The sequence below is a fragment of the Akebia trifoliata genome, unplaced genomic scaffold, assembly GCF_017979445.1.
Source record: "Akebia trifoliata isolate Shusen 1 unplaced genomic scaffold, ASM1797944v1 Contig00244, whole genome shotgun sequence".
NCBI lineage: Eukaryota > Viridiplantae > Streptophyta > Magnoliopsida > Ranunculales > Lardizabalaceae > Akebia > Akebia trifoliata.
Genome location: NW_028236895.1, coordinates 1,881 through 64,138, shown reverse-complemented (window position 1 = coordinate 64,138; position 62,258 = coordinate 1,881). Strand labels below are relative to the sequence as shown.

The 62,258-nt window shown below is 34.0% G+C and overlaps 2 protein-coding genes, 1 long non-coding RNA gene and 1 pseudogene across 7 annotated transcripts; 2 read left to right on the top strand and 2 right to left on the bottom strand.

Annotated features, from left to right (window-relative positions):
* Nucleotides 1–1,563: 1,563 nt before the first annotated feature.
* On the bottom strand, nt 1,564–5,482 carry LOC147381812 (glutamate receptor 2.2-like; annotated as a pseudogene). Its single transcript, XR_015174355.1, has 5 exons — nt 5,314–5,482; nt 3,840–5,028; nt 3,439–3,751; nt 3,162–3,218; nt 1,564–1,843 (listed from the first exon to the last, which is right to left on the bottom strand). The product of XR_015174355.1 is annotated as a glutamate receptor 2.2-like (transcript).
* Nucleotides 5,483–9,882: 4,400 nt separating this feature from the next.
* LOC147381811 (uncharacterized) lies at nt 9,883–13,601 on the top strand. Its single transcript, XR_015174354.1, has 3 exons — nt 9,883–10,479; nt 11,333–11,557; nt 12,308–13,601. It is a non-coding gene; the product is annotated as an uncharacterized LOC147381811 (long non-coding RNA).
* A 9,469-nt stretch (nt 13,602–23,070) lies between these two features.
* Nucleotides 23,071–32,923, bottom strand: LOC147381810 (glutamate receptor 2.7-like). Its single transcript, XM_086429947.1, has 5 exons — nt 32,559–32,923; nt 25,312–26,648; nt 24,916–25,231; nt 24,376–24,782; nt 23,071–23,927 (listed from the first exon to the last, which is right to left on the bottom strand). The coding sequence occupies exons 1-5, from the start codon at nt 32,845–32,847 to the stop codon at nt 23,412–23,414; spliced, it is 2,865 nt and encodes a 954-aa protein (XP_086286073.1). The 5' UTR covers nt 32,848–32,923; the 3' UTR covers nt 23,071–23,411.
* An 18,199-nt stretch (nt 32,924–51,122) lies between these two features.
* On the top strand, nt 51,123–57,755 carry LOC147381809 (putative leucine-rich repeat receptor-like protein kinase At5g49770). 4 transcript variants are annotated; one of them, XM_086429943.1, is made up of 8 exons: nt 54,147–54,287; nt 54,769–54,836; nt 55,194–55,350; nt 55,444–55,530; nt 55,627–55,716; nt 56,014–56,148; nt 56,962–57,170; nt 57,412–57,755. In XM_086429943.1, exons 1-5 carry the CDS (start codon nt 54,243–54,245, stop codon nt 55,696–55,698), a joined length of 429 nt encoding a protein of 142 aa, XP_086286069.1. In that variant the 5' UTR covers nt 54,147–54,242; the 3' UTR covers nt 55,699–55,716; nt 56,014–56,148; nt 56,962–57,170; nt 57,412–57,755. The 4 variants fall into 4 exon arrangements, with proteins under 4 accessions (XP_086286072.1, XP_086286071.1, XP_086286070.1 ...); XM_086429946.1 differs by lacking the exons at nt 55,444–55,530; nt 55,627–55,716; nt 56,014–56,148; nt 56,962–57,170; nt 57,412–57,755 and adding exons at nt 51,123–51,450; nt 51,587–51,644; nt 51,807–51,911 and having other exon boundaries at nt 54,001–54,158; nt 55,194–55,265; XM_086429945.1 differs by lacking the exons at nt 55,444–55,530; nt 55,627–55,716; nt 56,014–56,148; nt 56,962–57,170; nt 57,412–57,755 and adding exons at nt 51,123–51,502; nt 51,587–51,644; nt 51,807–51,911 and having other exon boundaries at nt 54,001–54,158; nt 55,194–55,265.
* Nucleotides 57,756–62,258: the final 4,503 nt, after the last annotated feature.

The window sequence follows — 62,258 nt, the reverse complement described above, 5'->3', positions numbered from 1 at the left end:
GCGACATTTGCTATTTTTATGAATTTTAGAAATGATGACACATCTAATAAATGCCGTAACTTTTGATCTCGACATTCATTCAATTATTATTTATAAGTTTACTACGTAGAAAAATGTGATATTTTTTATCTTGAAATATGTTTTACTATTATTATCTATGTTTTTTATGTAGCTCACAATAATATTGCAATTCAGGAATTGTCGATTTTCAAAGCCTTTGATCATACTTACAAAACTTTTTTTTTTCAAATTTTCTTTTTTTAATTTGACCTACCCCATGATGCATACACGGATGATGTATTAATTTTATTTTAAACATGTGTCTCTCCACAACTAAAACTTCACTACAGGGAATCACAACTAAAACATGGTCCTCTCATTCTTCTACCCTTTCTTGGGAGTCGATGACTATTCATAACTATTACCATGACACCAAAGAAGAATTCAACCCAATCCTCTATTTCTATCCTATTTGATCCTGATTCGACATTAGAAGTATATGGATCCAATCCCTCTCCTAGGTTTATTTAAACCATAAACTCCATTTTTCCATAACACCTATTTTCCCAATTCAATATTTTTAAGGATTTTGAAAACCATGGAATTTGGTACTCCAAGGAATCAAATAGCCCTTACCTTACACTATTACATTCACACTCCCACAATTTCTATAATGGAGAATTGCAAATGACGATTAAACATTATCATTGTTTTTTAATATTCAAGTTATTTATTAGGGGAAATTATGAAATAAAAAAAAGCATGTGAAAATAATTTTTTAACAAAAAGGAACCTAAAACACTAATTCTAGTGGCCTTTTGATCTATTTAGTAAAATACCCCTCAAAAAATGCCACTTGAGATGTATCTGGAAACTGTATATGACTAGAATCATATATAATCGTCTAAATTGTTTCTTGAAATTTAATAAAATCAAAAACTTAGATCATGATCAAAATTAAGATCTTAGATCTTGAATCTTAACCAAGATGTATGGTGTATCTCAAACTTTAATTAAAAAGAAAAGGAAAAAAAGAAAACAGATCTAAGGTGTATCTCGAACTTTAATAAAAACAAATCATGAGGAAATGAGGAAGGAGGAAGGATGAAGAAGAGGTGGTGCAAGATTTGAATGTGCAGGAAAAACGCCACTTGAAGTGGAATTTTTAGAGGGTATTTCAGTCCTACATATTTGAAAAATGCAAAAATTCCTATCTATAAATAAGATCAAATTGTTTATTTTTTTTCTAAATACTTATTTTCATAAATAGGTCATCTCGACCTCAGTTTTATTCACTCAAAAATTTTCTCTTCTTCTTCTTTGCTGTTTAAACGTGGCTAGCATTCTGTTTTTCATTTGCATTCTTTGAAAGAGTAAAAACAATAACGTTCGGTTCGCTAGACGTGTAGATTGTAGTACTGCCTCTACACGTGTGATCGTTGTATCTTGGGAGACAATTGTTCATTGATCCGTGTGCACCAAGTTGCGGGAACAAAATTGTCTTAAGGACATTGTGTTCAACACAAACCTTGGTCAAACTTCAATTTGTTCATTCTCGGGTATCTACCGGATTATAGGAGCCTCATCAAAAGTAGCAGAAATGCCATCATTTTGATTCCCTTTTGATAAAGCTTGATCAAACTTATCTGGAGAATTATAGGACTTAAGCTTGGGTTCATCAAACCCCATCTGCTTCAAGAGCCCAACACAAATGAACCCTGTTGATAACCAACATATTCGCGTGTCTTTAAAAGCTCTTTAATATCAGTGATGGTTGGTTGGAGTTGTTGAACCGTCAACAACGATGTCAAGCTAGTTGTGTAACTTGATGTGAGTATGAAGACTACGGTGATGTTTGTTAAACTGAAAAAAATAAGTACCGAATAGCATTAAGCGCTGAATTTAAGTGTTGAAAAAGTTGTTTGTTTAGATGCTGAATCATGTTTGTTACATATTGCTGAAGTTGGTAAAATGTCTTTGTTACCCTTACAATCATATTATACATTGTTTGCATGTTTCAAATGCCTATTTCTTATCAAACATTATAAAATATATTATTTCTTATCAAATTAAAATACAATTCATTTTTAAATAATAAATAATACTCAAATATTCAATTTATAAATAATAATTTCTAATTATAAAAGCTCACAAATTTCAAATTAAAAATAATAATGTCATACTAGTCACCAAAATTTGAAAACAACATTAAAAGAACTTAATTTTGGATGAATAATTTTCGATGGAAATGAAGGATGTGTAATTATAAAAGCACCTTATGATAATATAAGGATAACCCACACCATAGCCAATTTTTTTTGTTTTATATGGGTTAAAGTTTTTTGAATGAGCAAATTTTTAGTGAGAATGGTCTATATGGTCTAGAGATCATCCTCACAAAAAATCAGTTCATTTTGAAACTTCTAACCCATCAAAAATAGTTTTCAAAAAAAAAAAGGGACGATTTACGGTTCTTAAACTTGTTTTGACAGGGTGAAAAGTTTCAGGATGGGCTGATTTTTGGTTAAGATGATCTCCTCCTTATAGAGATTATCCTCATCAAAAATCAACATATTCCAAAACTTTTAACCCATATAAGACAAAATAATTTAGTCATGGTGTGTGTTTATTAATTTGTGGGGTTCTTATATATTAATGAGGAGATCATCCTCACCAAAAATCAACTCATTCTAGAACTTTTAACCCATATAAGACAAAATAATTTAGCCATGATGTAGGTTTATTAATTTGTGGGGTGCTTATATACTAATGAGGAAATCATCCTCACCAAAAATCAACTCATTCTAAATTTTTTAACTCATAAAAGACAAAATAATTTAGCCATGGTGTGGGTTTATTAATTTGTGAGGTCCTTATATACTTATCCATGGGATATAAGAGGTAATATCCTTTTAAGTATAAGGGCATACTTATCCGTGCTTTAAAAAATGAAAGGCATACTTATCCATGTCGAAAAAAAATGAAGTGCTTACCGCTTCAGTACTTTTTTTCAACATCAAAATAGTGTTGAATTTATTTTACTTATTTTCAACAATAAACGCTGAAAATATAGAGTAAACAAACGCGTTATTTTGACAAAAAGTGCTGAATTTAATTTTTTTCAGCAATAAACACTGAAAAATAGTGCAAACAAACACCGCCTATGAAAATCCATATGATCAGCACAAACCTAGCCAAGTTGCTCACCACGTTCTCCCCTGCACAATTACAACTGTTGTATTGAAATTATCACAAAATAGATATTGTTACATTGTACCTCAACCCCCTTAGCCTAAATCTTTTAACCAATGCACACTATATTATGTCAAAGGAAACTTTCACAACTTTGGTTCTTTTGAACCGAATGCCCCAAAAGGTGTCCTCGCACTCTGTTGAAACTAATAGTAAGTAAATTTAAAGAGATGTATAAGGAATTACTATGTGCAAAAACAAGCGTAGAGAAGGAGAACCAAAAGATCATGCCAAACTGATAAGCTGCTAGCCCCCTAAATTCTTCGTTGATCCTGTGTTCAAGGACCCAACTCACAAAACCAGTGAAGATAAGAAAGGAACCAATTGTTAACCATAGATTTCTGCTTAAAAGCTTCAAGAATATCCATGCATTCTTCTTTCCATTTTCTTTAACAAGCACGAGCATTGATACCCCCGACTCTGTATATGGTAATGTAAAGTCTACATATTGGGATCGGTTGGCTCTAATGGTGGTATCTCCAACGACGGCATCAAATTTCTATTTAACAAGAAAAAGTATTCCCATTTAAATAGAAAGATTAAAACTCACTCAAAATATTAATCGAAAATAATATATTCAAACTTACCTGAAGAAACACTTGATAAATCAAATCATTGTAATTCCCAGCAGTTGAGCCATCAGCCTTTTGGAAGGGAATGAAATCGTAAGGGACGGCGTAAGGTAATGTGTCCATTACAGCATTGAACACGTCTATGCAATACCCGGTGGCCGTTGTCGAGTTAGTAGTAGGGTCCCTTGTCACCGTCACAAATTCACTAAAACCATCCTTCACTGGAACTCCAATCCTCAATCTTTTCCCATTTGTGGGAATTACCCAACCCTTGGGCACAATTATACTCTCCTGGCCATATGATCACACTGAGATTGGCCTTAGAAGCCGAGTACAGATTTGTACTAGTCACATTCAATGACCGTGAAATTCCAGATGTTGGAGTCCAAAAGCCAATCTCTCTCCCCCCATCACCAATCACATTAAGTATCTAGAAAGCGAACGATTGTAGTTGCCCATTTACGAGCACGTAGTCCCCACTCAGACCTTTAAATGTAGTCTTGGAAATTGCTCGCAAAAGTTCAGGACCTATCTGAGAGACTCCCATTGTTGCAAGATCACTCGAATTGTCGATAATGTTTGGTTTCAAGAAACGGAAGTTTGCACCGCCAACCTTCTCTGCTGCCATTGCTAATGCCCAAGCCGTATCATAAGCCCATAGCCCAAAAACACTTAATTCAGCTCTTTCGACACTGGGTTTTCTTGGACAAACTTCTTTTTCCATCTAACATTAAAATTTTCAAGCTCTTTCAATCTTGGAAAATAAGGCCTTACACCCAATACACCTTGCATTGAATCGATAACAGAGGAATCCATGGAACTTAACTCATTACTTAGTCCATCTGTGATGATCCAAGAGTACCCATTGTTCATCATTCCTACCTCTTTTGCCTTTAGGAAAAGACGTGAACCAAGAGACATTACCATGTGTACAATGAAGACTCTAGTCTGCATTGTCATCAACTTGTAAAGCTCTTCAACGATTTGGTCATCTGTGGCCGAAACGGGAATGACACTTCTGTATGGAACTCGGGCATCGATATCTTGTAAGGAGTTCGAATAGAAGAAAGAGATGGACTAGTTGCCGTGAAAGAAACAATAGGTACTTGAGTTTTGTTTCCAAGATCAATAATGAAGTCGGCCAGTGAAGATGATACTGGTCCTATGATGGCTTGCACCTCCATATTTTTTAAGAGGTCTAGAGCTGTAATTTGAAGAGAATAAAAATGAAATTAAGGAATTTTTTAATTTATTTTTCTTGAAAAATTAAGGAAATCAGATCTCCAAACAAGCAACCAAGATGTATTTCATAGCTTGAAACTAATTCATCACTAAATCAGATGTACATGTTAAAAAATGTGAGTTTTTCCACTATGAATGTTGTAGAGTTCTTTTGGATATTCAGAATAACTAAGTCGAACGTGACGTTTTCTAATGTCTTTAAGATAGCTGGAGCCTCCCACAAAGATCCAAGGGAGTATAGAACTACTTTTCCTCGAATTCAACAAGCGAGACTCGATCTGAGTCTCAACAAGGATGCACACAAGTTTTGAACATGGTTTTAAGGACAACTTTCGGGATTGGATTAGCACCCACTGAGTCCAGTTTAAGCTGGTCGATCCGATGGAGCTAGAAGGATTTAAATCTGGAATCGCCATGACCCGTCTTCACTAAATAGTGGTAGGGGTCCGATTTATAAATGGGGGACTTTGAAAGATAGGAGTTGCCATCTAGTTTAGGTCTAGGAATCATAAATAATTCCAAATGGATATGGGTCGATCCACAGATCTAAGAGATATGGGTAAGGGGTCAGATTACGGGTTTCGGAAGGTGTTAGGCGCCGAACCCGCCCGATCAAAATGACCGGTCTCTACTACGATCCAAAATCATCCTATGGTTAACACACAAAGACTATGGTCCAATCATCCTCATCAACTTCTGTCGGATTTGCCAAATGAATCCTATGGCTAAAATTGTCCCAATTATTACAAGATTATTTTTTTAATTCCACAAAATATAAAAGAGTATGACAAAGCCCTAATTAGCTCCATGATCTAAAATCAATTAAGAAATTCCACCTGCAAGTATTTCCCAAACTGTCCAAAATAGAAACTGTCAAATTTGAACTTGGGATCTCCAAATTGGAATCTGAAATTTTCCAAATTAGAATTAAAAATAAATATGTGTTGAATTCCCAAATTAGAAATTTCAAGAGATACATTTTTCAAAATAGAAAGTTTCAAAAAATGTAAATTTCTAAATTAAAAACTTTCACTACAACATTTTTGATATACAGCGACGGTTTATAGCAGCGGATAATTTTATCCGACGCTATATATACATTTTTTGCAACGGATGATATTATCTGCCTATATAGGTAGACTTTTTTGCAACGGATAATTATATCCGCCGCTATAGGGACCCCCAACATATCCATCCTTCCTGCTTATTCAGTGCATATAGCAGCGGATTAATATATCCGCCACTAAAAAATAACATTTTTTATATAAAAAGTTATATTTAGTGAGTTTTTCTCTTTAGTATTTTTTTTTAAAATTGAATCTAGTAGCGGATTAATACATCCGCCACTAAAAAATAACATTTTTTATATAAAAGTTATATTTAGTAAGTTCTTCTCTTTAGTAATTTTTTTTTTAAATTGAATCTAGCAGTGGATTAATATATCCACCACTAAAAAATAACCTTTTTTTTTATATAAAAAGTTATATTTAGTGAGTTCTTCACTTTAGCAATTTTTTTAAAATTGAATCTAGCAACGGATTAATATATCCGTCACTAAAAAATCAATTTTTTTATATAAAAAATTATGTTTAATGAGTCTTTTTATCATATTTTATTAAAAATTGAATATAGCAGCGGATTATTATATCCGCCACTAAAAAATTAAAAAAAATTTAATATAAAAAATTATATCTAGTAAGTTCTGTTTATCAATTTTTTTTAATTGAATATAGCAGCGGATTAGTAAATCCACCACTAAAAATCAATTTTTTTTTTTTAATGTAAAAAAATTATGTTTAGTGAGCTTTTCTCTTTATCAATTTTTTTAAAAAATCGAATAATAGCAGCGGAATATATGTTCCGGAGCTACAGAGTTAGGGCCTGATTGATTCAGCTGTCAGCTTCTGCTGTCAGAATCTGCTGTCAGAATCTGCTGTTAGAATCTGCTGTCAGAATCTGAAACACTGAAAAGCTTGCTTGATAGAGCTTTTTAAAAGTGCTGTGCTGTCAGAATCTGCTGTCAGAATCTGGCAATTACTGCTTGATACAGCTTCAAGAATTTGCTGTATTAGGGTAAAATGACCAAAATACCCTTAAAGTTGATAATGCACCCAGAATACATTAAAAATTACCAGAATACTCCTATAATTATATAATTACACTAAATATATATAAATATAATGAAATTATATAAAAATTAAAATAATTATTATTTTAATTTTAAAATGTCTATAAAAATTATAGAAAAATTTATAATTCTATAGAAATTTCGGCAGCATCTCCTCTTAAAAATGGACATATGAAATTTTCCTGATAAACAAAATACCTGCATAATATACATTCTGACATCATTTAAACATCCAAAATTCACATTGTACATAACACTAATGATTAATAACTTACGAACACAATGTTGAATAGTGTTTCAGTGTTTTCCATCACTAATCAATCTTTCTTTCCTATAATAATCTATTTCTAGTGATTTGAATAATTGACATAGAGTTAGATTAATACAGTTGGGAAGTAAAATTGAAGATAAGTTAAAGATGAGGAGGTTTCCACAACAGATATCAAAGGTAATTAGTTCATAAAGGTAATTAGTTCATAAACCTATTAAGAGTTATCCTATAAATCTGACCTTGGTTAGCAATTTCGTTTACGGCAAAAGTATGGTATGGGAATAAATCAGGTACAATTCGAAAAAGTCATGACCTCAAATCGAACTAAACTGAACCAAGTTGCACCCCTAGTTAAGGCAGACACAAACCAGCTACAACCATAGATAACATGCACCACAACAATCCTGATTAAGAATTATAAGCAAATCACTAGGGAGGGAATTAGAATCCAACACATAGGGGTGTGTTGTTGCCCATGGTATAAAATAGTTAACTATTTATTCCAATAAAATAGTTACTTTGTTTTCAATTGTACAAATCATATATATAGAAAGAAAAATGGTTAGTGTGTTGTTGCCTTTTGTACAAATTATAAAACATACGCATAGAAACAAATTTTTTGATTGGAAATTATTTATTACTATAAAATAATTATTTTGTTGCATATTGACTTAAATATAAAATATGAAGATAAAACATCTTTTTTCTATTTGGTAACTATATACTACATAAAATATTTACCATGTTATCTATAGTACAAATCCAATATATAAAGAAACTTCCTTTTTATTTGTAATTATTTACTACTCTAAATAAATACTTTGTTGCTAATTGTATGACTATAAAGATAGAAGGTAGGTAGGGGTGGGGGTGGGGGGAATATTTCAGAATATTTTGATTTTTTTGGGTTTTAATTGGTTCCGTTTCAGATTTTTATTGGTCCCATTCATTCCAATTTTTGACGTCAAATCGAACTCTAACCAATTTTTTTTTGTTCGGTTCAATCCTGGTGGATTCGGGTTCGGTTCAAGTTCGATCCGGGTTTTAGGTAAAATGTACACCCGTAACTAGAGGTCAAAGGTGATGGAATTTATTTTTCACAACGGTTTAATGGTAGGTTGAAACAATGGAATTTTGGGTAGAAAATACAATGACTTTTAACAAAGGTTAAGGAGAGGTGGTAAGCGATGGATTGCGATATTATTGGCATTTGATATTGGTGTATGAATTTTATTATAGCGATAAAACCCCATAGTATTTTAAGAAATAAATCATGATAATTCCTACAAATTTCACTATAATTTCCAAAAAATAACTACTATTAATTCCACACAATATAGAAAGAGAGCTACCATCTCAGATTCCTACATGGAAACAATCAATTATCTAATAAGTACTCCAAATCCTCTAATTTGTCTTTAAAATACCCATTTTTCAATTTGTAACGTAGAGGATCTATACACCATCAACTAACAACCTGATTAAAAGAACAAGATAAACCCAGATTTCACTTATCCAAATTTTCGTTGAATCCAAGTTTTTACCCAAATCAATTTGGAATGGAAGAATATCGTATTTGGGTACACCCGATCATTTGGAATGGTGAATAAAAATAAATAACAAAAATAAGCAAAAATTTATGTTAATCGAACAAGAAATTGGTGAATATTATTTGTTTCTATCATAATTTTTTAATAAAAAGCTAACAAGAAATTTAAAATTACAAAAACCCTAATAGAGAGTTTTCTGTTCATCGAACATTCATGTTGGAATTTCGTAAAAAATCGAAATCCATAACAGAGAGAGCGAGAGAGAGAGAGAGAGAGAGAGAGAGCTCACGGCGAATGAATCGAAAGCCGATCGGAAAAGAGGCAACGGAGAGATTGAGTTCACGGCGGAAAACTGATCGGCGTCGTCGTCAGTTTAACCAAGACAACGTCTTCGTTGTCGTCGATGGTAAACGATCGGAAAACTGATCGGCGTCGTAGAGGTGGGTCACCGTTAGCTGTCGGAATCGATGAGAGAGAGACTGTGTGTGATATGGATGGATAACAGTCGAAGTTATAATCGCGGACTGAGCGTGTAAATTCGATAAATGGTGAAGGGTATATTTGTCATTTCACTACGACGCGTTAAAACGCAGCTGCGCGAAACGGCTCACATGCGCTTTTCAAAACTCCGTTTTTTTTTTCAAATTTGCGTTTACAACTTCAAAACGCCGCGTTTAGAAGTGATATCAAGCACGCGAAATTTCGTAAAATCTCGCTTTTTGACGCAAACGCCGGTAAAGCCGCGTTTAGAAGCGCAATCAATCGCACCCTTAATTTTTCTACCCTCAATGATTTATTAAATCGATTTATAACAGCGGATTTATAGTTCTACTGCAGTAGGTGCGTTTTTCTGTAGCGGATAAATTTATCCTCGGCTACATTGAACCATTTCAAACATTTGTTGCAGCAAAAAATACAATTCGCCTCTAAAAGTTTCTAAACGAAAATAAAACAGCGCGCGAATTTCTCTCTTCCCTCTCATTTTCAGATGTTTTCCTTCTAAGGGTAAACCATCGGTTTGGAGGAAACCGGCGATCCATGAGCATTTACCCGTTCATGAACCAGGCAAACTTCCAACCTCTTGATGACTAAAGGGTCCAGCTTTTCCTTTCAAGAACATTAGGCCAGGGTTTAAACCTCAGCAGCTAGTCGTCCTTCCCACGCTTAACATCTCTTTGGGCCTTTTGATGGATTGTGAGGAGAGATCCGATTGATTCCTTGGTAGAGATGATTAGGGTTCTTAAGAGAGGGATTTTGTTGGTGGTGGAGATAGAATGAATCTCTTTGCGCATGAAGATGGCGATCGTCTTAGGGAAATTGAATCCAAGCAACCATTGGTAGAAAGAAGAGGAAATCGGATGGAAAGAGAGATCATCATCATCATCAGAAGGAGGAGTGCAGATCAGAAGAATGTCTGAATCAGACCAAAGATCTCGTTTGTGTTTGATCCAGCTTGAATACAAGGTCCTCAATCTCTTCTTCAATACTTCTAGATTCATTGTTTTTTCTTGTTTATTTTTGTGAGAGAGAGAGACAGAGAGAGAGGGAGACGTCCTCCCCTCTTTGCTGTCCTTCTTTCTCTTTTGAGAAGGAGATGCAAAAATGAAAAAACTGATCTGCTACTGGCACACCTCCCAACAATATGAAAGCATTAAGGGTTTAACACTAAAAATTTAGTTTAGACATTTCCACAAAAAGGAATCTTGCACCCTTTTGAATTATTTTTGTATAAAATATAGAAAAAAAGTAAATTGGACCACCTAAGGGAAATGAATTTTTGGATAATAGGATATCCACCACTACTTGTTTGTTACTTTTCCCGGCCAAAATCCAAAATCCTAACTCCAAGTACTTGTCATCCTCTGCTGATGAAGTGTTGTCAAATTACTGTTACAATTATCAAGTGGCCTGGCCCATGACACTACAACCATTCTTATCTAACTTTAATTCAATGCTGAACCAGCACTACAGCTAAAGTAATTGTCACACTAGTCCGAATTGAATTCACTAGTATCCCCTGTATCTTAATATGGTCACAATGTTTAATGTATTATTCTTTTTTCCATATTAGAATGTTTATATTGTTGTTAAAGAAGGCTATTCTAAACTCTATTATCAGTAATATGTGCTATTAGATTAGCAATTTCCTCACGCGCTTCGTCATAAACTGCAGAGTATCGTTTGAAGCTTCAATTTTTTATCTGTGCATTGTTCATTTCATGTTTTGCTAGATAGAGGATCATAGTAGCATCTCAATTTATTTTCATGGTTCTGAATCCGTTTTGTTGACTGTCCACCCTTGTTGTGCTCTCTAAAGGTTTGCAGAAAGTACAAGCATTACCACCAACAAATGCAAATGGTAGTGTTCTCCTTTGAAACTGTAGTAGGTCTCAGTGCTGCTACACCTTACAACGTGTTAGCTTTCAAGACCATCTCAAGGCATTTCCAATGCCTGAAAAATACTATCTCAGACCAGATCAGGCATGCAAGGCATTGGGAAATGATTTGTCATCCCCAACCACGGGTACAAGTAATAATAAAGGTGAGATGAATGTCTCGAGGTTAAGGTTCATTAATCAGAACCTTCGTAACCAGAAGTAAGAACTGACAGTATTAGCAAAAACAAAACACTAGTTGTTGCTCTTAGAGATGTGGTAGATATGAGAGTTCTTTGTAAGAAAGAAGCTGGACTTCAATTGAAGTCTATATAATTAGAGGAGGGTCACTCATGAAGCAAAAACAATGAATACAATTACACAAGGAAGATTAAATTCCCACTTCAAACTGTATCCACCATTGTGCCAGGCTGCAGCTCTGCTCAGGCACCCACACCTTCAGCCTCATGTTATTAAAGTACTTTTTCCTTGAAGCAATGTGACATAAAACAAAAAGATTATTTATTTTTATTTTTTTCACCCACAAGGACTGCTTTGGTCCCAGAACTTCTGTTTTTCTGGAATACGTAGCCAGTTCCCAGCCCAGAATCTGATACTTTCCTTGTCGCTTATTTTTTTGCATTTGGATTGAGTTTTAATATTATATTTACCCTCTTATGGGATGTGATGAGGTTTAATGTGGATGTGAGATTATAGTTAAGAGTTGAAGTCAAATATCCCATAGGTCTTAATGCCCCCATACTTCACTTATGTCCCTATTCAGCCATGAGTACTACTTCTACTAATAATAATAGTATTATTATTATTTCTGTTATTAATTTGTGATAGATAACACTAGCAGCTCCTTTTTTTCCACTTCTTACTATGATTAAGGAGAATTTTTTACTTGATTGCAGTGCTCCTCATGTACTTCTTGCAAGGGGTAAGGTCGATCCAATGCATCCAGATTTAGTAATGGACCCCTAGGAACGTTTGTGGCTGCATAGCAGGGTCCTTTATCTATGGCTGGTCATCAAATTTGCTTGCAAGTTTGGTTGGCTGTTTCTTTACTTACTGATGCTTTAGCTCTTGCTGGTCAGGTGACAGTTTTTCAATTCCCACTTGTATTGTATGTTTTATGGCATATGTAATGTTGTATCGATATGGTTTTGAAGCTCTAGTAGGGGGAATGCCAACAAGCACAATAACCAAAATATGGGGGAAAAAAAAAAGCCTCATTATAGTTAAAGAATGAGGTTAGTGTCATTATTGTTATGAACTATCATCAATGAAATACAAAGACTATAATAAACTGGTTCAAGAAAAAAGCCTCATTTATTTTCTCTACATATAAATTCATTTCACCGACTGTTTGGTAGCTTTCCTTCTCTTTATCGAAGCCTTATCACAAAGACTAACCTGCATAATTTTAGCCATGGTTTAAAGTTTTGTTTCGGCTCAAATTGTCTTTGTCAAAACTTATTAGCCAAGATTAGACGAAACATTGAATATTTCAGGTTTGTCTCGCATTGAAGCGAGGGTGAAGAGTTATAGGGTTGAGATTTTTTATTTTTATTTTTTGTGTTGGTTAGTCACCGACTCTTTAAGTATGCATGATTGTTTAAGGAAAAGAAAGTGCCAAATCATCTCATTGAAAAAGTATTGCCATTATTTTTTCTATTAATAGACGATTTTTTTGTCCTCGTTTTTTCCTTTCCTTTCGTGCTCAAAATGCAGAAGCAGAGTTACTATTCAGAAAAGGGAGCCTTGTTTTTTTCCCCATTTTCTAAGAAGTTGGCAATACTCTTTTTGCTTGTGTTTGATTTTTTTAGATTTGTCATGAATGCATGAGGTGGTTGGAAGCCATGCCACCAAGGAATTCCAAATCTCAAGTATAATTACACACAAGGCTCGTGACATAGAACATCACAGGTTCATGTATGCAAAATATAGATGCAAACTAGTACTCAAAAATAATACAGAAACAATGTTCCTTAAATAAGAAAAGACACAAACAGCAAGTTTTAGGACATTTTTTAATTTTTTTTTAACTTGAGGCATGCCTCAGAGATACAAGTTTCATATGACCTTAAAAATGCTGGTTCCAACAATTAGATCCATATTTAAATATAATGTATGCACTTCAAACCTATGTTTTAGAACTTGAATGAGTTGGGCTTGATTGAATATTTTGACTTGTCTGACCAACTAACCAAGCGGACCTGAGTTGGATTAAATTTCCCATCCACCAAGAGAACAAAAAGAGTGCAGCACATGATTTTCATGGGGACTAGGACCCACTTTGAGTTAGCTTTGAAATCTCAGCATGTGACCAAATAAAGTAAAGAAAACCCAGCCCCAATGAGGCCCAAGGACAGTTTTGGGTAGTTCGGGCTCAAGTACATCCTAGACTTTGGTTATTTTACACATTTAATACCCCAATTTATAATGCATAATTATATTTTGCTTTTATATAGTTAATTAATAATTAATTGGCAAGAATATCATAATGCTGTATAGTTACACTATCATACATCAATATGTTTTTCGTATGGTTACTTTTCATAGTTTGATGGTTCTCCATCTAACAGTTGAGAAGGGAGAATACTCCTAAGGCTTCTAAAGATTGAAAAATGAGAATAGCAACATCGATGTTGATATATAAAATACTTGCTTACATGAACAAACTATTAAGTACAACATGCACACATTATTACTTTTAAAACGTATGAATAAAGTACTAATCCATCCAACTAATTGGTAATATGTGCTTTGCTTATATGAATTATGAAGTATCTAAGATACTTATAATACATCAACTTTTACTATGTATCGAAATAATTCTGTCAGATTTTTCACCAAAAGTTTTGAAGAATATGCAAATATCCTGTGAGCAATTTGCTATGTACAGCCAGCCTGTAGCAAGTGAAATCAATTGGTGGATTTCTATTATTCTAGTTGGTAAATTCTTCTGTTTTAGTTGCATCAGTTATAGTCACGCATATTAACAAACTGCACTGTTAAATGATTTATTAAATGTATTATTTCTTCTATAGCAGTTTCAACATCTTATTATGTTTTATCCAACGTTTGGCTTTGCCTTGTCTTACCAGTTTGATCTAAATTGTAAGATAGCTAATATAATAGGCACTGTCAGTCCTCACAGTTAAATCTGATTTTGAATGGATATCAAGCAGCACATTGTAATATTTCTAATATGTTTTAATGTTTCTCATTTATTGGATTACTTTGAGTTATATGCTTTATCAACCTCTACTCAAACTCGTAGGGGTTCATGGTCTCTGTGATGAGACTATAATAGCAATTTGTTGTGCCTTGTAGAACTATGTTGCAATTAAATGCTCTTTTTGGATGTATGCTTGTCTACCAAAATTATCATTATGATACATAGTTTGATCACAGATCCATCACAAAATCTGCAATTGCAGAGTTTTTTATGTGTTTTTCTAGCCCAAAATCTGACCTGTATGGCTAGTTCTGTTTAGCCTAATTGACGGAATAAGGCTTACGAATTTTAGAAACTAATTTTTGACGGTCTAGGACCGTCGAAATTCTTGATGTTCCCAGATTTGACGGTTTGGAGTTGTCGAATTTCTCTTATCTTTCATTAATTTGACAATTTTGGCCTCTCGAAAAAATAAATTTGACAATGAAAAATTCAACCTCTTGGTCCGTTGAATTTTATAAAATTTGATGGCCTAAGGCCGTCAAATTTGTGATTTTTTCACATTGTGTAAAGAGAGTAAAGTAACGTCTTGTAAGTTCCTTGGTTGTAGCTATTACTGGTTATAGAAGGTATAGATCAAAAATGTTGTAATGTCCCAACTTTCCATGAATATGAACCTTCTAAATATAAGGATGCAGAATCTTCTAAATTGGAAAATTGATAAAATATGAAATTCCTAAAATGGAAATTTACAAGTATGTGTCTTTCCCAAAATAGAAAATTATGCAACCTCCTATTAGAAGGTTTCCAAATATGAATTTTCCAATAACCTGCAAATAATTTCTAAAAGGAGAATTGTATGAAAATGAATTCCCAAATTGGAAGGTTATGGATTTGTCAAAAATCACCAAATTGAAAATTTGCCAAAAACAAAGAATTCAAGTTATCACACTTACCAAATTGGAGATTGACACATATCATTGCATAAAATTTTCAAATTTGCAAGAAAAACCCACATTCACCCAATTCTCAACATAATCAAACGGGCATGCATTCATGATTTTCGATCCTTCCAAAACAACTATCATTCAACGACATGCATGTTTATCAAGTCAAGAAATACCCTAACCACATGGAATAGTATTAAAATAATGCGAGGATCTTGAACATCATCATAAGTTATACCAATCTAATTTGAGCACCATGATTGTGACATTTTAACATAAAAATTCTCTAATCCTATCAACATGCAAAAAAAAAGAAAAATAAATAACAACCTAAGGATATATAATAAATAAATATTCTCCTAACCTAATTGGTGTGCAAAAATAATAAAATAAAAATTACATTAAAAAAAAAACTCTCCTAATCCTATCAATACACAAAAATAGAACAAAAAAATAAAAGATGAAAATAAACAAGAGAGATACCTAAAAACGTTCTCCTAATCTTGTCGATATGTAAAAGCATAACTAGAGCATAGACAAGAATACATAAAAATTATCCTAATCCTATCGACATAAAAAAGAAAAACAAAAAAACTACATAATATAACATAAAAAAAATTCCCTCCTAATCCTACTGTTACAAAAATATAAAAATACATAAAAAAAACTACCGAATCCTATTCGATGTACAAGAATAAAGAAAAATCGCATAAACAACCTTTTCCTAATCCTATCAATACATAAAAAATGCGTCGTGAAAATAAAGAGAAAAGAAAGAGAATACCAAATAAAACAAATTGAAGCTAGACTTACCTATTGAATCGTGAAAGGCGAATTGACTCTCTCCTTCAGGTATGACCCAAAGGCCTGTGAGTACTCGTTGTTGTGGAGACGCGAGAGACAAGAGTACAGAGAAATGAAGGCGGAGAGAGGCTGTTGTGATATGTGCTGTAATGGTGGAGAGGCTCAATTAGACAGCAAAAAACGTGGTTGCAGCTATCTATTGTAGAGGCTTGGCTGAGAGAGAGGTGATGTAAAGATGTTATAAGAGAGAAAGATGAAAGTGTGCTGTGAGAGAGTACAAGTTTAATTGTTTAAAAAAACGTGGAGAAGAGGGGGAGCAGGTTTAATGGCTTAAAAAAAACATGGAAAAGAGGGAGTACAGGTTTAATGGTTGAAAAACGTGGGGAAGAGATCTGAGAGAAGAGATATCAAAGGAAAAGGAGAGACTAGAGAGAGAAGCCTGAGAGATTGAAAGAGAAGGGGACGTTTAGAAGGATGTGGGTTGTTGCAGACTGTGAGGTGAAGAAGATGAGTGTGAGGTGAGTTGTAGAACGGGATTTGCAGGTTCAGTGGGGGAGGGGAAGGGGCTGTTGCAGCAACTTCGTGGGAGAAGAAGATGGTCTGAGATGTCTGTAGAGAAGGAAGAAGCTTCAGCCGAAAGTAGCAGCAACAACGTGATTACTGTTGGAAGAGAGGACGTCCCAGTTCTATTGCTGTTAGAGAAGAGACCTAGAGAAGAGGGAGTTAAGAGAGAGGCGTGCCAGAGAGAATGTCCAGCCGGAGGACGTTAGAGAAGAAGATAACCCAGCCTCCTTGAAGGAGAGCATTGTCTCCCTTTAAATAGAAACGCTGTTTCTATTTAAGTTTATTTTGTTTCCTTCTTTTTTTTTTTTTTTTTTCCACACGTTTCTCACTTTCCTTATTTCTTTTGGGAGAATGCGAGTAGCGATCCCACGGTACTCGTACTACTATAATCTCGAGTTGTGATTGGTCGATTCTAACTTTAATTAAAAACTTTTGTTTGAAATTTTATTGGTTTAAATTTGATTTCAATTTTATTGGTTTAATCGGCCATTTAATTTATTAATTTTGTCGATAGATTTGAATTGGTTGATAGGAGTCTGATTTCAATTTTAATATGTTCATCGATTTTATTTTGATTTCGATTTGGATTTAATTTCTAATTTTAATCATTTGATTTTTAATTAGATTAGATTTTAATTGTTTAATTTTTAATTAGATTTTAAATTTTAATTGTTTAACTTTGAATTAGATTTTAATTGTTTAATTTTGAATTAGATTTTAAGTTTTAATTGTTTAGCTTTGAATTAGATTTTAATTGTTTAAGTTTGAATTACATTTTAAATTTTAATTGTTTAGCTTTGAATTAGATTTTAATTGTTTAATTTTGAATTAGATTTTAAATTTTTATTTTTTTTTAATTTAAATTAGATTTTAATTGTTTAATTTTGAATTTGAGTTGTTTAATTTTTAATTTTAATCTTATTTTAAGTTTAGATTGGATTTTTATCTGGATTTTAATTTTTATTATATTTTCCTAAGGATCTCTATGTTGGATTTGAATGTTGAAGGGCATTTCGATCATTTTTATGATTTTTCCTAAATTTCTCTGTTTTCGTTGGTTTGGGTTTCATTAGACTCGAAATCATGTTCTGAGTGTAATGGAGGTATTTTCGAAGTCTTTTGGAGATCTGAAATTTATGAGGGGTATTTTCGTCATTTTGTCAATTTTTGCAGATTTTTGTAGATTTTTACGAATTTTAGCGTGAAATTTCTTTCAGTCTCGACGTGATTATTTCTAAGTTTCAAAGCCATGTTTTTCTAACGTAGCGAGGTCTCTAGGTTATCGAACTGTGTAGCAAACCTAAACGTACATGCTTACTAAATCGGGTGTAAGGTGTAACGATCCTAAGCGTGCGTAAATTTCTATGTCGAGTCATAACGAGTAAGGGAGATAAAAAAAAAATTGGAAACATAAGGAATCAGGGACAATACTCACAAGCCTTCGAGTTCTTTGCGATCATCATTAGGAATTCACGGTAACCAGGTGACGAATTATTGAATTAGGCAAATGCAAAAATAGGGTGTCTACAAAATCCTTCCAAACTGATCCTAACCGATTTCAACATCAATTGAAAAATAATGATTATGTCTTTCAAAAATATTATCTTTATGTTATAATGTGGATTAATAGATGCTACAATCACAAAATCTAATTTTAAATCAATTATAAACACTTAAATCTTAAAAAATTATAGACATATATATTGTGGGCAATAGTCCCACATCACGTGAGTATCATGACCTTGGACTATATATAAATCTAGGGCAATCATCACCTCACAAGCCGGTATTGTGAGGATGAGTTAGGCCCATGGCCTTTTACTTGGTATCAGAGCGGGTACCTCAGGGATGTAGGAGACACTAAGGGGGAGTGTGACCAATAGTCCCATATCGCTTGGGTATCACGACCTTGGGCTATATATACACCTGGGGCAATCCTCACATTACAAGCTGGTTTTGTGAGGAAGAGTTGAGTCAAATTGACAATTAACAAGTCAACTCGAATGAGTCAAATAAAATATATTAAGGACATCGACAATGTCAGCCTGATTCGAATGAGTAATTTCCACATAGAAGCTTTAGATAGATGACTGATCATTTGACTTCTTTTTTTTTGTTTTTTGTTTTTTTTATTTATTTTTTGGGTAAGAAACATTGCTTCCAAATCCATCTGTATCATCCAATAATTCAAATAAATAAGTAGTAGTGATCTAATAATATAATAGATTGGAAATCATAGAAACCAATTAAACATATAATAAATGGAAATCTACAAATGCAGACTTATTAACACCATTGTTTACTAATCAGTGACAAAAAGGTCACTTTTGATAGTGTTGAAGTTCTTCAATTGATGAGATACTAATGAAACAATTGGAAGATTTACATATTCAACTTATTGTCAAAAGCCTTGATCTTTCTTAAAAATTATTCGCTTTCAATCTTAAGATTTTATGTATTCCCACCTTCAAATCTCAAAAACAAGAACGGATTTTCAACAAAATTTCTTTTGACAACAGATTTTAGTCAATTTTGACAAAATAAAAGTGTTAATTTTGTTGGAGTTTGAACCATTTAAGCATGGTTTTAAATCCTGGTATTTTTGTCTAATCTTGTCCCTGGATACCGAGTTGACTTGTATAAGTCGTTTTGTTTTGAACAAATCAAACCCTTTAATCAATTTAAAATTTAAAATAATTATTATTAGGTGGAGTAGATGCTCTCTCACAAAAAAATTTAATATACATATTAACTCATTAAAAATTAATAATTTTATATCAAAAATATAAAATAGGATTGACTCCACCGAATTTTTATCTTAACCGATAGTTTGAGTATGTTTTCCTACAATTTCCAATATAATTTAAAATATTGGACAAGTCATTTTGAATTAATCTTGGATGGTCAATGTGTTAACTATTCACATAGAGCATCTTGATCGGTTGCCTTCGAGACCAAGATGATTTGCTGAAATTACCTTGATCAATTTCTAACTACACACATAGACTATGGGTGTAGGCATCAAAATTTAAACGGGCCCTGCAGCCTTGTAAATTAACCAAAAAGCCCACCAAATCAAAATTGGGCCTACAAATCTAAATTGGGTATTCGTTAATCGGGACGGGTCTCATATGGTTTGGAGTTGGGTTCCGTAGATAAAACCCATAATTCAACAAATTCAAGTGATCCATATCTTAAATATTGGGTCTCAAACCAAGTAAATGAGTTTGACCCAATAATGATCCATAAAATCTTTAAAATTGGATTTGGACAAATTTAACCCTTTAAACAAATCAATTAAATCTCTTTAAGTTGGGTATAATTGGAAAGTTAAATTACCTTTAAGTCTATAAATACAAGAGCATTTCTTATTGAGAGGGGATCTGGATCACTTTTTCTCAGAAGACAAAAGCTTTCCCTCTAGAGAAGAAGAAGCTTTCAAGCACTCTTTCAGAGACAAAGTAAGGTTCTTTAGAGATCCGGACTCCGACTAAAGAAAAGATCAAGCATAAAGCCCTTCTCCGGAAGCCAAGAAAATATTCTCAATCGATAAAGCGCGAAGCTCTGAGAGAAGAAGATTTATAGAAACCTTTACAGAAGATTAATCACAAAGCAAAGACATCGTCAAAGCATTCTTCTCAACCAATAAAGCGTGAAGCTCGGAGAGAAGAAAAACTACATACGTCATCATCACTATTTTGTGTTTGACTGTTAATCAGAGGAAACATTGAGATTTGTATCTACTTTTCATCAAAAATCAATAAAATCATTTACGATCATATTTCATGAATCTCAAGGTAGATTCGTTGAAATTTATTATCGATAATAGATTGAAGACAATGGATTTTAGGGGCCAAGACTCGATCATTTTCTGTTGATCTCTCATGGAAGACCACAGTCTAAAGTATCTCAAAATTATAGATCTTCTTTCAAAAGTTTAAAAAATAAAAAAATAAATATGGCTTTTGTAACCTCAATTATGAATCAACTTTTGATACAATGGCTGAGATGGTTAAACAAAACAGATTTCTTAGAGATCAGCACTTGTCTTAGGGCATCCCTAGGGAACATGAACATTCTCCCATCACTGCAGTTGATTGATGTTTCCTTTAAAACTATTCTAATTAATGAAAATATACCACGTGGCACTTTTTATAATATATTGACCGAACCTAGGCATCAACGATGAGCCTTATTGGTGATTTCTGACTTTGAGGATTTATAAACAGGACCCACATTAGCTTTCCAAGTCAATAAAATAATATAAAATAAAAATCCAATTTAATTAAAGGATAAATCCCATTTGAGGAAATAGACCCAAAAAGGTCCTGGAGATACCCACTTCTCTCCTCTGGATCTTGTACTCCTGGGAGTTGATTAGCTACCCAACTACATGTTTTCATTCCATCGTGACTTATTCTTTGATTTTTTTTTTTTTTTGCCTTCATTTTTAAGAATACATCTTTGATAATCTATAAGAGAGACTCAATTCCGAAGCCAACTATCCCGAAGCCATAAATGGCATATTTGAACGTTCTCGCCTAAACTATATCCCTATTAAATTTTTGTTGGGTCAGGTTCTCCATACATGAACCCCTGGGCAGGGGACTCTGCTTCCTGCCTTCCTTACAACCCTTAGATCGTTGTGACCCCCCAAGTTGTGTATTTGATGAACAAAACCAACTAGGACACACAACAAAAAAGAGTCGCAATCCAGAACGGTGTCCCGTTCCTATAGTAACATACAGTGTCTACGTGGCATATTTTGGTTGGAATTTAAACACATAGGGATACATGCCATATAGAAAACGGCTTGTTTAGGAGCCCAGTGTGTTTTAAACACCAGCCAAAACTTGCCACGTAAATACCGTTCTGGATCCTGATTCAACGAAAAAAAAAAAAGGGCACAAACACCTTATCTGGGTTGTTTATGGTAGTTAGATATTGGCCATCTGGTGATACATCAGCAACATAATTCAACAGGTTTTTTAAGGCAGTTAGATATTCCCTTTTTGACATTTTATTTTTTCCTAGAATAACAAAAAATATTCAAAATACCCTCATTTCAACTTGTAACCAAAAAAGCATTGTGTTTTCTCTTCATAAAGTCATTCATCTTCAACCTCGTTAGAAAATTAATTTTAACTATCTAAAATCTTATCTTAATCCGTCTTTTGAGCATTGCCTTAATTCTTATTATATAACTTAGAATTTTCTATAAAAAATAACATCACTTTCTAGTTCAAAATAATCTCACAATTTCATATCCAAACCCTCACAATCCTCATAGAATCCACCATTAAAACATAAAAATAATACAAAATGAATCACTAAAAGAATTGAAGATAAATTTAATCATAAGACCCACTAGTAAACCAACAAATCATCATCGATTTACAGTCGATTATCTTCAAATCAGAATTTACAGTCGATCATACCTTAAAGAGTGAGAATACCTTAGCAGAACTCAGCTTTCAATCTAAGAGAAATCGAAACCCAAAGAGTTGAAATCCGATTTCTCCTAAGAGAGATCGAAATCCTTGAGAATTGAAATCCTATTGCATCTGAGAGAAAATCTGAAAGAGATCGACAGAACATAAACCCTAAGTCTAAGAATCTATGGAGGGAGAGAGTGCACGAACCCTAGGTCTGGTAAGCTGTGGAGAGAGAGAAAGTGTGTGTGTGCGCGCGTGCAAATCCTAGAGTGGGAGAGAACGAGAGACATAGAGTGTCATTCTTCTCTTTTGGACCGGGGAAGAAAGGGTTTTTTTAGAGTGGCTATTGGCACCCCAACTTTTACTGAATATTGTCCGTGATTCTATATAAACGACGGTTAAACGACAGCTAAAAACTATCGCAATTAACGACAGTTTTTAGCAGTCGTTTTTAGTGCAATTATGATGTCACGAAAAATGCAATATGACGTAGTGAACTTTTGCTAGTGCCAACCCAATCCATTTGTAAATCACCAAAGAATTAGTACACATCCTAGGTGTTGCTAGTAAAAGCTGATGTGGCAATAGAAGCTCTCTAATCACCGAGATAAGGAAGATTCTAGCCTCAAACACAATTTGAGACAAAACATCAAATTTAAGGCTGAGATGGGATGATATTCCTTGGGATTCACAAGACAAACAGATCCTACCCCAAGAAAAATCATTGTTTTCCTCAGATCTCAGTCGACCATCAAACGTGATGTAAGGATTCGAGGTTAGAAAAGTCCACGAGGATAAAACCTCGCCTTTGCAGAGAAGATATTATGCACAGATACTCCAGAAAACGTTACTCATAAGACCTATAGTTTCTGCCTTAGAGCACCGTCAAATTGAACAACTAGCAAGAAACCATTTCTAATTAAAGAGCTAGGATTAAACCCATGTGTTGTGAACCCCAATTCTCATAAATCAAAATGAAATAAACTCTCTCTCTCTCTCTCTCTCTCTCTATATATATATATATATATATATATACATATATTTAGATTATTAAACTCAACGGAAGGCATCATCTTTTAAGTGGTTAACATTTATGGGTTTGATCATAACTTGCCAATAGGTCTTCCAAGGGAGTGGATGTTCCTTCTGTCTGGTAGGGAAAGCTTGATGGACTCGCTGGAGCATTAATATTCGGTGAAGCTTCACCACTTGCAACCTCGATATTAGGTCCATTCCGAAGATCCGTTTTTCTGAAAGCATGTGAAGAGAGGTCTTTTTGATCGAATTGTCTTGCCATAACACAAATTTTTTGCCAAATTGATTTTTCAGGATCAATCTCTCTCCATATAGGCTTATGGTTGTAATAGAAAATAACCGAGTATATAAATAAGGCTAAAATTGAACAGACGAAAAAGATGAGAAAGAGACCCCAGAAACTGCGAAGAGAGAGACTATTTGAAGAGACTGTGTTGTTCGGGTCTGGGCAACTTGTATCTTGTCCAAACCACTTTTTCACAATTTGTTCCATTTCATCTCCCTCTGTTACATTTAAAACTGCCCTCGAAACATCAGGTACTAGAGGAGAACCCCTTGGGAACACCTGCAAAAAGTATAGAAATTTCAAGGAACAAAACTAAGATTTAAAAAACCATCCATATTTCAATATATATGGGAAATGCAAAACGATCAATTCAACTGTTAGATGCTATTAACCTAATTTGATTACATGTTCTTCGTAAAAATACCTAAAATGAAATTCTTTGTTTTCTATTTTTAAAAAGCATGGACTTCGGTTTCATTGCAACGACACTTCGACATATATCACAAAATGTCAATGCACAATGAAAATAAAGCCGATGAATTTTTTTACCAGCTAAAAGGAAAAAAGAAAACCTTTTTTAGGGATTTCTCCAAAAAATAAAAATAAAAATGGGACGTTGCTAACACCCAATGCTCGTATTGGCCAACATTAGCATCCCCTAACCCTTATATAAATTATATACTGGTGGTGGTGGTGGTGAAGTAGGTGGATGCAGGGAAAGACTTACAAAGCCGAGTCCATTGGTCTTATACGTAGATCCGACTATAGTATACTTAGCGCAATATTTTGCAACTAGGAGCTTAATAAAAGGGATCTCATCAAAAACAGCGGCAATGCCACCATTTTGACTCCCCATTGATAAAGCTTGCTCGAACTCTTCGGTAGACTTATAGGACTTGAGCTTGGGTTCATCAAACCCCATTTGTTTCAAGAGCCCAAACACAAATGAACCTTCTTGATACCCGACAAGTTCACGAGTCTTTATAAGTTGTTTGATATCAGTGATTGTCGGCTGAAGTTGTTGAACCGTCAACATTGATGTCAAGCTTGCTGTGTAACTGGATGTGAGTACAAGCACAACAAAAATCCATATGATCACCACAAACCTAGCCAAGTTGCTCACCACTTTCTCCCCTGCACTCATGAGAACAGTTACATTGAATTATCAAGAAAAATAAATATTGAGATATTGCTTTAGGTTTCTAGATATTGTTATCTCTATAGAAATTAATAATTTGTTAATATAAAGAGATGGAAGAAAAATTACTATGAGCGAAAACGATTGTCGAGAAGGAGAACCAAAACATCATGCCAAACTGATGAGTTGCTGGTCCTCTAAATTCATCATTTACCCGGTGTTCAAGTACCCAAATCACAAAACCGGTGAATATAAAGAAGGCAAAAACTGTTAACCAAAGATTTTTAGTTAAAGGCTTCAAGAAAATCCACGCATTATTTTTGTTCTCGTCATCTTTGACAGGCACGAGCATTGATACCCCCGTCTCGGTATATGGTAATGTAAAATCTACATACTGGGATCGGTTGGCTAGTATGGTTGTATCTCCAACGACGGCATCAAAATTCTGTTTAGCAATCAAAAGTATTCCTGTTTAAGCTGAAAGACTAAAAACAAGAAAACTACTTGAAAAATATTCAAACTGACCTTAAGATACACTTGATAGACCAGATCATCATATGTCCCAGCAGTTGTACCATCAGGTTTCTGGAAGGGAATGAACTCGTAAGAGACGGCATACGGTAATCTGTCCATGACAGCATTGAACACATCTATGCAGTATCCTGTGACCCTCGTTGAGTTAGTAGTATTGTCCCATTTCACTTTTAAAAATTCATGAAAACCCTGCTTTAGTGGGACTCCAATCCTCAATTTTTTCCCATTTGTGGGAATAACCCAACCCTTAGGCATAACTGTAGAATCACCAGGCCATATGATTGCTCCGAGATTGGCTTTAGAATTTGTGTACATACTTGTACTATTCGTGTTTATGCTCCGCAAAATTCCTGATGTTGGAGTCCAAAACCCGATCTCTCTCCCCCCATTACCAATCACATTAAGTATCTGAAAGGCGAACGTTTGTATTTCCCCATTGACAAGAACAAATTCCCCACTCAAGCCTTTAAATCTAGTCTTCAAAATCACTTGCAAAAGTTTGGGGCCTATCTGAGAAAGTCCTATTGTTGAAAGTTCACTCGAGTTGTTGATAACTTTTGGCTTCAACAAGTGAGAGTTTGCACACCCAACTTTCTCTGCTGCCATTGCTAATGCCCAAACTGTATCATAAGCCCATAACCCAAAAATGCTTAGTTTGGCTCTTGCGACATTAGGGTTCTCTTGGAGGAATTTCTTCTTCCATCGAACTCTAAAACTTTCAAGCTCTTTCGATCTCGGAACATAAGGCCTTACACCCAATGCTCCTTGCATTGAATCGATGACATAGGAATCCATGGAACTTAAAAGATTAGTTACTCCATCTGTGATAATCCATGAGTACCCATTTCTTATCATTCCTGCCTCTTTCGCCTTAAGGAAAAGACGTGAACCAAGAGACATCTTCATGTGTACAATGAAGACTCTAGTCTCCATTGTCATCAACTTGTAAAGCTCTTCAAGGATTTGATCATCCGTGGCTGAAAGAGGAATGGCACTCCTGTAAGGAACTTTGGTATCTATATTTTGGAAAGCATCGGTTAGATAAGGTACGATTCCATTTCCATAATCCGTGTCTTCATAGATGGGTACGACTTCCCTCCATCCAAAAGCTTGAACAATGGCAGCAATGGCTTTTACTTGAGCGGAATCATTTGGGGCTGTTCTAATGAAGTAAGGAGTTTGAGTGGAAGATTGAGAAGGAGTTGTTGCAGAGAAAGAAATAATGGGCACTTGAGTTTTGTTTCCAAGCTCAACAATGAAATTGGCCTGTGATGATGATAATGGTCCTATGATGGCTTGCACTTCCACATTTTTTAAAAGGTCTAGAGCTGTATTTGATGAGAATAAAAGTTATTAATGAAGGAAATAAATGTTCGAAACAAGCAATCAACAAGTATTTCACAGCTTATAACTAATTCACTAAATCTGATGTTCTTGTTAGAGAATTAATTTGAAATTTTCCACTAAATCTGTTTCCAATTCTTGCCCAAAATCTGATGCGATCTTTGAGACCTCCACTCCTTTTTTGGAAAGAGATTAAACTAGTCGAAGAGGTTTGAAAAAGAGTTGATTTAGGCATACCCCCTCTAATTTGGTGAATATTTGAGATACCTCTCTATTTTCAAACGGATGACATGACCCTTACTTTGGACTTTTGTTGTAGATTAATGCTAAATATCTCCATCTTCAATCTTTAACCAAAAATCCCTTGATTTTTCTCTCCATTGGTCATTTTCATGTTCTTTAACCTTTATGCTAAATTATTGAAACTTATCTTCAATTCCTTGTTTTCGACCTTGTCGCAATCCTTGTAAAAAATCCTTAAAATTTTACTTTTTCAAAAAATCTTATCTTGTCTTGAGATTTGTATACGGAAGTAGATAGAGTATTAAGGAAGGTTGAAGATAAAAGATCTGAGGGTCAAAGTCAGTATCGGAGAAATATTATGAAACGAAATTAAGATGCTGAACTTGTTTTCAAAATATTTAACTGATCCTTTTCCTAAGTAATTATGGAAAATTACTTAGTGCACCCTGTGGGAGGTACTTTTTTCTAAAGACCCCCTAAATTTCCACGTTCACTTGATGGTCCATTTATCCCCCTTCAATTGGTGAGATTGATGATACAAAATAATTGTGATGATGAACAATTTAAATCATTGAAATTGACCTTTGTTCCAATTTTCAAGATCAACTTTTACAATCGTCAAGATAAAAAGTTTGAAAATTGTCGGTCTCGGCATTTGAACTTGAATCATCGAAATCAAGATTCAATTTTTCAAGATCAACCTTGTTACAATAGTTGACGTGGACATTCAACCTGAATCATAAAGATAAGATGTAGACCAGCAATTTGAGTCGTGAATAAAAAAAACTCTAAGCTGACTAACATTTACAGGTGTTCCTTGTGGACAAAAACTCTAAGCTAACTGGCATGGTCAAATTCCTTCAAGTACTTTTTAGAGTTCTCCTGAGTATTGCATGGAGACTTGACAGAACATTTAGTAAACTTTTTCTTTCTTAATGGTCGATGGCTACTGGCAAACTCACCACTTTTTTATTTATTGTTGAGTTTATTACTTTTTATAACTATCGAACTCGACGCTTTTTATTAAGTGTCGAGTTCACAATTCTTATCCCCATTAGAAGTAGTTTACAAAGGTGAAGAATTGTGGACCGTCAATTTTTATTGTAAATTTATAAATCATTTTTTATGGTCAGATTGAGCTGATTTTTGTGAGAGTGATCTCTTCGACATATAAATCATCCTCAAAAAAAGTCAACCCAATCCCAAACTTTTAAGTTATTTAAGACAAATTTTGTCAACCAACATTGTCGACCTAAGATTATCATCCGAATGCCCTATATATATGGATCCCGTTAAGCACCAAACATTTTGGCCAACCATTTTTGTCTTACATGGGTTAGAAGTTTTATAACGGACTGATTTTTGGTGAGGATGATCTCTACTGTGAGGAGATCATCATCACAAAAAATCAGCTCATTAACTTCTAGCCTCATGTTTACAAGTTGAAAAATAGTGGACCATCCATTTTTTGTAAACCATTTTTGATGGGGTTAGAAGTTTTGGAATGGACTAATTTTTGATGATGATGATCTCCTCACTGAAGAGATCATCCTCACCAAAAATCAGCTAATTCCAAAACTTCTAACCCATGTTTTGAAAAATGTTTTGCCAAAATGTTTGGTGCCAAACATTTCCCTATATATATATATATATGGGTCCCTTTCAGCAACAAACATTTTGGCAAAACATTTTGGCAAAACATGGGTTAGAGGTTTTGGAATGGGCTGATTTTTGATGAGCATGATCTCTATGGTGAGGAGATCATCCTCATCAAAAATCAGCCCATTCCAAAACTTCTAACCCATGTTTACAAGTTGGGAAATCGTGGACCGTCCATTTTTTGTAAGCCATTTTTGATGGGTAAGAGGTTTTGGAATGGGCTGAGTTTTGGTGATGATGATCTCCTCACCGTAGAGATCATCCTCACCAAAAATCAGCCCATTCCAAAACCTCTAACCCATATTTTGAAAAATGTTTTGCCAAAATGTTTGTCAAAATGTTTGTTGCTGAACATTTCCCTATATATATATATATATATGGGTCCCATTCAGCAACAAACATTTTGGCAAAACATGGGTTAGAGGTTTTGGAATAGGCTAATTTTTGGTGAGGATGATCTCTACAGTGAGGAGATCATCCTCACCAAAAATCAGCCCATTCCAAACCTTCTAGCCCTAGTTTACAAGTTGAAAAATCGTGAACCGTCCATTTTTTGTAAACCATTTTTGATGGGGTTAGAAGTTTTGGAATGGACTGATTTTTGGTGATAATGATCTCCTCACCGTAGAGATCATCCTCACCAAAAATCAGCCCATTCCAAAACCTCTGACCCATGTTTTGAAAAATGTTTTGCCAAAATGTTTGACGGTCCACGATTTTTCAACTTGTAAACATGGGGCTAAACATTTTGGAATGGGCTGATTTTTGGGGAGGATGATCTTCTAATCATATAGATCATCCTCACCAAAAATCAGCCCATTCCAAAACTTCTAACCCATGTAGGACAAAAAACGTTTGTTAAAGTGTGTGGTAAAACTAAGGGTGCTAAACATTTCCCTATATATATATAGGGTCACGTTCAATGGCAAACTTTTTAGCAAATTTTTTGGCAAAACATTTTTCAAAACTTAAGTTAGAAGTTTTGGAATAGGCTGATTTTTGGTGAGGATGATCTCTACAGTGAGAAGATCATCATCACCAAAAATCAGCTCATTCCAAAACTTCTAACCCCATAAAAAACAGTTTACAAAAAATGGACGGTCCATGATTTTTCAACTTGTAAACATGGGGTTAGAAGTTTTGGAATGGGCTGATTTTTGGTGAGGATGATCTCCTCACCATAGAGATCATCCTCATAAAAAATCAGCCTATTCCAAAACTTCTAATTCATGTTTTGAAATATGTTTTGCCAAAAATTTTGCCATTGAACACTACCCAAATATATATATATGGATGGCGTTATTACGACCCCTATTATGACTCACATTGCGACACACCGTTTGCCTTATATGGGCAAAAATGTTTGGAATGGGCTGATTTTTTGTGAGGATGATCTCTGTGACTAGGGGATCATCCTGACAAAAAATCAGCCCATTCCAAAACTTGTAACCCCATCAAAATTGATGGACAAAAATTGGACGGTCTAAAATTTTTCAACTTGTAAACATGGGGCTAGAAGTTTGGTAAAGATGATCTCCTCACCATAGAGATCATCCTCACAAAAAATCAGCCCATTCCAAACATTTTTGCCCATATAAGACAAAATGGTGTGTCGCAATGTGAGTCGTAATAGGGGTATACGAAAACCCGACCCTATAGATATGTGTGTGTGTGTGTGTGTTAGTCACAAAAAATAACGTTAGAATTTTGAGAATCTTTAAGATGATGAATTTATCCAATGAACATACACAAACACTGAATTTGGTTAGACTTTCAAAGATCGAAATATGTTTTATGCTTTTAAACCTCTCCAGAAAATTCCCTTTATCAGTATTTCCCCTCATTAAATTTTATTGAAAGACATCTAACTCAAACAAATGAACAGACATGATTCTTCAGTCAAAATCTCCCAATCAAATGAGTTTCCGAATTATTCCCCAGATTAGAAATTCCAGTAAATCCAATTTTCACACTGTCTTATTCACAAAAATAACATCAGAGTTTTAAGAATCTGATATGAAGACATTTAGTCAATAAACATACACAGAAACATAGGAATTTTGAGAGAGAGAGAGAGAGGCGTAGCGATGGAGAGATATTTGTGAGAGAAAGAAAGATAAGTAGACAGAGACATGAGAGAATGAAAAAGACGTTGATGAGAAACAAGGAAATTTCCTTTATTTGATAAAAGACTTGTAAATAATTTTATAATTTTACAGGTTTATTTCTAAATAATAGAGTGATTTGAACGTGTATCTCAAGGGTCATTTGTGTGGCTGTTATTGATTCATCAGGTTAGCACCTAACCTTTAAAACGACAAATTCCGGTTGGGGCAAGAAGGTGACTATTTTAGTTAGACTAGTCTATCTCAAAAAACAAATGATGATGATTTAATTACCCTCATTTCTTAACAAAACCAAATGAAAAATACATCCTTTATCTTTAGAAGTGTGATAATCGGATTACCCACGTCCACACTCAATCGACTCCCTCTGATGTGACTTGTTAAAACAATAGATGTATATTCCTTGGGATACACAACTGCATTTTTTATGGGATGTGCAATTGTGTTTTCCGAGGAGTATAGATTGACGATTATCGTCCATGTCACGTCAAGGGAGTCGATTGAGTATATCACATGGAGTAGTCAGATTATCACGGCCCTTATCTTTACTATTAGAATGAGAGAAGGCGGAGTAGAAGTGTTTCGACACCAAAATTTGAGTGATCATAAATGCCTACTTTTATATTTAAATTTAATATAATCAAAGTCATTTTAGTGAAAAAAAAAAAAAAAGTGAAAATTGCATCCTGCATTTGTTTGATTTTCAAAATTATAAAAATATCTATTTTACAATTTGTTTTCCAAAAACTCTTTTATCAATATTTTAAATTACAAATAAACCTTTTTTATACATGTGCACTTGCACATGCCAAGTTCTAATAGTTTTTAAATAGAGTTATCCTTGAGTGACTGTGGAGGACATTGTGTTAGACACTACATTGACGTGAAGGTGTGCACAATGCCATGCATAGATGCTCTTTGCTCCTCTGTACTGAGGAAAAATATCTTTGGCTCCATTCACAACTCCACGTCAGCTTAGTGTCTAATGTAGTGTCCTGCACATTTTCCTTTAAAATAAAAGATAAGGGAGGAAACAACAATAAAAAATCAATGTTTTAAAACTAATCCAAGTCATCTTGAAAATCAGGATTCAATTCGACTTGAACAAGTAGGCCCCAAGACTAAATGGGATAACTCTTTGATTTGATTAAAAAAAAATAATTAGTCGAGCAATGTGACTCATATTAGACTAGTAGAATTTTTCAATGGCTTAAAAATTAGATATTTATCAGGCAGATTTAGCTGTTGCTTTTATTTGATTGAAAAAATGGAGGGTAACCGAGAATCGAATCAAATCGATAGCTATGGGGTGGTTTGGTTCGGTTTGAAACAAGTTGCGGTTTGGTTCCGAGTTACGAAAATGGAGAATCAATCGATTTAGTTCAGTTCTCAGATCAAGCTTGTATAGAAATGAACCAATCTGATAACCGAATCCCTATGCAATAAATATATATAATAATTATTAAGAATTATTTTAAGAGTTAGTACATAGATTAGTGAACTTTTATGGATAAACTAATGACTTTTTATAAATAGATTTGTGGTTTATTATATGAAATTTTATGTTTATTTTTTTATTAAAAAATATTATTTATAATTTATAAAATATTTGCAATCTGTGAAACCAAACCAACTTTAATTTAGTTTGGGTTGGTTTGGTTCCAATGGAATTTGGTTCAATTCTGGTTCTTATTTAGTAGAACCGATCTATATTGGTTCCGTTCCAATTTGACCTTAAACTGAACCGAATCAAACCAAGTTGCACCCCTAATAAAAATGCAACAACCCATAAGTCTGGCCGGTTAGTCTCACTTAAAGTTAAAATTAAAAGGTATTAAGAAAAAAAAAAAAAAAAGAGTAAATTACCTGCAGATGCAGCACCAAGGACATCTTTCTTTGAGTCCCTAGTGTGGAGAACCAATCTTGTTTTGTAGAAACTGTGAGTAGTGTAGAAGTCAGAAAGTGCCAAGGACATGCAGCTTAACCCTACCTTTCCCACTGAACTTTCCATATCAAGGACCACTCCAACATTAAACTCCAACCGAGGTGTGTGTTGATAAGCCATGACCGACATACTACTGAAGAAGATCTTCCAAGAGAGTAAGAAGAAGAAAAAGAAGAAGAGAGAAGAAAGAATTTGGTTCGAGTTCTTCATGTGGGCTGAGAAGAAAGAAATTCAGTTATGTTTGGTGAGAAGAGAAAAGGAGCCGCAAGAAGGATGGTTTTGTCATAATGCCTAAAATGCTCTTATATATACATCTATGGAGAGAGAGAGAGAGAGAGAGAGGACTCATATTTGACCTGGTAAAATATTGAATGAGAGAGAGAGAGAGAGAGAGAGAGAGAGAGAGAGAGAGAGAGAGAGATGGCTAATATTTGATCTGGTAAAATATTGAATGAGAGAGAGAGAGAGAGAGGAGATGGCTAATATTTGATCTGGTAAAATATTGAATGCAACGTGATGGACGCGTTTTAAAGGGTAATGCTGGGGTGACACGGATTCTCCCACCCTTTCGCTAAATGGGCTAGTTGATTCGGGCTGGGCCTGGCATTACTTTGGAGATTTTTTAGAATAAAAGCAGAAAAAATCTAATTATAAAATAAAATAATTGATAACATAAAAGAATTTTTTTATTTAACTTTCAAGTTAACTTAAACACCAATACATGAGTAAATCAAATAAACTAAGTAATCAATAAGAATTTGAATATATACATCATTTTTGGTAGGGGCGAGGAATTGCATCCCAATAAATTGAGTACATCCCAACTAGATTGAAACTAGCCAACTTATCAATCATTTGTATTTAGATCTCAACAATTTATAAAGAAAAAAATTTATAATTCGTTGTGCATTGCCACATCAGTGCAGAGTTAAGTACAATGTCGAAAGAAATTTGTTTAGAACAACTCTTTTTTTATTTTTTTATTTTTTATTTTTTATCGATTCCAAACATTTTTCATTATTACGAGAAGTTTCGGAATGGGATGATCTCTATGGTGAGGAGATCATCTTTACTAAAATTCAATTCATTCAGAAATCTTTTTCCCTTATATAGGACAAAACTTTGATTAGTGAACACTCTCTCACTATATATAGGAAAATGCTGGAATGACACAGTACTTATTGCAATTCTTACAAGTCTGATGTGAGATGTGCACATAACTATAGATGTGTTTCCTCGTGATACGAGTAAAAATCATCAATGGTTAGGTATGCATGTCTACGTCAGAATTGTGAGAATCACAGTAAATCCTGTCACTCCAGCACGACTCATATATATATATATATATATATGGGTCAGGTTCAAGGGCCATATGAGAAAACATATGTAAAAACTTTCGTTTTTAATAAAATTTTAAAATAGGGTTAGAAATTTTGGATTGAGCTGATTTTTTGTGAGGATGATCTCTATGATGGGAAGATCATCAAAAAAAAAAAAAAAATCAGCCCAATCTAAAACTTCTAACCCCATTAAAAGTGATTTAGAATGTGGACCATCGATTTTTTACCAATTTTTATCACTAATTTGTAAATTACTTTTGATGGATTTAGAAGTTTCTGATTGAGCTGATTTTTTGTGAGGATGATCTTTTCATCATAGTGACCATCCTTGCAAAAAATCAGCTCAATCCAAAACCTCTAACTCTTATTTTGAAAAACGAAAGTTTTTTCATATGTTTTCTCATATGGCCCTTGAACCGCCCCTATACATACATACATATATACATATATATATATATATACATACATATATATACATACATATATATATATATATATATATTATATATATATATATATATATATATATATATATATTATATATATATATATATATATGTATGTATGTATAGGGTCCCGTTGAGCAATAAACATTTTGGCAAAATACTTTTCAAAAAATGGGTTAGAGGTTTTGGAATGGGCTGATTTTTGGTGAGGATAATCTCTACGGTGAGAAGACCATCCTCACCAAAAATCAGCCCATTCCAAAACTTTTAGCCCTAGTTTACAGGTTGAAAAATTGTGGACCGTTCATTTTTTGTAAACCATTTGTAATGGGGTTAGAAGTTTTGTAAACCATTATTGACTACTATTATGTTTTCTTAAACAAGAAACGCGTGAGTCAATGACTCAGTCATTGGACATTAAATGCAGAAGACTAAGAAGAAGAACGGGAGTCATAGAGAAGAAGTGGTCATGCAGGCATATTTTTCAATATTTCCTTTTATCTTATTAAGGATTGAGATATATAATTTGGCTTTTTGGTCTTATTATATTAATTTGTTTCTGATCTCTTTAGAGCAACTCCATTCGTGCTTTAAAACTCCAAATATGGAGGCTAGGACAATCGAATCAAATTCCAACTATGCTCTAATTTGAAGAAATTAAGTGCATTTAAATCATTATTCATTACTTCGTATTTTGTAAGATTTACATGCCATAAATACTAATTTTAGCCTCCTCTTTTCATATAGCATGATTTAAATATCACTTTTGTCCTTTATAAGTTTTAAATGCTTTTCATGTAATATTTTAAAAATCAAACCAAATCAATTAATTGATCAAACTCAATGGAAATTTCTCAAAAATTACGTTTGATTGTGAATACCAATATATATATATATGTTATTAAACATTATATGATCCAACCAAACTGAATAATGGTCTGATCGCGGTCCAAACAATTTGATAATGCTTGATTATTATCATTATTATTATATTTTTTGGGTTTAGGATTTTAAATGAGCCTAATCATAATTGTAAACAACTATAAAGTTTGTTTGAACAAGTATTATAATGTTTTGTAATGTTGAGATTATAATTTGAGACAAACCCTTGTAATGTTTGGAGGGCGTGTTAATTTTTGATTGTAGTGTGATAAATAATTTAAGAAATTAGGGTGCAATAAGTTAAAGTTTGGGTGACAATAGCAATTCCTTTTTTCTCTCTTACTTGGAGTACAATAAGTAAAATCTGGAGTGCCAATAGTATTACTTACATTTTTTTTTTTAATTTTTAATTTTTAAATATGTTTGAATAGTATTTTAGAATAATGAATAGTGATTTGAAGGTGGAACAGTTGGTGTAGAAAAAAGGTTTGGAGTCTTTATAATGGTCCCCCCCCCCCCCCCCCCCCAATTACCACGTGTCATTTAAAGCCCATCGTCCATTCTATAGTTTTACCCATACTAGTCAAAAAAGAAAATCAACCAAAAACTGACCATTTTCAAAGGATGGTTACTTTCTAAAATGATATTTAATTGTTTTGATAAATATTTCACAAACTATATTTGCACTGATCATTAAGACAAATAATCCCCTGTCATCTATCACTAAGTGCTATTAAGAAGATTTTTTTATATCAACAATCATATTCTTGAGCAGCTCAAACTAGATTGTTGATCAGCGATCATTTACATTGATCACTAGGGTGGAAGGGGTGGAGGGGAGATTGTTTTTTAGAATTCGAATCGTATGCACTTTATTGAAACCCTAGTTCCACACCTTAACACATGTCACGTAAGAAAGTCCTTGAATGTTGCTTATGTGGCATGTGCTGAGGTGTGGGATCCTCCACCATGGGTGCATATGATCCGGACTCTTTTTTTTTATCTTGATAACGTCGTAGGTATTCATAATGAGTGCAAGATCATCTAGGGTATATATCACTCTCCACCATCATCATTAACATAATTTCTTTGAGGTTTTTATCCTCATTAGTCATACACAGTCAAATAATGGAGTTCTAGGATGAGTTCTGTGGTTTTTTTTAAGGTAGATTTACCAAAACAAGCACAACATTTCGCATATTTACCAAAACGGTACATTGTAGCAATTAATTTCGAAAACGGTAAATTTACCGTTTTCGGAATTAATATTTTTTACCAAAACGGTAAAAACAGTAAAATATTTTTTTTACCGAAAATGCCCTTTTTTATTTTTTGACTGAAATTACGAAAATAAAATTGATTTCATTAAAAAAAAAAAATTGTAAATACATATGATTGTTGGATTACCGAAAGAGACTGAATCTTTTTAGTTGGATTTTCATTTTTTTAAAGTTAAAATTGTAAATATATATGTAAAACAAAAAAAAGGGTATTTTCAGTATAAAAAAAATATTTTACTGTTTTTACCGTTTTGGTAAAAAATATTAATTCCGAAAACGGTAAATTTACTATTTTCGGAATTAATTGCTATAGTGTACTGTTTTGCTAATTAATTTCGAAAACTCTACCGTTTTGGTAAATTATTCTTATATATATATATATATACTTCACTTTATCTAATGTTGTGGTGTTTAAGCTTTTTGAAGTGTCATACGGCTGATTTTATATTCTTGAATAACACAATTGGGAGTTATATTCGAATGCAACAATGATAGCAATAAGAATAAGAAAAAATAAATAAATAAATAAATAAATGAGGTATCATTAAGCTTCGTACACCTCCCTAAATGAGATTTAGACAACTGCAACATGCGGTGGATACATCACCAACCAAGCTTTGTTCAATATCACAATGTTAAATTTCTTTCATGTTTTTTATATGAGATTTAAAGTGCATGAACTATATAGCTTTTACCATATCAAGACCTTTAGAAATGTGTACAACTAAACAGAAGATGTTACAAGAATCACCTATATATATATGCACTACCTTCTTAGATGCTTAGTTTAGCTATAGGTCAAAAAAGAATGTAACGGCTCGACAGGATAGGTATCCCTGGAAAATAAGGAAGGTTTTAAAAGAATAATACATGCCAACTGTCCATGAAAATCTCTACAAAACATATAACACAACATTGCTAAACAAGTATGTTTTTATCACAAGTAACAAACTCACAACATCCTATTCATTAAAACTTATATTGTAGAACATTTTTGAGAATGAGGACTTTGTAGTAAAATAGTTTAACCTAGGTATAATTACATTGTTGGTCTAAGGCAAGTATACAAAATGGACAATATCTAGCTTGAGGCCATTTGTTCCAAGGGGAATATAGATCCGAAGCTAAATTTCAAAGGAACTTCAGAAGACATGTCTTATTCCAGTCCTTTCACATCTACTTCCCAAGCCTCCCTCCTCTATGGGCTTACAAACCCAATTCTATCTAATAGGGTTAATGGACAAACTTAGAGATGGACTCTTTAACTTATCCTAGAAAACATGAATTATGTTCTTCATATATATATATATATATATATGCATAATTGTGTTATTTTCAAAAATTAATGGTCTTCTAATTTTGGTGGCTAAATTTTTTCCTTGAGTTGGAAATTTGGAGTATAGAAAAAAAATTTAGACAGATGGTAATTTTTTCCTTGATCTCATTAGAGCTTTATTTCAACAATTCCTCACATCAGAGTATGTTTCAACCCTTTATTTTCTTCTTTTCTATTTTTTTTTATTATATGTAATAGTTATAACTTTTATTGGAAGTTGTACTACTAAAAAGCTTAAATAACCTGCTTATTTTAGGTGAAAATCTGTTTCTAGTTGATATTTGTATGTCATTCCATGATTTCTTCTAGACAAACAATGCTAATGTGAGTGTTGAGTTGGACCAAAACAAGTCCTTCAAGCCCTTGAGAAGCAAATTTCCACATACTTTGTAGTCCGTGAAACACATGTCCATAAGAATAGAAGTGTTCCTCACTGGGAACCTTACAAGATTTAGGAATGTTTCTTTAGAAAGTCTTTAAGAATGAGTTTGAGAAAGATTGGGTTTGTTAAGTAGCCTATATGTGGAATGTTGGCAAAGGAGTAGAGATTATTGATTGTTCATTCAAATTTTCATGCCTTGCTAGATCTTTGGAATAATTTTTAAGTTGTATATAATTATCCTTAATTATTTAGCATTTATGTTTCATATATATGGATAGGAGTGTCATGATCACACATAACACAACTTAGTAATTTAGTCTATTCTTGTCAACTTCTAGTTTGCCAAAAAAGAAAAACCATTTCTATTCTCAGTTGCAAGTCTGTTTCTGTTTAATTGTTACTTAATTATCCAATTAGGCTGATGTCAACACCCAATGAGAGTGTCCTGAGTTTTTGAGATTATTAGAACTCTTCTGACCTTCATATGTGCTAATCTCCATTTTTTTTAATCCTTAAGCACTACAGAAAAGTACTTGAGATATGGTTTGGCTCTTTGGATTGGAGTAGTGCAGAAAAGTATTGATGTTTCATCAATTGCTTAACTCAGTCTAGTAGAAAGTCTATTATGATATCAATAATAATAGACCTTGGGCTCTCAGGGATTTTGAATGTTGGCTGTAGTAGTGGTTCATCCCTTAACTTCTTTTTTTCCTGGAGATTTCTTTTCTTTCTTGTTTTCTTTTTCCATTTTCGTAATTTTTATCTGATTCTTGGTGGTTGTTTACTTGCATACAGGTCTTCCTTCACTTCTTGCATTTTCCTCAGGTTTTAGAATTCAGATTGTCTTGCTAGGTGAGTTTCTAAAGGAATGAATTTGAATGGAACAAACAATATTGAGGATCCACTACAGTACCCCACAGAAGCTTACATAATTTTTGCAAGTTCTCAATTTGACATGGATACATGGAATGCCTTTATCCATTGACCTTCACAATTTATGTTCCCTGTATTTTTAAGCTGTATAATGCCTACTTTGAATTTTCTTACTAGGTACCAAGGGGATCTCTTAGTGGATGCAGTTACCCATTGGTTTGCAACAACCATACTTGGTTTACCTCGGATTCTTTACCACTTGAAGGAATCACTGGTAATTTGTGGGGCGTCTCTAAATTGCATTCATTATTGATGCGGTTGCTTTGATCTGTTTTTGAAGTTTCATTTATTTTACTACATTGATTTTTGTTGTTATCCTTGGTGACTTTCGATTCGACAATGTTGTCTCTTTAGTCCATGGTTGGTTTCCTGATTCAAGGATGCTTGCATTTAGATTATTTACCAGCTTTCAGGGGCGGAGCTAGTAAGGAGCTAGTGAGGGCAATTGCCCTCACAAAACTTTGAGACACCCCTATATTTTCAACTAATTACATGCCCCATTTGTTCCCACTCCCTGACCTCTCTCCCCATTTACCCTCACACCCTCACCACCCTCAAATTTTTGCCCCCACAAAACTTGAGACACCCCTATATTTTAAACTAATTACATGCCCATTTGTCCCCATTCCCTTACCTCTCTCCCCATTTGCCTTTACACCCTCACCTCCCACCAATTTTTGCTCCCACAGAATTTTGAGACACCCCTATATTTTCAACTAATTACATGTTCCATTTGTCCCCACTCCCTCACCTCTTCATTTTTTGTTGATGACATTGGCTCTTCATCAGGACTTTTCAAATATTAATTGAAAATGACGTAAATATCATTTTCTTCAACTTCTAACCAAAAACCTCTTAATTTCTCCCAAAAACCATTCATCTTCACTAAAAAACTAATCATAGTTTGCCCCCACTATAGGAAAATCATGGCTCCACCCCTTTCTCTATCTTATTAATGTTTTATAAGCTTCACCAAAATACTTTTTTAACTAGTTGGATACTTCGAATCGAACCACACATTCAAAAATGCATTCAATGTCTTAGATTATAAGCCACAAATCTGCCTATGGATAATTACATCACTTTCATTTTTCATTTTATTATTTTTGAAAACACTAGATTCCAACTCCTCTATCAAACAAACAATTGAGATAAGAGGAATAACGAATATTTCCTAAAAATCAATATTGATCGTCTAGGAACCAATACCATTTTTTTTTTAGGGGTACATTTTTCTTAAAAACCTATATCATCTCAACCGTGTGTTTGATGGAGAGCCTCAATATGAGGCTAAACTTTTATTTGAAAATATGAATTGTTGGAAAAAATCTGCATTTTTTTTATCCAGATTTTTGTGATCAAGTAGGGATATTTGAGCTACGATTCAAGTAGGTCCCATTACTTTTTGTAGTTGGACCACTTGGAAACTTATTCATCTCATTGAAGAGAATAGTTTCATGTTTTAAGTTGTCAAAAATTCATTATGGGTGAATGACAAATCAGCTCCAAAGAACCCCTATTAGCCATGGTTTGTTGTATGTGGTTTATAAGATTATTGAGTTTATAAGAGAAACTCTTTAGTCCCACATCGGATAGGAATAAGAAAATTGTCTAGTTCTTATATAGAACTTCTTATATCACTTAAGTGTATATGAGAGAGAGACTTGGATAAGCCCACGCACGCGCACAAGGGGCCCATGGGCTCAAGAAGGATTTGATCCATTGGTCCAAAATATCCTTAATGCGTATGCGGGCACACGATGCGCGCGCAGGGGGGGTGCAAATCCCGTCAATTTGGCTTCACGTGGGTGCGCGCGACGGGCCCTTTTGCTAATTTCGTATTGGGCTTGGGCTGGGCTCAAAATCCGTTTTCTTATGAAGGGGCACACACACCCCTCACCGTCCATTTAATTTTAAGGGGCACACCCCACACCGTCCATTAGAACACCATGGGTGCCTGTTCGGCCAGTAAGGACACCTCCTTTGATTTCTTTGGGTGTCTCTTAAGAGACACTCATGCACCTGTCCTTTTCTAAGAGACACTTGCACATTCGTTTTCCTAAGAGACACCTTGTCTCTTAAATTTCTATAAATAGGTCATCTCGACCTCAGTTTTATTCACTCGAAAATTTTTCTTCTTCTTCTTTGCTGTGCTGTTTAAACGTGCAAGCATTTTATTTTCCTTTTGCATTCTTTGAGAGTATAAACAGTAGCGTTCGGTTCGCTAGACGTGTAGATTGTAGTGCTGCCTCTACACGTGTGATCGTTGTATCCTGGGAGACAATTGTTCATTGATCCGTGTGCACCAAGTTGCGGGAACAAAATTGTCTTAAGGACATTGTGTTCAACACAAGCCTCGGTCAAACGTTTATTTTGTTCATTCTCGGGTATCTACCGCTTCAAATATTCAACATGAATAACATACCTCATTTGTCCCCACAGAACTTTAAGACACCCTCATATTTTCAACTAACTACATGCCCCATTTGTCCTCAATCCCTCACCTCTTCAATTTTTTGTTGATGACATTGCCTCTCGACTGGGACTTCTCAAATATTAATTGGAAATGACCTAGATATCATTTTCTTCAATTTCTAACTAAAAACTTCTTAATTTTTCCCTAAAACCATTCATCTTCACTATACAACTAACCATAGTTTACCCCCACTACAGGAAAATCCTGGCTCCGCCCTTGCTGGCTTTAGTAATTAGTCAGAATGTCCTTTGCCCTTCATAGATACTTTATGTACATAGATAATCCTTTGAATAGAAAGTTTTAAAATCTATTCGTTTGGTTGTTTCATTTTTTCCCAAAAAACAAAATGAATGAAATGGAACCAAAACATTTGTTTTTCATTTTCCCATTTCTCCACTAACTAAGAGCTTGAAACATCCCTGAAACTTAATTAGAAGTCAGTGGTATTACCACTTACAGACTTACCAACCACATTGTTCCATGTCCATTGGAAAGCACTCTGCTATAGAAGCTGGGACCCCTTTATGTTAATGTGATCACATCCTTCCTCTTCTTTCAATAACTATTTCAAAGAACTTGTTTTTAATTGAGAATACTTTTCAGCCCATGTTATGAGATGATTGTACTCACTTTTTATTTGCAATGTTTGTTCTGGAGTCATATTTACTTTGGTGTTATCTGTGTTTACGTTGGAAACTGCTATCATCCACATCAGGCAAATAGTAGGTCACATCTTTATTATCCTCCTCCTCAAAGCCTTGTCCTAAAGATTTGGGGTCGGCTAAATGAATATTGTCACCTACATCAATTCTTACTTCAACTAAATTGAAACCCACCAAAAAGATTCCAGATAAAAGACAATACCTTATTAGAGGCTAGGATTCATCTGCTTATGTCTTCATAGCCCATCTAAACCTTGTCCCAGTTCTTAGACATCATTCTTAATTATTCCTCTAGTTCTAAAATCTACAATTAGAATAAATTTTATTTTACTGTTAATTTGCATTACAGTAAGAGGCAAATTTCTAGTGAATAAAACCATCCCTTGATTATCAAAAAGATCATCCATCGCTCTTTTAGGTAATATCAATAAGTACAAGTGTAGAACAGTAATCATCCTGGAAAAATAGCATCGCATAAATATTTAGTTGTTGTATTTCATCAATAAAAGCTTCTTTTGTGTCAGACACAAAATACTGAATACTAATATGTTACTATCTTGCCTTGTCATCAAATATGTTAGAATTTCCTTTTTTTGTTTTCTCCTTCTTTTGTTTTCCATCATTATTCCTTCAAATTTATGTATCAATGTGAAATCAACTCGACCCGTCTTCCACCAAATAGTGGATAAGGGTCCAATTGGTAAATTAGGGATTTTTCGAAAATAGGAAGTCGTCACCTAATTTAGGTCTAGGAACCATAGATAACTCCAAACGGATATAGATCGATCCACGGATCTGAGAAATGGGTAAGGAGTCAAGTTACTAGTTTCAGAAGGTGTTAGGTACCGAACCTGCCCGATCATGATGATCAGTCTCTACTACGATCCAAACTATCCTAAGGTCAACGAGTAAAGACTAAAGTCAAGTTAGGGTCCCAACATCATCAGATTATACCAAATATGCTAAACAAATCTTACGGTCAATATTTTCTCAAATATCACATAATTTCTCGAATTCCACATAAAAATAGAAATATTTGAAAAAGCGTCACTTCCAATCTATGCTCCAAAATTCACGTGACCATATTTCAATTACAAATCTAAATATACAAAGATTTTCTAAATCGACTAAAATAGAAATTTGCGTAAATTCTCTAAAATGGAAAATTGGGAATATGAAATTTCTAATTTGGGAATACATGGAGTTTCTAAACTAAAAATTTGAAATTTTCTAAATTGGGAGTTCATAAAAATATGAGAAACTCCCAAATTGGAGACTTGGAAACATAAACTTCCCGAAATAGAAATTTTTAAATATGAGAATCCCAAATTAAAAGTTTGTAAAAAGGGTTTTCCAAATTAGAGAATTATCAATATTGGATTTTTCAAATTAGTAATTTACAAATATTAATTTTTTAAAATAGAAAATCATGATTTTAGGAAAGTTACCAAACTAATGAAAAACCCATAAATCCCCAGAATTAGCAAGCTATGATTTTTTTTAAGAATCCATTTTTGCCACGTGTGAATTCTTCAAATTTCATATAGTAAAATCTCACGTTGATAATGCTTACGTGGCATCAAAAAATTGATGAATTAAATCAAACATATTTTGGAAAAGATAAAATCAATTTTGATGTCACGTGCATACAAATCAATGAGTTGACTCATTAATGACATTTTGAAAAGTAAAAGTGGATTTTCACTCCCCTATGCCCACAAAATCAGTGAATTAACTCGATGTCCTTGTTATAAAAAAATCAATTTTGAGATTCCTATGCACACACAAATCAGTGAGTTGACTCATGCATCAATTTCACTAATAAATCGATTTTGGAATTCCTTTGCATGCACAAATCAGTGAGTTGACTCACGTGGCCACTTTATTAATAAATTGATTTTGAAATTCCTATGCATACACAAATCAGTGAGTTGACTCACGTGGCTACTTTATTAGAAAATCGATTTTTGACATTCCTATGCACACACAAAACAGCGAGTCAACTCATTTATCACATGAAATGTCAATGTCTCACTTGATGCATCCCCCAAAACAGTGAGTTGACTCAACTAATAGAATTCCAGCATCAATATTCTGAATTAAGTGAATATGTGCAATCTTCATAGGCTAAGTGCATGAACACGAATGCTCAATCAAAATGAAAATTAATATGAACATCAGAGTAAACCAAGTCAAATAAGAAGACTCAAAATGAAATTAGCAATCAAATTGATGCCACGTTTGAAGCACATAAAGACGCACCTTGGTTATTGTGATTCCTTCATATGCAACTTGAATCGATGAATAGAAAACGTTGAACCAAGACTTGACAACTGCTGTGTCCAAGAGAATATGAGCATAGGTTGATAATTGTTGTTGTACTCCATAGAAGAGGAAAGTAGATCGACCAATGGTTACTATTATGTATAATGGAAGAAAAGAAAAGAACGTGGCTGTGCTATTGTCATGTAGATGAAGAGAAAAGAAATAAAGAAGATGAAAACATGGCTGTGCTGTTGGGCAATATAAGAGACAGAGAAAAACGATGATGGCGCTGTTACTTTGGGTGAGCATAGGTAAGTCCCCCCTCTTCTACTCTTCTTCTTCTTCATTTCCTTTCCTTTGTTTTTGCTGTCCCAAAACAATGAGAGAAGGGAATGCAGAGGGATTTAGAGAGTAGGGAAACTTGTGGGTGACTGCTGTGTGTGAGAAAAAGTGAGAATGGCTGATCGTGACCAGGGGCGGAGCCCGGATTTTCCTATAGTGGGGGCAAACTATGGTTAGTTGTATAGTGAAGATGAATGGTTTTAGGGAGAAATTAAGAGGTTTTTAGTTAGAAGTTGAAGAAAATGATATCTAGGTCATTTCCAATTAATATTTGAGAAGTCCTAGTCGAGAGACAATGTCATCAACAAAAAATTGAAGAGGTGAGGGAGTGGGGAAAAATGGGGCAAGTAGTTAGTTGAAAATACAAGGGTGTCTTAAAGTTCTGTCGGGACAAATGGGGTATGTAATTCATATTTTCAAATAAAAGTTTAGCCTCATGTTGAGGCTCTCCGTCAAACACACGGTTGAGATGATATAGGTTTTCAAGAAAAATGTACCCCTAAAAAAAATTGCATTGGTTCCTAGACGATCAATATTGATTTTTAGGAAATATTCATTATTCCTCTTATCTCAATTGTTTGTTTGATGAAGGAGTTGGAATCTAGTGTTTTCAAAAATAATAAAATGAAAAATGAAAGTGATGTAATTGTCCATAGGCAGATTTGTGGCTTATAATCCAAGACATTGAATGCATTTTTAGATGTGTGGTTCGATTCAAAGTATCCAACTAGTTAAAAAAGTATTCTAGTGAAGCTTATAAAACATTAATAAGATAGAGAAAGGGGTGGAGCCATGATTATCTTGGAGTGGGGGCAAACTATGATTAGTTGTTTAGTGAAGATGAATGGTTTAGGGAGAAATTAAGAGGTTTTTGGTTAGAAGTTGAAGAAAATGATATTTACGTCATTACCAATTAATATTTGAGAAGTCCCAATCAAAAGGCAATGTCATCAACAAAAAATTGAATAGGTGAGGGAGTGGGGACCAGTGGAGCATGTAACTAGTTGAAAATATAGGGGTGTCTCAAAATTCTGTGGGGGCAAAAATTGGAGGGAGGTGAGGGTGTAAGGGCAAATGGGGAGAGAGGTGAGGGAATGGGGACAAATGGGCATGTAATTAGCTTAAAATATAGGGGTGTCTCAAAGTTCTATGGGGGAAAAAATTTGAGGGAGGTGAGAATGTGGGCGCAAATGGGGAGGGTGGTGAGGGAGTGAAGATAAATGGGGCATGTAATTAGTTGAAAATATAGGGGTGTCTCAAAGTTTTGTGGGGGCAATTGCCCCCACCAGCTCCATACTAGCTTCTCCCCTGATCATGACTGCTAGGTAGTAGAAAGAATGAAGATGGCCGAACACTAACGCGGCTGCTGCGATTCTAATGGAGAAGGCGAGTGAAGGTGAGGGCTGGTTGTATGGAAGAGTAGGAGATGTGGGGGTGCTGTGAAGTGTTGGAAAGAGTGTGAAGGAGGTCGAGTTGATGAAGAAATAAGAAAATGATGGTGGGGGCTGCTGTGTGGGGCTTGACAGAGTTGCAGCAAGGGCTGCAATGGAATGGTGGCTTGGGTGTTGCAGCAAGGGCTGCAATAGAGTGGGGTTAAGGGACGTTGCTGCTATAGGATGGAGAAGATGAAGTGCAGAGAAAATGGGGGTGGCTATGGACCAATTAATGAAGAAGAAGAAGAACGTTTGGGGGAGAGAATACTCTCCTTTTGTTGTCCCTTCTTAGTCAAAAGAAAAACCACTCCTCTTAGCTATCAAAAAAAAAAAAAAAAAAAAAGTAGGTATATCCCTTCTTTTCTTTCAAAATGTTAGCCTCCTCTTAGTTGTTTTGTTCAAGAAATGTCAACCTTTCTCAAGAATGTCAGCCTCCCCTTCAAGAGAGAGAGTTCCCTCCCTTTTATAGCATTCTCTTGCTATTTTTTTTATTCTATCTCTTTCTCTCTTTTATTTATTTCTTTTTCTTTTTTGTTTATTCTACTTTATTTGTTTCTTTCTTTCCTTTTTATTTTTTATTTTTTATTTTATTTGCTTATTCTTTGATGGAACCAAAAAGAGAATATCTCTTTATTTGAGTTTAGAATGAATGGGACCATGATCTAGGCTTCGCAACCCATGGCACGTTGGTGATGAATTTTTTATTTTTAATCTTAATTTAGATTTTGATTACGTTAAAATTTTAAATTACTTAATTAAATTTTAATTTTCAATTTTGATTTGATTAAGTTAAAATTTTAATTTGATGGGTAAATTGTGTTTCACCTTTCGATCTTGATTGGTTGATTGGATTTTAATGTTAATGGGTTGATTGGATTTTTCTTTTAATGTTAGTCAGTTAATTTAATTTTAATCTAGATATTGATTGGTCGATTTTAAATTTGGTTGGTTGATTGATTGGATTTTAATTCTAATGTTAATTGGTTGATTTGGATTTTAATTTAAATCTTAATCAATTAATTGGATTTTGATCTAAATGTTGATGGGTTGATTGAATTTTGGTTTGAATGTTGATTTAAAGTTTTCAAATTAATTATTTGAATTTAAATTTTCGTTTCAATTTAAAAAATTTCAAGTTAGTTGCTTTATTTTTATTTTCCTAAGAAGATTTCTATGTATAAGTTGGACATCAAGCGGTGTTTCGGTCATTTTGTAATTTTTCATAAATTTCTTCGATTTCATCGATTTGTGTAACATTAGACTTATCATCATGTTCTGAATGCAATAGAGATATTTTCGAGACTTTTCGGAGGTCCAAAATTCATGAGGGGTATTTTCATCATTTTATCGATTTTTATTCATTTTTACGAATTTTTGTGTGAAATTTCTTTCAGTCACAACGTGATTATTTCTAAGTCTTAAGGTCATGTTTTTCTAGCGTAGCGAACCTAAGCGTACATGCTTGCTAAGTCGGGTGGAAAGTTTAGCGATCCTAAATGTGCGTAATTCTATGTCACGTGGTAAGGAGAAAGAAGAGAGTGGAATTAGACGATTGAGGGAATTAAAAAGAAGCCTCTCACGAGCTTTTGAATTCTTTTGCGCTCATCATTAGGAATTCACAGCAACCGGGTGACAGATCGCTAAGTCAGGTGGATGCAAAAATAGGGTGTCTACACAGTGGAATGTATTGATTCAGCAACACTAGATAATAAATTGCGAGGTCCCTCGATGCTTCTGCTGGACAGTAAGATAGTACTTATCACCTCACATTCATTGAGGCAAATTACTTAACGCATAGTCTCGAAGTCATGAAAATAAGGCAAATTGTGCTTAACAGACAATGACTCATATAATTGGGACGAAGAGTATTAGCTTATATAAGATATGATGAGGTATATATATATATATATATATTATTTATTTATTTATTTATTTATTTATTTATTATGTTGTCTATCAATTACATGCCCAAATATTATTATTATTATTTTAAATTATTTGTAATTAAATACCTATTTTTATATACTAATTGTTGAAAGTATATGCAACAAGTTATGTTTTATTTACTACTAAATTAATGCTAATTATTTTCTACATATTTTTAAATAATTTATGTCTATGTTTGTGGAAATGAAACTAACTGCAAATAGTGAATAATATAAGAACTATAAAAAAGAGAGGGTATTTTCAATAAATTACACATCTCCACAATCTCTTATTCAAGCTTTCTAAACTGTTAAAAAAAACTAAATAAATAAAATAAAATAGAAAGGGGATGAAGAAATTCCATTAGGTAGCCTGAGAGACTACCAATCATGCCTCAAGGATTTCGCCCGATCATTCAAGTCAACATTTTCTTGATAATACATGGCAACAAAAAAGAGTAATTAAGGTTTTGAAAATGGACAGCTTCTGAATTCTCAAATTTAAATTTAAAATTCAACAGTGAAAAATAACACTTTTTGAAAAACAAAATTTCAGAAAGTGTTATTTTATACTATTGAAATGTAAGCAATTCTCGTCCAAGTTCATAGTTAAAATGTACCAATTTATTGTTTCCTAAAACAAAGAGAAAATGAATAAAGTAATCACTTTTTGTAACGCGCCCAACTTCCCATTGAGAATACCAATTTCATTCACTTTCTTCGTAAAATCATCTTTGACCTGCGAGGAGAAATATGCTCAATTATCTCAATGTGTGTTTCTGTTGTGTGTGCAAATTACATGTCTGTTGGCATGTATGTAAAATGCCAACAAATAAAGTTCTAAAATCATAAAAACATGTCTGTTGGCATGTATGTCAAATGCCAACAAATCAAGTCCTAAAATCTCAAGAACATGTTATGGAAGAACACTTGTTTGATGGGTTCCATGCAAGAGACAATCATATAACACTCTATTAGCATATCATACATTGTTATTTACCACTTAAATTTTGAATTAAAAGAAAAATATAAGAACTCATGTAATTGATGGATGATCCTTGTTGCGAATATTAGCAGATAAAGAGTTAACTAGAAGTAGCTCATACCTCTATCAGTTTCTTCAAATAGATTGTAGCCCTCTCCAAGGCTTCGACATCTTCATCTATCCCCAAATATTCTAATTGGAATCTGCAAGATGGAGAAATATCTTGAATTATACCCAAAATCATATTATTCTTAATTATGGAAGTAATGTTTTAGAAAATATTTACATATCTAAAACGAAATCGAAGATAGATTTTGTAGGAGAAACTGAAACAGGATAACCTGTGCCCATCAAATCAACTTTTTAGTGGGTATTCTGTTATTGATTTCTGATATGAGTTTAATGGATTCTAGAACAGAAGAATCTTTCAAATGGATATCAAAACGTATGTAAGAAAAATAATTGTCTATTTATCACTTCTTTTTTCCACCAAAGGATTATCTAAAAAAATTGGGATCAACAATGTAGCATAACATATGAAGTTTTTTTTTATAAACCAAATGAAAATAAGATTGAGAAAGCAAGGTCGGCCGAGGTGACCTACCAAGCACAATCAAGTACAAACTGATGCAAACATCTTCCTCTATTGGTCTTGGGATCGACAACATATTAAAAACAATAAAAAATATTATCTACCCGGACTTTCGTTTTTATCTACAATTAAACTAAAATATTTAGTCTTATAGATCCAATACTTTCCTTAAACTTTCAATAGTAAATAAGCAATTCATGTAACAATAGAAATCTATATTTACAAATGTCCATTTTCCATAACTATATATAAAAAAATGCATGAAAGCTGCATCTGCTTGTTTTTGTTCTTTTTCTTATATTTCTTCGACTTGGAATTCTCCTTATTACTGCTACTTTGGGCTCCTGTTGTAACACTAGCCTGTGAAGGCTCGCAAGTAGTTTTTGCATCATCTTTGAAGAACATAGATTCTAACAAAGGTTGGAAGGTTGGCCTCCTCGCCCACAACTTTCCAAGAAGTTGTTTAACTCTCGAAATATTTTTTTTATCACTGAAAGATAAGAAAAACTCACAAATTTCAGCATATACATACTAACACATTACAACAAATATGCTGAAATTTGTAACAGAAGAAGAAATAAGGGTAGGATGTGGGATAAGAGTCTAATTTCATACAAACATATTTTCTGCAGGCAAGCTTTCGACAACTACCTTGCTTATTTTCAACCATTCACTTATTTTCTTTATTTTTAATTGGGATGTACTAAATAAAATTTGGGGTGCCAATAGCAGCTCACACTTGTTGTTATAAGTAGAAAAGTGTACCTTTCCGATCATGACCTCATTGCCATGATCAACTCCATAGACATCTGCAGTATCAAAGAATATGATTCCTTTATGAAAAGCATCCTTAACTAATGTACATCCAGCTTCTTAGGAGCTTGAAGATCTATACATTCCAGAAAGATTCCCACAGCCAAGGCCTACTCTAGAAATCTGTATGGCAAATTTTTAACTCAAAATTTCAATCCTTTATGACATACTTAACACCGCACACCAACATAGTCTTAAATTCCAAAATTTTGAAGTAGAGTCAGACTTAGAATATTTTTTTTCTAAACCATTAATTTAGCACTACAAAATCATAGGCATTTAGCGACAATATTTTAATGACGGCCAAAATTCCCGTCACTATAAACACTACAATCTATATATTTTCGAGTCGCTGGGTAATTTAGCGATGCTGTAGAGTTTGTGTCACCTTTTCCTTCGCGCGTTTATTTCCTAACCTTACGTTTTATTCCAAAACCTTTCTTTCCATTTTTATTTCCACAGAACTCACAACTCGAGGTCTCTCTCAATCGATCCAAAACCTCACCACTCGAGAAAACTCGCGTTCGTCTCTCTCTCTCTCTCGATCGATCGATCCAGAACCTCATAACTCGAGAAAGCTCAACCTCGCCTCTCCCTCCATCTCCAAAACCTCACAACTCCCTCACTCAAATTGACCCCTCTCGATCAATCGATCGATTCTGGTTCTTCTAAAACGAATCCAATTGGCTAAGAACTAGGGTTTCTCATCGACCACATCAAGGTAACTTTGTGCGTGTTTGTTGTGGATCTAGGGCCTATTTCAGCCAAGAAAGGTTGATTTTATTTTCCTAGTTGATTCAATCGATCTAGGGTATCAATTCCACAAAACCTAAGATCGAAATTTTCTTCTTCAACAGGTGCTAGTACTACAGGTTTCTGCTTCAATCATCTCTTGGAATCACCAATCACCTTCAGGTATAGTTCGATTACGTTAAACTTAAAGATTTGAAGTTCTCTCACACTCTGGATTTTATATGAGCCTAATCATAATTGTAAACGAATCAAAAAACCCTCATAATCCATCAAGAACAAGTTTGAGGTTTTATGATCTCTATTTGTTTCTGATTTAATTTAGAGAGATTAGATTCATGTCGAGAGACTATGTGTTTGCGATCTTGTTATGTTCTGTATTATGCCTTCTTCAGAGATCACAAGCTCAACCTACTACAGACCCTTCACAAGGTACCTTACACCTCTCTCTCTCTCTCTCTCTCTATATATATATATATATATAGGGAAATGTTCAGCACCCTAACTTTTACCACACACTTTAACAAACGTTTTTTGTCCTACATGGGTTAGAAGTTTTGGAATGAGTTGATTTTTGGTGAGGATGATCTCTATGATTAGAAGATCATCCTCCCCAAAAATCAGCCCATTCCGAAATGTTTAGCCCCATGTTTACACGTTGAAAAATCGTGGACCGTCCATTTTTTGTAAATCAATTTTGATGGGGTTAGAAGTTTTGGAATGAGCTGATTTTTGGTGAGGATGATCTCCTCACCATAGAGATCATCCTCACCAAAAATCAGCTCATTCCGAAACTTCTAACCCATGTAAGACAAAACGCATTTGTTAAAGTGTGTGGTAAAACTAAGGGTGGCGAACGGGACCCATATATATATATATATATATAGGGAAATGTTCAGCAACAAACATTTTGACAAACATTTTGGCAAAACATTTTTCAAAATATGGGTTAGAGGTTTTGGAATGGGCTGATTTTTGGTGAGGATGATCTCTACGGTGAGGAGATCACATCACCAAAAATCAGCCCATTCCAAAACCTCTTACCCATCAAAAATGGCTTACAAAAAATGGACGGTCCACGATTTCCCAACTTGTAAACATGGGGTAGAAGTTTTGGAATGGGCTGATTTTTGATGAGGATGATCTCCTCACCATAGAGATCATGCTCATCAAAAATCAGCCCATTCCAAAACCTCTAACCCATGTTTTGCCAAAATGTTTTGCCAAAATGTTTGTTGCTGAAAGGGACCCATATATATATATATATATGGGTAGCGTTCAAGGGCAAACTTTTTAGCAAACTTTTTGGCAAAACATTTTTCAAAACATGGGTTAGAGGTTTTGGAATGGGCTGATTTTTGGTGAGGATGATCTCTACGGTGAGGAGATCATCATCACCAAAAATCAGCCCATTCCAAAACTTCTAACCCCATTAAAAACAGTTTACAAGAAATGGACGGTCCACGATTTTTCAGCTTGTAAACATGGGTTAGAAGTTTTGGAATGGGCTGATTTTTGGTGAGGATGATCTCCTCACCGTAGAGATCATCCTCACCAAAAATCAGCCCATTCAAAAACCTCTAACTCATGTTTTGAAAAATGTTTTGCCAAAAAGTTTGCCAAAAAGTTGGCCATTGAACGCCCCCCTATATATATATATATATATATATATAGGGTCACGTTATTACGACCCCCTTTGTGACACACCTTTTTGTCTTATATGGGCAAAAATGTTTGGAATGGGCTGATTTTTTGTGAGGATGATCTCTATGGTGAGGGGATCATCCTGGCAAAAAATCATCCCATTCCAAAACTTCTAACCCCATCAAAATTGATTTACAAAAATTGGACGGTCTATAATTTTTCAACAAAAATCGGACGGTCTAGAAGTTTTGGAATGGGCTGATTTTTTTCCAGGATGATCCCCTCACCATAGAGATCATCCTCACAAAAAATCAGCCCATTCCAAACATTTTTGCCCATATAAGACAAAAAGGTGTGTCGCAAAGGGGGTCGTAATAACGCGACCCATATATATATATATATATATAGTTTGTTTTTCAAGTCTGATTATGATCTAAATCTGGGGGGGAAATATGGGTGGGCCCATTGAAAAGGGTTTGATCTTTGTCAGATAGCGTAGCAGAGGATCATTTAGGGGGTTTTAATTAAACCACTGATGGTCCTCGAGATTCACAGAACTCTCGGCTGTAATGGCGGTGACTGACATGTCGGATGGTATGTAGTATCATTGTCGTCTCTAGTTTGTTATCAATTATCCATTAGAGAATTCAAATATGGTATGTTTTGTGTTATTAGATCATACTTAGTATACTGTTGAGATCACATTTGACACAAAGAAAAACTTGCCAATTTGATTAAGTATATGTCATTGTTATGCCAGACATTTTGCTGATTCGGAGTCTTGATTCCGAAGAGAATCCCATGGGCATTTATCTTAAGATCTCATCAGTGATCCATACTTGGCTTTGATTGATCCAATTCAGTTTTATGTGACTAGGCTTATAGTGTACACTCTTTTGCTTCTCCTTGTGTGGTTGCTGCTCTAAACTCCTTAAAGGATGTATGGGAGAACACTCCACCAAATTGGGTGGGTTCAGATCCTTGTGCTGATGATTGGATGGGAATCTGCTGCAAAGAATCACGTGTTATCTACATGTAAGTGCTTGTTATATTTAATCTTCCATTTCAAATACTTGAAATTCTGACCCAAATCAATTTAATCTTAGACAGTTATTGACTATGGGACTGAAAGGTCAGCTGTCCGGAGATATTCCGACTTGTCCTGTATGTCTTCTCTTTGTAGTTCACCTTCTTCCCCTGTAATAGAAGACTAATTCCATTTTAATTTTTCCGAATAGTTTCATATCTGATTAGCGATTGTTCCATGTAGGGATCTATCTTACAACAAGGGTCTTACGGGTCCTATTCCACAAACAATTGGGAGTTTAAAGAAACTGTCAAACTTTCAAAATAATGTGATACAAAGTCGGAAAAAATCCTTCCCTCCCATGTTATGATCCAAGTTCCATGGAATTTTTCAACACTTTAAACATCTTTTGCCTTTCATCCCTACTTATCATTATTGTTAAAATCATTTCTATTCAAATCAAATAAGTTAGTATATCTTACATTGATGGTTTTTGTAGACCTCGCAAATTGTTATGTTTAATTGTTTAAACTGTGTAGCCTGTAATATTTTAATTATATTGCAATATAATTTATCTGGACTGACTGTCAATGTCAATTCTCTGCTTCTGATGTTCAGCCTTACCAACCTGGTTATATTGCACCTCCTCCTCCACCTCCCTCTGACGATACCACCATTGATATCAGGTGAGTATGATCTTTCCGTAAGCTTGCCCTCCCTGCTTTCATGCCTTTTTAAGGGCTATATCAATCTAATTTTGAAAATAAGATTGGATGTTCATTTTTCTTTGAGGTTGAAAACTTTGTGTGTTGGAAATCATGGTTCTAAATTTCTAATCATCTTGTAATGTCTCAATTTGTCTGAAATTGTACCAGACAAGATGGTCTCGGTTTTCCTTGACCTAGACAATGCCTGGAGACAAGATTTTAATCCATGTTGAAAATTTTAGTTGTGGATGTTCATCTTATTAAACAAGGATTTGTTTAATAATATTATATATTTTCAAGATAATAATATGGTTCTTTATTGGGTTTTCCTACCAGTGGAGGTTGGACGCTCGCTGGAGCTCCTTTGGATTTGAATGATCCGCGGGTCTTGGCAATGGCAGCAGCAGAACGCCATTTTCTGGAGGCTGAATATGACGAGTATGCAGCAACAAATGCCAGCGGAGCAGCGTTTTGTCGGTCGGCTGCTCTAATCGTAAGTCCCTACAATCATAAAAAGAGTATTTTTTTTCTTTTTATATGCTCTAGTAGTATTGGTTTTAACTTTATTGCCTTTGTGTCATTGCAGTTAATGGCACTTCTGCTACTGAGGCATGCATTGAGCATTACCAATGCTGATGATGATGATGATGATGATGCTTCCACTTTTTTCTCTGTAAGTGAACGTGTGAAACAGTCCTTTACATATTTGTTTCTGGTTTTAGATATCTTTATGGTTGCAGTATATGATTGCCTTTTTGAAACTGAACAGCTTTTCTTGCTACGGGCTGCGGGGTTCCTTTTGCCATGCTACATTATGGCCTGGGCGATTAGTATTCTGTAGCGTCGAAGACAAAGACAGGTTAGATAATCTATTAATAGAATTGTTTTACTTGCTTTTTCCATTTTATTTTCTTAAACTGCCCCATCATATTCAATCTTTTATGGTCCACATCATATCTATAACATTTTATTAAATCTAGAGAACATGGCATGACATGTTGACATTCTATAAACTATTGCATTGTTGGATGGTGTTTTTTTCTTGACAAGCAAGGGTAAATGGGCAATCTTTATAATCTACTGAAATGAACTATATGTATCCTCATAATATATAGATAAATGTTTGGAAGTTGATAGTTTGAAAATGTGATGACAGGAATTTAAGGCACAACGATTTAAACGGCACCTTGGACATTGGTATTGACTATAGCAAACAGTTGCAGGTCATTGATTTGCAGAATAACTTGATCACTGAGTTCAAGGAAAAAGGAGATGACCCTAATGGGTTAATGTAAGCCACTCTTCTTATCATTTTTATTTTCCACAATAGATACCAAGTTAGTACATTAAAAAAAAAAATTCATCATCCTCATTCATGGTGAGTGCAACTCTCTCACCCTTTTATTTTTCTTTTGATACATACACAAAAACTACCTAGGTGTTAATGGTGCGAAAAGTTAAGCCCATTTCTCTTTGTAGTAGTAACGCATCACCACGCTCCACAACAGATTTTTGTGGAAGCTTTTCACTCTGGTACCCTTCTTTTAGGCACTAATGCACCAAACAAAGCCCATTTTGTGGCTGTTTTTATTTTGACACCCTTCGTTTTGGGCTACCAAGTTGCCCTTTCCCCAAGTCGTTCCTTCTAAGGATAGAACCACGATGTGGTGCTGACTCTAGTACTATATTATATAGGGTTTTGTTAATGGACACAAGTAGAAGTGTATTAAATAAACCTTAGGAATAAGTATTTGGAGGTACTTTATGTAATATAAAATTTGAGAGCAATTTTGGTACGCAAATCAATTCCCAATATGTATTTAATGCACTTTAATGTGTGCACATGTTTTAACAAAACCCTATGATACGAACTAATGGTGCAGAAAGTCTTAAATCCATAACATATAAAGTTGCCTATGGATTTCTTAATTACGAATTCTACATGAATTGATAATTAATACTTCCATTAATTGGATTGAAATTTTACGTTATCGCAGAGTTTACACTAATGGTACACATTTGTACATTTTTTATTAAATATCTACAACTATTCTCATTGAAAGATTCTAATCTAATCCTTCCTTTATATGTTTTCTAACATCAGAGGTGAGAAGGATATTTACGATGGGTCTTCCATTTACGGGTCATCATGCAGGACATATTCTCTTTGGACCTGAAGATGGGTATTTATATTTTATGATGGATGATGGTGGAAGCAAAGGTGATCCTTATAATTTTTCCCAAAACAAGAAATCTTTGCTTGGAAAGATTATGAGGTTGGACATAGATAACATACCAAATGAGTATTACTTAGTAAGTTTATTCTTGTTCTTTGTTGTCAAAATTATCTATTTCTTTATACATATTTTGTTGCATTTGGATATATTTTTCTAAGATTCCCAAATACGGATGCTGACGATAACAAGAAGATTATGTAAAAATTCACTCGAAATCTCACCTATCAGATCGGTCCCTTGGAGTAGTTGGTTGGTTAACATATATAAACTTGAATCAACTTATTAATTAATCGTCCTGTTCATATATGGATTTCTAGGTACTTGTACGTAGATTTGTATGCTCATGATCTATGGGCAAGTGATGAGAGTCCAAAAAACAGTGGGAACTTCACTTCTACAAAGATTCCTTTCAATTGTGCAGTTGACTCACCGATCAAATGTGATTCAATGTTGGGAAGTCCTCTCTCTTCTTTGGGTTACGTATACTCATTTGGAGAAGATATCGAAAGGACATTTTTCTCTTAGCAAGTAGTGGTGTATACAGAATCGTTCCTACAAGTTGATGCAATTATGTTTGCTCCAAAGAAAATGTTACGGCTTTTGGTAGTCCAACTCCTAGCACTTCCCCGTCATCTGGGAACCATTTGAAGGTCCTGATAAAGGAACTTGTGTTCTTATTCACATCTTCTTTTTCGTTTTTACTAGGTTTTATGTTGTAAGTTACAACTGATGTTGTTATCTAAGAGTCTACAGAGAGGAGAGTTTGTTTTTTGTTTTTTTTGTTTTTTTTATAGAGTTGTTGTAATGAGGTGGTTGTTTTGTTTGGTTGAGACTTGAGATGTATCAAAAGTTAGTTACTATGTACTCCTTTGTAATTTTATGAGAATTTCTAAAGTTAATTAGTTCTCTATGAGTATAAGTGCATTGTATCCAAAGATTACTAAGTAATTGTGTTTAATTAATAGGTTGTATAAAAAAAGGTTTTTAATTACAAATAATTTTAAAATAAAAGAACTAAAATATAAAAAAAAAAATTGTTATTAGAGGGGTGCCTCATTTACATCTACAGCAGTGGTAATACAATTAATTAGCGGCGGTTTTTGATTGGCACTATAGGTATCATTTACATCTATAGCGACTGTAATACAATTAATTAGCGGCGGTTTTTGACCGTCACTATAGGGTTCAATATGGTTTTGAGCTACACCACCTATAGTGGCGTTACACGTGGCCGTCACTATTGATAATAGCGGCGGTTTTTTGGTATTTGTGACGGTTTTTGATCCCCGCTAAAAGTCTAAAATTTTGTAGTTTATAGGTTAACTTAAAGATTGTCCTAACCAAGAACTTGTGCCAAGTTTGTCAACCAGTTTCCCTTCATGTCCATGTTAGTACAAACAAGGAGTAAAGTATATAGAACATACAATTAGTGGAACCAAGGTTTAGATAAAGAAATTGTTTATCATGTATATTGAAGAAAATCAAAATAGAATACAAAGCATAGTTAAAATAGTGAAGATCTTTACAGGTGCTGATAGAAAGTAGTATGATTTAAACAACCATAGGAATGACAAATAACATGTCTATTATGGGTTTGCCATATTGCTACCTTTTGATGTACCAATCCACTGCTCCCATCAATGTTTTGCAGACATTTAGACAGACGTACACACCAAAAATGAACCTGATTTATGATTCTACCTGATGGTTATGAGCATTTTTCATCAGGGGCTTGAAACCTAGTTTATTTTTACCTGTTGTTCCAGTTCATGATGGCATGCTCAAAGCCAACGATTAGAATCACCAATATGCTGATTTTTGGTGCGTAGGTCCAAGGGGTGGGTCAAATCCATGCAAGTCATGTTGAATTCCTCATCTAAGACGGTCAGTAATTATCTGAATCTTTTGTATTTCATTATTGTAAGTCTATCTAGTAAATTGTGAATATCAATAGCATGACTACATTCCCTTAACATCTTGAATTTTTTAATATGGTGGTGATGGACTTGTTTTATTAAATGCCAATAATCATGGGTGGTTACAATCCCTGCCTCGACAATTATGCAAATATTTTCTACAACAGACCTGAAATTCAAAAGGCTATCTCCATGTTAGTGATGGACATCACTTGAAGAATTGGAGCATCTGCAAGCAAAACAACCAAACCTGACTAGAGAACCATACAAGAAAGAAGAAAAAGAGAAAAAAAATTGAACACAAATCAAATGACAAGCTTGGGTTCCTCTGAGTACTACCAGGTAGATCAAGTAAAGCCAATATTTCAAGAGTCAAGTGCTTACCATTTTCCATTCTAGATTAAAAACATTGGAGTACTAGCTCTAACAGTGGTCACATCATATGTCTCAATATGGTAAATGACTTCTTCAAGTGCGTCTATGCCCCCTGAGATAGCAAATAAAAAACTGATGTCACCATCCCTATTGTATGAAGGACATGATTCCATAATTTGCCTATTTGGGCCATGAGAATAAGATGTTACCTGAACTGTGAAGTAAAACTCATGGTGATGAGTACCAAGATAATTTGCAACCTCTCTTGCTGCTTTAAGATCTGGAGAGCCCGGAATAAAAGGCACACAAGTAAAGAGCCAAAACCAAAATTACAGTTAAGGAGAACCACACCATATGGGAAACAGAGTTTCATTCAGAAAGAGCTCAAAGAGCCTATGGGAGAAATAGAAAATTCAGAAGAAACAAACAATTTAGTAGCAAGAATCCATGAAACAAGAGGAAATAGCATACCATCCAGTCCAAACTAGAAAGAGCTTTGATCCCATAGCAAAGTTAAACATAAATGCGTACACCAGTACGATGGGTTCTGCTAATCCAAGAATCAGCAATGGTTAACCTCCACTGCGCTAATGTTTGAACTGCAGTTAGAACTCTATCTGCCAGTAAGACACAAGATACATAAGTCATAACATTCAAAGTTGTGTTCGAAGGACAAAAAATTTTCCATTCAATGATTTGTTTTTCATTCGAGCTTAAACTATTATATGGTACACTCGAGCTTAAAGTCATGAGAAAGTACTAACTACTCAGTGGAAATTAAAATTACAATATCAATCAACTTGCCTACCATTTATATATAAAGTACTTACCATATCAATCTTGTACACAACTACAGTACGTTATCATGCTAACATAATCAAAATTCACCAATAAGGGAAACATAAATTGCAGGAAATCAGAATGCTTATACTAGAAAAAAAACAATCTTCCCACCTAAAAGTTACTTGAAACTTAAATGCTTCATAAACTAATTTCCTCGATGCATGTGCGTATGATACATCTATATGTGAGGAAGTAAATTATTGAATTTACAAGACATACTAACAGGGCATCTAACCTATAAACAATGTTAGAATAAAAAATATAAGTATAGAGCAAAGGAATGTTTATAGATGGAAGGGTTTAACGACTAAAGACAAAAGGAAATGGGTAATATTGTTTGAAATTAGCAGATATAGCTAGATGAGGGAAATAAGTATCATATTTATGTATCTATAACTGATGAGTGGGTTTTATACCTACGAATTAACCGTTTTAAATCTAATATTTTGTTAATTTTAGAGTATTTTAGTTGTTTTTATTTAAGTTTAGTTTGTTTTATACTTTTTATGTAATTATATGTTTTTATTGGTTTTTATGCTTATTTTGCAGTTTAGGAACAATATGGAACATTGGGATATTTGTCAACATTTAGGAAAAATTCTGACTCCAAATTGGTTCACTCTCGGAAGAAGGAAGCTAAGCATACAAGCTAAAAAGTCTTAAGCCGTAGCTTGATAGAAAACGAGGTTACAGCGTGAATTCAAGAATTGCACAATAGCAATATAAAAATAGAAGCCGCGGCATGACATGTTTAGAGGCCATGGCCTGCTTACGTTTCCAGCATTATACGTTAATTTTTGGGGCCGAATTAGAGACGGATTTTGGGACTCTTAAACCCTAATAACTCCATACCTATAATAGAAACAATTAAGCCTTATTCTAGGGATATAAGTTCTGGGTTTTTCTTGGTGGCACAAGATCGAGAAGGATGACGAGAGCTGGAGATTCAACTTTTGATTTTTATTTTCCTGAATTTTATCTCTTCTCTTAATCTTTGTAATCTCTAAGAATGGTTGAATACTTTTGTGACTGTATTTTATTTTCATTGATGAACTAATTTCTATTCTAGGATTATAATAGAACTTATTCATGATATTTGATTAGTTTTATTTCTTTCTTTTATGACTCCACATTTGATTGTTTATTCTATCATATGTTTAATGCGCTTTAATTAACTGGTCATTGATTGAATTGAATCGGTGAACCTTAATAATATCGACAAAGTTGTTTTGTGTTCAGGACTTAGATGGAATAGCATACGCTAATTTGAGATAGACATATACTCACGTTGCATGTTCATCCCTTATGAGAGTTTATTCTTAATGAATTATTCTTGATTTAATTCTCATAGACATATAGGGAGTTAGTTTAGAATTGTATTTTTACATGACCATCGACAGAGGCTTGTAGAGAATTTAGTGCTCTTAGGTGACAATCATAGTGGATTAATTTATCATAGGGGGAAGGAAAATTTAATCAAGTGGTTTGCTTGAGGGAAATTATAAACCTAGGTTTCATCACTCATTGAATTTAATCTTTAAATTTATTATCTGTGTTATTTTTCTTATTTATTTTTAATTCCTATATTTACTTTTATTTGAATAAAATTAGAGTGAGATAAATTGGTAATTACCAATAGATTGGTATTTAGTTTCCGTGGAACGATATTTTCTCATCACTTTATTACTTGTTTCGATACGTATACTTGCGTACGTAAATTTAGACAACAATAACAATGTCTGATCATCAATTACTCAAAATTAATGTAAAGCAAGAAAAATCTACAAACTTAATTGATAAGTATTAAAGTTGGTGTTCATTGACACCAATTTGAAAAAACCCACTAACTCACAAACTACTTACTAGGCCTACCAAATTAAAGAAAAGAGGGAAAACTCTTAAGAGCTACTCCCACAACAGTAAGACTAGACTTTGCCTAAAAAACTATAAATAGGCTAGACTTTACCTCATTAACCAATTACAAGAATATGACCAACTTCTCAGACTCATTGTGTAAATTGCTGAGCATA

Coding starts and splice junctions, on each gene's coding strand:
- LOC147381809 (XM_086429943.1), top strand. CDS start 54,243: ATGGGACTGAAAGGTCAGCTGTCCGGAGATATTCCGACTTGTCCT. Junction 55,351..55,443: donor GTCGGTCGGCTGCTCTAATC/GTAAGTCCCTAC, acceptor GTGTCATTGCAG/TTAATGGCACTTCTGCTACT. Junction 55,531..55,626: donor ATGCTTCCACTTTTTTCTCT/GTAAGTGAACGT, acceptor GAAACTGAACAG/CTTTTCTTGCTACGGGCTGC.
- LOC147381810 (XM_086429947.1), bottom strand. CDS start 32,847: ATGAAGAACTCGAACCAAATTCTTTCTTCTCTCTTCTTCTTTTTCTTC. Junction 26,649..32,558: donor CCTTGGTGCTGCATCTGCAG/GTAATTTACTCT, acceptor CATCAAATACAG/CTCTAGACCTTTTAAAAAAT. Junction 25,232..25,311: donor TCTATCAAGTGTATCTTAAG/GTCAGTTTGAAT, acceptor ATTGCTAAACAG/AATTTTGATGCCGTCGTTGG.